The following is a 72089-nucleotide window of genomic DNA, read 5'->3' on the forward strand; positions in this document are numbered from 1 at the left end:
AAAAGGAATTCAGATATGGTGGTGATGCTATTGATTTGGCCTTCCATGAACCCCAGAAGAACAATGAGAAGTTGATACTGAGAAACAAGGATTTCGGATTCGATTTGAGAGAGTATTGAGCAAGGTATTGATGTTGTTTCGTTAAGAGATGGAATTGCAGTTGAAGTTGGTTGTTGTTGCAGTAAAGAAGAAATTAATTCTGTGGAGCTATCTATGAGTTGGTAGAGCAGCTGTTGATTCTTCAACAACACAGAGAAACGAATGATAGTTCTACTGATGTTACAGGAAGCTATGGTGGTGAATGTGCTTGAATTGTTAGATGTATGCTAGGTTCTTAACAGGAGAAAACCAAAAATAGGCCTGAAATTGGCCTGGGAATACAAGGAAGTAGACTAATTCGGCGAATTCACGAATCCAACGGGAATTCTCAACCTTGGAGGGACAAAGATTAGATATACCAAGTTTTCCAAAAGACATCAAGGAAAAGCTAAGGTGATTAGTAGGAAATTTTCCTTCATTCCATCGAATATAACGTATTCCAGAGGAATTTTTCATAAACCTTTTCAAAAGTCCATCTGAAGGATTTTTATGAGGACTGAGTCTAGGACCTCTACAAATCGGTTCCAGAATAGGGAATTTGGAGGATTTCCATTTTCTTGATCTAGACTTACCACACTTGTTCTTATAAACATAGGGTAAGTGTTCATTGGTGGCATAAGGATTTACACCAAAAAGAAGAACATGTAACCTGTGATGATTTCCAGACAAGAGATCATTTTTATAAGATTTCTGGTTTTCTGTAGGTAAGAAACTCACTGTGGATGTCGTTAGACGATTTACTCCATTGACAGTAGAAAGAAGCAAATTATGAAGATTAGACATCTGTTTCCTTCTGATAAAACAATGAAGAGCATAGTGATTCCTTTTCCCACAGAAAGAATAGCATTGTGGTTTAGAGACGTGATTCCCTTGACCCAAACCTTCATCCTTCACGTGCATATTTTGCAAGTGACTCTCATTAGGTACTTGATGCGTGTCGTAACCACAACAAATTAATTAATATTTTCTACCTAATTACCAAGTAACATACGGTAGTCAAGTTCGTTCCCACGAGGAGCAAGAGGTTTTAGTTGTCTTATAACATCATAAAAGGGGGGTTTTTGGTTTTAGATTTTAAAAACAAAAGAAAGTAAACAAAGCGATTAAAAGTACAAGTTGAAATCAATAAGAGATATTAGATCAAGGAATCGTTCTTCGTTGCAAAACAATGATTGAAGTTATGTTCTTTTCCACCTTTTTATTAGTCACGGATTATCACCAACCGTAGGATATCAGGTTCGCTTAGATAACCCCAAGATTCCTCGTTTCACTGAGAAGAATCTCTTTAGATAACGCATTAAAGACCTCATAAGTCTGTATTTGTAGCAATTTGTGTTCTGAGAACCAAAGAAGTATCTCTTTAGATAACGCATATTATATATCTTCCAAAGGTTCGGATTACACCAAAAATATTGGGTTTTCCTCAAAGGATAACTCCTTAGTAGATTCTTCCGAATCGCGAGGGAAAAACATGATTTGCAGGATTGTGTCAAAATCCGAAATGGAACTCACCAGATCGTTAAAAAAATCAGCTGATATCATTAATGTTCAAGTTTCTGAAATTATGAATGTTGAATAAAAAATGATTTTCTTATTGATGAACTTGAGAAATCCCTTGAAAGAGAACGTGAACTGTATTGCTATATTGAATCTCTCTCTGACAGTGTCGAAAAACATGTTTAAGAAACTACTTTGCAGCGTGAAAAGATTAATTCTCTTGAAGATACAGTTAGAGAAGACTCAATTAGAGAAAAGCATATAATCAGGGATCATTCATCAGAAAAAAATAGCTTTCGTGTTGAAAAAGAGAAACTTGTTGCATCTCTGTAATTTTCCCAAGAACAGTGTGACATCCTGAAAAGGGAAACTCTGTTTTGATGATTAAGTCATCTTCTACACCTTCTCCTGATACTCACAAGGTCTTACCCAATGTAAAGAAAAATTCCTACAAGAAAGTACTGATAGGTGTAGAATACACCCTATTTATTATCTATTGTTTATGCTTTCTTTGCTATTTTTCTTGTAAATTATGTATTTTACGCGTGTTTTGAGTTTTATAGCTACTTTGGAGTCATGCGGAAGAAAAGAAGAAGAAATCATTCAATTTGAGCCGAAAGGGAAAAAAGGTCATTTCACAAGCAAGTATTAATGGGAGCCTAGCTAAGGTTAAGGGGAAACTCTTGTGGAGGAGCACTAAAGACAGATAACTAAGGATAAGGGGCTGCCAATAAGTAGGTCGTATGCAGCAGTGGGTGTCTCAATCCCACCCAAATCGTTATAACCTTATATTCGAGATAATATAGCCTAGTTTGGTATTGCTGTGAGTTTCAGAAAAGCGCTTTTCTGTTGTGTTGTGTTGTGTGTTGTTGTGGTGTATTGTGAAAATAAAAATGCAGGATGTTTGGTAAACAATAATTTAAAAAGCACTGTGAAATTAACAAACTGTAAATTCTGTTTGCTAAGTTGGTATTTCAAAGTGCTGGTGATGTAGCTAATGACGAAAATAGGCATATTTTTATAAATACACCGTAATTATAAGAAATTATATTTTAAATGTTAATATATTTAATAAACTATAAGTAATATTTATTTTATTTATTATTATAAATTTATTAATAAGAAGTCTGTTTATTATTATTTTTATCATTTAATATAAAAAAATTATGATTATGGTTTGCTTAAAATAAAAATATTATTGTAATTTTTTTTCCTAAATAATTTATATTATTATTGTAATTAACTTTTACTATTCAAAATAAAAATTTAAAAATAGAAGAATAAAATAGAAGTTAGAAATATAATGATAATTGTACAATATTCTAGGGTATAATTTGTCTTTATAATAAAATACAAGGTTAAAATAAAGAATTAATTAAATCAAATTATGTGGGTCCACAGCTTCTGCTTTTCCATCTTTTAAAATCTAGTGGTGAGTAGCTTTTAAAAGCATACCTAAAATAGAAGTGCTTCTCTCCAAAAGCACTTTGAAAAAAATTTACCAAACATAATTTTTAGTAAAAGTTTGTTAGAAAGGGCTTTTGATAGAAAAAAAAAAGCAATCCTAAATGGGGCTTATATCTCTTAATCATTTTTATCAGCTTCACCTGAAATTGAGAGGAGTAGCAATGGAGGCGCAGTTGCTTCTATATTTGCTCTGTACGAGAGATCGAGAGAACAGATTGAACTGAGAGATAAAATTGAAGGGGAAATAAAGAAGAAGATTTTGATATTGTTGGTAAAGAAGACCTGTTGCTGTTAATCTCAGAGATGAAGAAGAAATTGATGAAATTAGGCTTTCGATTTGAATCTACAATCGAAGAACAAGAAAAGGGAATTGGGTCTGTTGATGTAGAATAGCAGATTCAAACAAAAAATTGGAGAGATGGGTTAGTTGCAGGATTGAAGATTGGTACCAAAATATTGAATATTGGGTATTGGTGATGGTTGATCTGAGTTCAACAGAGAAGAGAATCCAGGGAGGAATGGAGCTCGTTCTTGAGCTGTTATGAAGGTGGTTGTTGTAATGGGTTTGTGTGAACTGCATAAAAGGAATTCAGAGATGGTGGTGATGCTATTGATTTGTCCTGCCATGAACCCCAGATGAAGAATGAGAAGTTGATACTGAGAAACATGGATTTTAGATTCGATTTGAGAGAGTATTGAGCAAGGTATTGATGTTGTTTCGTTGAGAGATAGAATTGTAGTTGAAGTTGGTTGTTGTTTCTGAAAACAACTCATAGATAAATCCACGGAATAAATTATCATTATATTTCTAACTTCTATTCCTGCAATCTTTAGTAAATTTTTCAGCCGATCGGGCGCCATTGGCATTCCCGCAACCTTTTGTCAGTCGATCGGGCGTCATTGGCATTCCTGCAACCTTTATTAAATTTGTCAGCCGATCGGGTGCCATTGGCGTCCCCGCAGCCTTTGTAATGTTACGAATCATATATCAAAGGTTTGCTTTTATTCGAAATGAGAGTTTTACATGGATTTTTTTATGCATAAAACTTCTTTAGCCATTTACCATTGATCGGTGACTTGACCTTTGTGCCATTCATGCGTCTGAGCTTGTAATACCCGCTCTCTGCTACCTTTCTTACTCTGAAAGGTCTTTCCCAGTTTGCGTCAAATTTCACTGCACTAGCATTTCTTTGCATATGAGGAGCGATCTTAAGGACCAAATCATATACCTCAAGTTTTCTCTCTTTTACACTTTGGTTATAATAATTTGTTGTGCGCTTCCTATATGCCTCAGCGAACCGTTCTACTCGGGCTCTTCTTTCTTCTATTATATCTAAATGGGAAAAGCGGCTTACTTCGTCTTGTGTCGTATGACTAGCCATTTCTACCCTCGCGGATGGAATTGCAATCTCTGCCGGAAATATTGCATCCTCCCCATAGACCTGAGAGTATGACGACGCCCCCGTGGAACTTTTCGAGATTCTGTATGCCCATACCACGAGTGGGAGCTGTTCGTGCCACTCTCTGTGGTGGTCCTCCATTGTCCTGCTCAAGATATGGATGATCGTCGTATTACTCGCCTCGGATTTCCCGTTCCCCTGAGGATAATAGAGGATTTACGTATAAAGCCTCACATTATATTGGCTCAGCAAATCTATCACGTCCTTGTTTACGAACGATTTTGCGTTATCCGCCCTAATAATCATGGGCACACCGAATCTGCAAATAATGTATTCTTTGATAAATGCTGCAACAGTCGCCCCGGAGTAATCTTTGAGAGGTATCTCTTCGACCCATTTCGTAGTGTACTCAGTGGCAGTTCTTATGTACTTGTGGCGCTTCGAGGACATCGGGTTGATCTTCCCTATAATGTCTAAAGCCCAACTGTGGAACGGCCATGGTGTCACCACGCTATGCAGCAGGGTATGAGGTGTTCTGATTAGGTCCCCGTGTGTTTGGCAGTTGAGGCATCTTCTCACATGTTCTGCGGTATCGCTTTCCATAGTGGGCCAGTAAAACCCGCCTTCATAGAGCTGTAGAAACAACTTGAGGATTCCTTGATGTTTTGTATTGTGGGACCGTCATTACTTCAAAGGACTCTTCTTTTGATAAGCACCTTAACATAGCATTCCTAAAGCTTTTGCGGTAGAGGATCCCCTCATGCATGAAAAAACGCATCGCTTTCTTTTGGATTTTTAGGGTTGCCCGCCTGTTACTGGGTAGTTTTCCATTTTGGATGAAATCCATATATGGTTGCCTCCAATCTACCCCGTCGACTGTGCAGACCTCGGCGGGTTGTGGTGGGGCTTGGAAATCAGCGCAACTGTCCTGGAGGGCCGCTTCTTGCGCTGACATACTAAGACAGTATATTCCTCTCCTCTGAAGCTTTCTGTAGAGGTGAACTGCTGCGGGTTGCCCACATGTTGTCGCTTGTATCTCCTGGAGTATTTTTTTTCCGCTTCTCTCTTGTTTACGCACCTGGCGAGAGATCCCCTTGTTGCTCGATAATAAAGAGCTCCTTGGATCAAGACGAATTGTTTCAGAGTTTGAGTAGGTATTACACGATCATCCTCCATTCTGGTCAGATCGTCGATGTAAGTCTGCCTCCAATAATCTGCCTCTTCAAAGGCGATGTCTTCTTTCCAAGTGCTAGGAAACTCTTTCCTTCTAACTGTTACTGTGCCCTCTTCCTTATCGTTCAGCTGTATCTTTCTATCTAGTGTTGCTAGGGATTCTGCGTGTTTATTCTTGCCTCTGCCCGTATGATCTAGGGTCGACCCTGTTTGACTTATCAAGTTTTGAGCCTCTGCTCGGTATGGAGATAAATGCGGATCTTTGACGTGGAAGTCCCCATTAACTTGGTTAGTTACCAACCTTGAGTCACCTCTTATCTCGACGCCTCCAAAGCCAATCTCCTTAGCCATTCTGAGCTCTAGAATTAAAGCTTCGTATTCGGAAACATTATTACTGCAAGGGAAGTCCAGATTGAATGAGTATGACATCAATTCTCCTTGTGGTTCTTCGAACACTACTCCTTCTCCTCCGACGGTATCATACAACGATCCATCAAAAAACATGGTCCAAGGCTTGTTAAAATCGGGGGAAGCTACCTCCCCCGGTACTTGGTCGTGAATCTCGTCATCACCTTCTCCAGGAAACATAGCCATTAGGTCGGTGATCGCTTTCCCTCGTACTCCTTTAGGTCGCTATAATCGAGTTCGAACTCTGATAGTTGCAACAGCCATCAGGCTGTTCTCCCTGTCAGGACAGGCTTAGAGGCGAGGTAAGCTATGGGGTTCGCCGCAGCCACAACAATCGTCTTATGCGTCAGAAGATAAGGCCTTAGTTTATGAGTTGCATAGATGAGGGCCAATCATTCTTGTTCCACCCGTGGGTATCTCAATTCCGCGTCTCTAAAAACCCGACTCACGTAGTAGATGGGTGATAATTTGTTTCCTCCCATATCTTGCGCCAAGACTGCCTCTATGGATGAGCTGGTGAACGCCGTGTATAAGTAAAGAAGCACTCCTTTTATTGGTGGTTTGAGAACTTGGGGGATGACAAGGCATTGTTTCAGTTTTTCAAACGCGACCTGCTGAAATTCCTCCCATTTGAAAATGGTTCCTTTCCTTAGTAGGGGCAAGAACGCCGACATTATCTGAGCCAAACCAGGTACAAAGCGCCGTATATAAGATATCCATCCTATAAATACCTGAAGCTCTTTGGTATTGGTTGGTGGTACCATAGTCATAATCGCCTCGACCTTGCTTGGATCTACTTGAATCCCTTCGTTAGTTACAAAAAATCCGAAGAATTTTCCAGATGTTACCCAAAAGGCGCACTTGAGTTGGTTCATCTTGAATTGGTGCTTCCTACATCTTTCAAAGACCGTCTTTAGGTGAGATTCTTGGATCTCGGTCTCTGAGGTCTTAACAACGATGTCATCCACATATACCTACACCGTCTGATGCACTAAATCGTGGAATATGGACATCATGGCGCGTTGGCAGGTGGCGCCGGCATTTTTTTTAGCCCGAAGGGTATCACGACATAGTAGAAATTCCCATATGGAGTTTGAAAAACAGTCTTCTTTGCATCTTCTTCGACCATCTTCACTTGGTTATATCCGTTAAACCCATTCATGAAAGAAAAGTGTGTCTTGCCTCCAGTCGCGTACAGCGTTAGGTCTATGTTGGGTAGTGGGAAATCATATTTGGGACAAGCTCGATTGACATCCCTATAATCTACGCAGCATCGGATCTTTCCATTCTTCTTCACCACAGGGACGATGTTAGCTAACCAGGTCGGGTGCTGGATAAGTTTGATAAATTTGGCTTTCAACAAGCGTTCCACCTCTTCCTTTATTGCGAGAGTGGTCATCCTCTGGAACTCTCTACTTCTTTGTTTTATTGGCTGGAATTCAGGAGAGACTCTGAGGTTATGAGTTACGAAGCTTCTGTCTAGACCCGGAATTTCGTCATAATTGTAAGCAAAAACATCTCTGTATTCCCTAAGCAAGGCGATCAATGATCTCCTTTATTCTTTTACTGATCATGATTGGTCTCTTTTCTTCTTCTATTCCGATGTTAATTTCTTCTATGTCATCCATGGTGAGATCTTCGGGAGCTCGTTCCTCTACAGACTGTGTGCTTGTGTTAAGTAGCTCCCGTAATTCCTCATCATCAATTTTATTGTATGGTAGATCGCTTAGGTTTTGCTCATCTGAGGGAACCCCTATATCCAGTGAGACGCTCCCTCGGTTAATTGCTATAAGAGGTACACGTGCCCTTCGTCTGGTTTCGAGAAACGCAGGAACCTAGGTTGCTCTTCATGTTTCCGCTTTCTTTCCGCTGGGAACGTCATCCTGTACGGGATAAAGACCGACTTGGTCGGCTCCGTATTCTCTACCTCACTCCATTTTGGCAGCAGACTAAGTTTCACGTCGGGAATTTCGTCTGCCTCTCTAACCAAGTCATAAAAAACCGCATCTTCCATGTAAGCTTCTTCCGGGTCAAAGAGGTGACTTGTGGCTGGTATCCGAAATTGCCTTCCTCCTATGTTAGTCTTGACACACTGCTGGTATGTTGACACTACCACTTTATGGTTGAGTAACTATCCTCGTCCTAGCAACACATGGAACATCGTGTCGTCTTATAGTACATAGAAAGGGGTAAGCCCACGAATGGGACCAATCTTCATGACCAAATGGACAATCCCGATTGTCGTATGAATATGCCCTCCAAATCCTTTCACCGTCGTGGTTCACATCTTAATTGCCGACTGTTGCACTCCAAGGAAGTCTAGTGTGTGTGTAGAGATTAGATTTAAAGATGCGCCCCCATCTACGAAGGCCCTCTTCAAATGAACCTTATTAATATACGCGGTCAAATATAAAGGCCTAAGGTGCTCTCACGGATAGCAAATATCTTCGTTTGTGAACACGATAGCCTCTTTTGGGAGGGAAACGTAAGACTTTCCTATGTCAATTACTGCAATATCTTTGGATGCTTCCCTGCTTTGATCCTCACTAAAACCTAGCGAGTTAAAAAACTGTTGGGTTAACACTGTGCCCGCGAACTTGCTAGCGACGCCGTCCGTATTCGTGAAAGCGCAGCCTTCCATGGCGATCTCGCATACTTCTTCATCCTTTTCTTCCCAAGGTTTCCATTCATCTCCGATGGGATCATGGGAAAGCATCATTACCTGATTTTGAGTCGTCTTTCCTCCTTCCGAATCTCCCATTTCAATTTCTCCCACTTCTAGTTTCTTCTGAAACATTCTTCTTAGGCTATTCATACCTCTATTCATACCTTTGGCACAGTGGCGTGGCTGGCATGGATGGTTCATACCTTTGGCACAGTGGCGTGGCTGGCATGGTTGGCATGCCTTTGGCACGGTGGCGTGGCTGGCATGGCCGGTGCATACCTTTGGCATGGTGGCGTGGCTGGCATGGCGGGTGCATACCTTTGGCACAATGGCGTGGTTGGCATTCCTTTGGCACGGTGGCGTGGCTGGCATGGCCGGTGCATACCTTTGGCACAGTTGCGTGGCTGGCATGGTTGGGATGCCTTTGGCACGGTAGTGTAGCTGGAATGGCTGGCGCATACCTTTGACATGGTGGCGTGGCTGGCATGGCGGGTGCATACCTTTGGCACAGTTGCGTGGATGGCACAGCCGGTGCATACCTTTAGCACAGTGGCGTGGTTGGCATGGCAGGTGCATACCTTTGGAACGATGGCGTGGCTAGCATGGCCGGTGCATACCTTTGGCACAGTGGGCGTGGCTGGAATGGTTGGCATGCCTTTGGCATGGTGTTGTGGCTGGCATGGCTGGTGCATGCCTTTGGAACGGTGGCTTGGCTGGCATGCCTTTGGCACGGTGGTGTGGCTGGCATGGCCGGTGCATGCCTTTGTCACGGTGGTGTGGCTGGCATGGCCGGTGCATGCCTTTGGCACGGTGGTGTGGCTGGCATGGCCGGTGCATGCCTTTGGCACGGTGGCATGGCTGGCATGGTCGGTGCATACCTTTGGGCGGCTGGCATGAGCGAAGATGATGCCAGCCAATACCAAGGGTTCTGCCGCGGAACGTAGTATGTATATATAAAAAAAAGTTACCCAATGAGTCTTGTACTGGCAAGGTGCCGAAATTTATAGTGTATTTGGGACGGTTGTCGCATCCGTGGGTCTGGGTAAATTTCACGTAGACATATTGAATGGTTTAATAAATGTGCTAGTGAAGATATTGGTGTTTACAGATCCGTTTCCTTACAGAGTGACGTTATGTTAGACCAAGGTTTTACGATTTTAACCCTAAGCTAAAAACCACCATCAACACCTGTATAAAGCAACCATAAGAAGTGAAATTGATGTTAACACCTTGATTACACAATTGACCAATAGATATAAGACTCATGTTAATCTGAGGCATAAGAAGTACATCTTGTATATGTATGTTGTCTGAGAGTTTAATCTGGCCAATATGGATAGAAATTATTTTTGTTCCATATATATGTGGTATGAATCTTAGGTGTAATAATAAGATACTTTCTCTCAAACAATGTTGAGTTGATAGTCATGTGATTTTAAGCGCATCTGAGTCAAGAAGCCATTCAGTTGAATATGTACCTGTTGGAACTGAAAAAGCTGAAGCTACCGTGGGATTATTACCAATAGAAAAAGCTTGTTTGAGCATTTCCGGGATTTCAGCTAGGTTGGGTGGTGTGGACTGTGCAGCTGCATCTTGTGACTTGTCTAACCCATATGAGAGATCAGCAGGATCTGCATAAAAATGTGCACGAGCAGTGCCATTAAACCATCTTCTTTCTCGCATAATTCTAGATGATGGCGATGTGCAATTTCCAACTAGATTTCCAAAGGCCTTACAGTAATTGCATTGAGGTGTGCCTAGAGGTGCAGTTTGAGATGTTAATCCTTGAGAAGTGCTTGAGAATTATGTACTTGATGGAAGAGTGAAACTCTTTGCAAGATGCCCAAAGTTCTTGCAACTATGATAGTGAAATTGTGATAAATCACGAGAACTTCTTTGACTGTTGAGATGAGGATTGTAACTTGGTCGTACTGGTACTGCAAGAACAGCTGGGATATCTAATTTGAATCTATTACGAGTCTCTCCAGTGATAAGTTCAGAAAGTATAGTTTCGACAGTTGGAAGAGGATATCGATGAAGGATTAATGCTCTGACAGTTTCAAACTCATCTCTTAATGCCATCAATAGTTGAACTAATCTAGACTCTTCTCAATACTTTCGCTATATTTTTGTATCAGTAGTCCACTTAGGTTCCATAAGTTCTAGCTGATTCCAGATGATCGACATCTCAGAATAGTTTGGTCACTCTGTTGTTTCAAAGAACAAATATTTTTTCAAGTTTGTATCTTTGAGCAAAGTTGATTTGAGTATACCTTTTAGCGATGAAATCCCACGTTTGGCTACTTCAAAACTGATAAGATGCATACTTATGGATGTGATCACTATATTCCCTATCCATGTAAGAATGCTGTGATTGTTGACTTCCCGGATTTCATTAAGATCTTCTGTTGACGAGTCTTTTGGTTCCTTATCTTTAATGTTGGCGCTGCTTGAGGTATGAGCTTTTTTTGTGCTATCAACATACTTCCACATATCTTTTCCCTTTAGAAAACTTCTCATGAGATATGATCAGTGATTATAGTTGGTTCCATCAAACTTGACAGTAATAGGTTGAAAATATTCTCGAGACATGATTAAATGATGTGACTGATATGGTAATAGATAACCGGATTTATGATATTTTAGGGTTTTAGGAAGAACATGATGTTTTCAAAACTGTATTGCAGCGGATGTGGTTTAGATGCTATCTGGCTCTGATACCGTGATAAGGTTTGTTATAACAACAGTATTGAGGTAAAGATTTTCTCACTTGATTGATTTACAGAAGAATCAATTTATACACAACTCATCCAACTATCAACGGAAATAAAATCACTACAAATACAACCTAATGAATACAAAATATATACACAAAGGAAATAAGACAATAGTGAATATATGCCATACACGCCTTTTCCTAGCAATACCATGTGTGCATTGGGTGTTATGTTCAAAGTTTAATTTTTGTTTGTCACATCCCAAAATGAGCTTAAGTATTATTATCTTTTATTGTTTACTCTAACGTAAATAGTTATTGGATTGGCCGGCAAAGGTTCAAAAGGATTTCCTTGATGTAAAATTCCAATTCAGAGAAGTAGAGTTTGATCTCCATCATTCCATTGAGCCAATGTTGGATTAACAACATTGTTGCTTTCATTAGCACGAGTAATACTTAACTAGATAGAGATACTATTGGTATTAGCATGAATGATGGGATGAAAGTGTGCTTCGCGGAGTATGTAATTTCAGTGTGTATTATTCTAGTTTGTACGATGACTTCATTTGTGGAAATAGCGAGGAGATTTTTGGATCTTAACGGTGTGATTTTATCCGGATCATTGAGAAATGGTGGCCCCTGTAATGCTGTAATATGTATCAAGAAAGAGGAGAAATCGCTTCCTTATCTTTATTGGTACCAGGTTGCCTATTTCTATCCTCACAGAAATGATAGGAGCTGTCTCTGATGTCTCTGACTTTGTCAAACGATGTAGACTTTCTTGAAGGGTCAGAAAGGCAATCTTCGGGTATCGTCCATGTCACATGGCCGGCCAATTGGCTAATTGGAGACGATGTGAATGAAATGGTTGGGTGCTCGGTGACGGTGTGAAGAATCCGGACGTTGGGTATGTTGGTGCGATCCTGGAGTACAAAAATGCGGGGGATATTTTGAAAGGTAAAAGAAACTTATGGCCCATCTGGATTATTTTCTGATCTTAGTTTAGATCCAAGTGGAGTCTCCATAGTTTAAGAACACTGTGCCCTATAAGAGTTGTCTATTGTGCCCAGCAGAGGGCTATTTTTTAGTCCAGGCCGAGTCTATAAGGTTTGTACACATCTCTATGATATTTCATGAAACTTGCTTCCTTAAAATTTCCAATTCATGCTTACAGTTTTCGATATGGAAGAACACTTTTATTATTATTAGCTCAGACATGAGGATTACAACACAAACTTCATCACAAGTAAAACACAAATTTCAAATAACATTATTACCGAGGATAATCCACCTAGTACACAATCAATATTCCCCACCACAACATGTCAACATCATTCACACTGCACAACCTTGGATGGTGGAGCTATTACCAGAGTCTTTCAAACTGCTACTGCAGTCTCCGCACCACCACCACCACTCTTTGCCATACCTCCACCACACCCACCACTTCCACCGCATCCACCACCACACCCACCACCACCACATCCACCACTCTTAACCATATTTCCGCACCCACCACCACAACCGCTTCCACAACCACCACTCTCCGCCAACATATTTCCGCATCCACCACCACAGCCACTGCCACAACCACCACTCTTTACCATACTTCCGCATCCACCACCACAGCCACCACATCCACCACTCTTAACCATATTTCCGCATCCACCACCACAACCGCTTCCACAACCACCACTCTCCACCAACATGTTCCCGCATCCACCACCACAACCGCTTCCACAACCACCACTCCTTACCATACTTCCGCATCCACCACCACAGCCGCTACCACATCCACCACTCTTTACCATATTCCCACATCCACCACAACAACCACTGCCACATCCACCACTGTTAACCATGTTCCCGCAGCCACCTCCACAGCCACTACCGCAACCACCACTATTAACAACATTTTTGTATTCTTTGTTACCTGTTGTTTCATACCCGTAAACTCCAGACTCACCCTTTGCTTGTGCTACTGTGCTTCCTTGCTTGGCTGCCTCTTCCTCCTTTTCTGAGGAAGCTACTTTGCTGCTTTTACCTTCAACTTGAGACCCTTCAACATTTTCTTCAATTTGGCCATGCATGTTGTCTAAATTTTCTCCCTTGCCAACTAGACCAATGTGCCCATCTTTTTTCAGAATATCAGAGAGTATGAAGGTCAATGTAATCCCAAGCAAAGCAAACCATTCTTCTTTTACCTATGTTAGATTTCTGAGTGTTATAAGCACGTCAATAGGAAAAACTATGCTATGGAAGAAACAGATAAATATAAGTGATGTCCAATACCTTCAAAAACCCACATTTGGGGTTAAGTAATGCTAGTGCCTTTCCGTATGGATTTTCTTCAGAGAACTCCACTACTGTAACAAAGTCGGATTCATTCTTCTGCTTCTCACAGTTTTTGGGTTCATATTCTAGTGCTCTACCAGGGAAAAGTCTCACCTATATCCCAAAGAGAAGCAACTCAATTACAACGATAGAAGGAGAAACCATTTTTATTTTTTTTACAATGGCGAGGATACTTACCATCCGGTTATCTCGGAGCTCAATGATATCACCTTGTTCGTTGGATTTGGTCAGAAGATGAAAGGACTCAGTAGAATCTAACAAAGACCACCCTGTTTCCGCATCTTCCGCTAGAATCTGTGTTTCATCAGAGTGTCCTATAATTCCAATAACCTCTTTCTTCGAATTGAAACTAGTTTTTGCATCTGCTTTCTTTGAGTTCCTGAAATGCATGAGATTTATAAGTGTTATAAGTTCTAGGAAGTATCTAAAATTACCAAAAGATATTCAGAAAGGAAATATTAGGATTTGATAGTCACCTCATCTGAATGTTGAGGATCTCATTGCCAACTTCATCCACGACAGATGTCCAACTTTTAGCATGCTGGATACTTCCAGGAAGTGCAGAGAAACAAGAATCTTTTGCGAATGGACGTGACCTAACCATGCTAAGTACATGTGGAGCAGGTGTCGGAGCAGTAGTGGAGACAGCAATCCGCAGAGAGATTGGGTTGGAGTTTTCAATGCCAGAACTTGGCTCCAACTGGAACCATTTTTCAACTGACAACTTATTGACAGGATCGGTCAAATCCTTCAAAGGGATTGATGTTGTGCCAAAGATTTTGGGTTCATTTGATATGGATAAGCTAGAGGCTGATTGGAACATAAGTTCAAAGCAAAGCTCTCCAACAGGTTCACACTGGAATACAGCAACCTGCTTCTCCCTAGTCACGGACAGAATATTAAGTCTCCTTTTTGCATCAAAGAGAGAATCTGGCATTCTCTTACTGAACTGAACATAAATGCTACCCTTGAGTCCTACTGGTAAATCCCTTACCGCCACAATCTCCAAACAAATCTGAAATTTGAAAGATAAAAAGCCGCATGAGAATCACTAGCAACAAACTCCAATTCTAGTGTTTAGTACGCAACAATTTATACACATACATTCAAGAACAAACACACATATATCCAAAATAATAAAGAGAGACAACTCTTTAGTGGCGTACCTCTACTGATGTTTTATCACGAAGCTGAACTGCTTTGCGAGGATCGCTCAAAGGAACAACTTTCTTGCTCGTCATATTTGGTTGCCATGGAACATGAGTAACAGGTGATGGAGCAGTGCCTCTATACATTGCCCCTGCCCTCCAATACCTAGATCCAAACAACTGTTCCCACTTGTTAATAGTCCCTGAAAATCCAACATCAAGCTTCTGTCCTTTGCTTCTGCTTGAATCTGTGTCATCATGCTCTAACAACTTGCCGGTGACTTGAACAACGTCTTTACAGTAAGCAACTGGATGAAGCTGGTGAGTATGCCATATGAGATCGATATCATAAGTCGGCACACAAAATAGCTTAATAGACCTCTCCTTATTTCTCTTAATCAAATGAAGAAATCCTTTATATCTGGCAACAGCTCCTTCAAGAAAGAGTTCATCATTCATGGTGGGTTTGGATACCTGACGAAAACATGTCAGGAGATTAATAATGTAAGTATATAATGCATTCACAGTAGTATTACATGTATACAACAATCGGTTTGGATTTCGACCATCTATATTGATAAGAAATATAAATCAAAAGGAACACTGCAGAAAATTTTCTCGCTTACTTGGTAAAAGAAAGAGCTCTGCCTTTTAACAGCAGAAACCAGATCATATTTGGTACTTTCTGGAGCATCTGAAAGTATTTCAGAAGTCTCGTCTGCGAAGGTGCCTCTCAGGTCAAGCTCATACGGCTCACTGGGATACAACTGATTCCAGATTTCTTCAGTTTGTTTCGTGGATGCCCCTTGAACCTTTGATATAACATTAGCATTGTCCAAAATCTGTCCGTATAATTCCTCACAATCGGTTTTGTACGTTACCTATAAAGAAAAGCATCCAGCAAAAAAACTCAGCAAACTGCAGAACTAATATGATCATTTCTAATACAAGCTAAGAAAACAAACACAATAAATTTAAAATTGTATGTACGGACTTACCGGATTAAGCCTGTGGCAGTGCCAAACCCATTCACAATCCAAAGGAACAACCAAAGTCCCTTCTGAAATCTCACCCTTAGCATGCTTGGCAAGCAAAGGAAGCCAACAAGTCTTGTACCTGAAGCACACAATTTGTCAAAATTCGAAGACCAAAAATGCAATCACCCAACCAAAACAAACACTAAACTATCTCCCTCAAAAACAATACTATCAACACTAGACGACTGCTTGCACGGTGGAAGCCGACTCAAAATCGGACAAATTTTTCTAAAGATTCATCATAAAGTGAATTAGATCAATTTAGTCATTCATTTTGGAACTTTTAATTGTTGTAATTGAAAGAAAGTGAAGTAGAATTCGCTCTAATCCGCTTAATTTGATCAAATTGACGATTTTTGCTAAAAACAAAATGTCAACTGTGATTGTTTTGAGAGATTGACAGAAAATTTCTTGATAAAAACTTGATGAAATTGAAAACAAATGTGTAAAAAAGTTGTCTGTGTTGGTGAATTATACCTGTGAATAGCGCTCCTCAAAAGCGGTCCATCATCGTAAAGACATCGGTAGCGATCAACAGTTGCTAGAAACTTAAGATGCTTCCTAGCTGCATCCAAAAGGTCTATACTAGTAACAATCTTTTGTGCTTCAATCCACTCTAATTCTTGCCTCTTCTCCATTTCTAACCAAAGAAAAATAACATTAGAGCTTTAATAGGATTTCCCCAAATTCAAATACAATTTTGAACATGCAACAGTGAACTCAAACTGTAGTCAACCGCAAAATTAATCATCAAAATGTTGAAATTCAAAGATGAAAGAACGGAGAACTGGAAATTTGAAAGACTAATTACCAGGAAAGTGTGATGGATAAATTCAAAAAATCTGCTATAACTTCTCTGCTCCTGACTTGTTGTTTCTGGAAAATCTCAACTTGGTTTTTTTTAGAGGTAAGAAGAATATCTCCCTGGCCTCTATTTATAGGACTAGTCTTTTGATAGAAAAAAGTACTAACTCAACAACTTGAAGACATTAATTTACTTCCATAAAGTATATATATATATATGATTTACATATTTGCCCTTATATTTTCAAGAGGAAAGGATATGGCCAGATTCTGGTCTATGCCAGGTCAAAATGAAAAAAGAGAAAACATTTTTGAAATCAATCTACTAAATAGACCAATTTGGTCATTTTTGGCTTAGTTTTAATTCGATTGAAAAGTTATTGTAGAGTAACGGTACAAAATCAGTCCTTCTGGACAGACGCAGATCGAGCTGGGAAACCAGGTGAAAACTGAATTCACTTTTTCTCTCATGCATTTTTTGGTGGGCCCCGCAGAGGATAGCATGGATCACTTTTAGGGTTTGGTTTTGTGCCTAGCGGTTTTTTGTGATGACTTTTTACCGTAGTTCGTTTAGAATTTCTGGTACAAAATTTAATAATACTAATATAACTGTAAAATTATTGGATGATAATATCGTTATTCTCAGTTCAAACACAAATTTGTGTATTGATCTCCTAAAAATGATAATTCTTTACCGATTAAAAAAAGGGTGAAGAAATTTAAATTATTTTGTGGCATACACGACCAATTATGCTTGCATCACTTGTTAGTTTCTAAAACTTTGTTTTGTTCCGGATTCAAGACAGTCCAATTTTTCTACTTCGACTATTTTTTTATCAAATGTTTCCTTTGAGTTCAGAATATACCCCTATATCTATACTTTTCCACGCTCGATGGAAGGAAATAATAGTACACATTACTTCAACGAAAGTACAAATAGACGCAGGATTACCTATTTCTCCTTCTATTTTCTTCTCGTTAATTAGTTTCTTATTAGATTTGTGCCCGTGCATATTTTTTCTTTTAACTTCGTGTGCGTGGGGCTTCGCCGCGCCCCTTGGCAATGAATATTTGATTTGGTGTGTGTAGGGCTTCCCCCGTCCCGTGACGATGTATTTTTGATTTGGCATTGCGGGACAAATATATTAAATAGATGGAGAATATGTGCAGATTTTATTTATTTTTTCCGTTTTAACTTGGTGTACGCGGGGCTTACCCCGCCCCGTGACAATGCATTTTTAATTTGGTATGTGCAGGGTTTCACCCTACCCCGTGGCGATGTATTTTTTATTTGGTGTGGCGGGGAAAATATATTAAATAGGTGGATAATATACGCATATTTTATTTATTTAATTTATATATTAATTTGGAGAAAAGAGTCTTAATATAGTAGTAATACTCGATTTCCAAATTGAATTTGGACTTCCATAAAATTCCAAACACGTTAAGTTAGGTTTTCTTTTAATTTTGTAATTTTTAAACCAACCATATGTTGCCAAGTGTCCTCACCTAAATGTTGTCATGTCATGAATTCTAAATTGAACTTGGTTTCGTTTTTTTAATCTTTTTCCTATTCTTTTTAAATTTAAACCAATCGTACGTTGCCAAGTGTCCTCACCAAATTGCTCGTTTCACAAAACTCAGAATATGCCTATTTCCACTAATAAGAAGTGAGGGTTTCTTCACCATTCAACGTGGGAGCTTTATTTGTCTAGCTCTTTAAATCTTTAGATTTTTTTCTACATTTCATTTGTGATTGTAGTTTAGATAAACCGCAAAGAAAACGACTCGAAAACTAGATTTTGCTAATTAAGTCCTAATTCTAAAAGAGGAGAATGGACAACATTTAGGGAATGAATGATGATGATTCCACTACTGAAAAAAGAAAAATAATTGTGCAGTTTATCAAGAAAACAAACTCTCTGATAATAACTATAGAATAAAATTGTTTTCGTAACAGATTTAGCTAGCATTATTGTTTATTTGTTTTCATAACTTCATTTCGTTCGTTGAAAATCGTCTTCATTAAATCAAATGGTTTCTTGTGGGATTTGTTCACAGATACGTTTGGGGACAATGATAGCTTTGTTTGTTTGTTTTTGGGTTCCTGATTATTGACAATGAGAACGCTTATAGAGTTTTGGATGTCCTTCTTATCCCAAGTTCCCAACCAGTCTTCGTCAAATAGGAAACTAACATGCAAAAGATGGGAAGTCAAGTGACTCATACACCTGAACAACCCTCAACGACTCTTTTGTTCGTAAGACACAGTGACTGTCTGTCACACTCAAACAATCCTCAATTCTATTGCAAAACAAGAAATAACAAATAAAGAAGTTGTTTTAGCTAATTTGATGTCATGGAAAACAAACATAAGATGCTTGTACTCGTGTCTTTCGAATGAATTATGGAAAGTTAAAACAGTATGTGCAACTGATTCAAAACCACTTCTCTCTCTCTTTTTTTCACATGAAAAATACCCTTGTACTAATAAAAGTTTTTTGTTTTTCTCTTATGAACCGAAAGGATTACAAAAGCCACGTTATTCTAGAACACGCTGAATATATTAATACCCAAAATAATATAGCTGACAATATTATCCATTTCTTCGTTTATATCCATCGTGCACTGCACTCCTACCATAAACGAATGCATTTTGTGATATGTAAATCGTATAGTCTGCTAATTTGAATTTCAACTGTTAATCATCTACGAATTCATAGACCCGTCTGTTAAAACGTCCAATGAGTCTGATCTGATACTAAGACATATAGTTCAGTGATGTTGCCCAAGTAATATCCTAACATATTTCCAAACACCATATATATATACACACACTATAAAGAAATGCAAGAGTCTAGATTTGACTTTTTCTCATTAACCCACCCAATATTTACACAACGGGTTGCACCGTGTGAAAGGGGTGGGACCCACACCTGCCTCACCCCCTCCGGATGTTCATCCATTCACGGTGCATTCCACGGTTGCTTTCTTACGTACGTCAATCATTACTCTTTACATATTTGTCCTAGAAAATTAAGACCCCCGGGCATTGGAGAAGAGATTTGGTGTCAAAGATATTCAATACCTTTTCTTCCGCAAGTTTCTCAGTTTCACTGTAATTCAAAATACCAAAATCTCAGTTTCACTATAATTCAAATACCAAAACTATCTAGGTTTGAGATCAACTTCTCTATATAAACACTTACTTCCATGATTTTTTTACATCCAGTAGAATAATCTATGGGTAAACTAATCGCAAAAGATTTATTCAAGTTGAGAAAAAAAAAACCGCATGAATCATCATCACCCATGACAAAACTATCCGAGGATATTTTGATTGATATCTTTCTTCGCTTAGGTCAAGGCTCTATCCGCAGGTGCAAGGCCGTCTCAAAGGTATGGCGTTCTGTTATATCTAACCCAGTTTTCATAAACAAGTGGTTCGCAAAGTACACAAGTATTGATACTCTTCTTGCATGGGCTATGGGTTATATTACTCATGATTGTGTCCAAAAGGAGTTCGTTAAGAAGAACTCAATCACTAACACCGTAGCTTCAACTGCAACTCCTTGTCACACTCGATGTGTTTTTAGTAAAGATGGACGTAACGTAGAGTTTATATATGGTTCAGTCACATTCAAAGAAAATCTATTTCGTTTGGGATCAAGCTATGGTTTATTTCTCTGCCATATAACATCAAAATCTAGTGGCTTAAAATCCGCCGCTAACCGCTTTTTGTCCCAAATGTTTGGGGTTGCTTTTTCCAAAATCTCTAGGGGGTATAATCATCCAGAACTACGACATTACAAGAAGACTTACCATGTTCTCAATGTACTAGCAGAAAAACTATAGAAATTCCACGACCAACTAGTAAATGGATTGCCGGTCACTGCATCATTAGTGGACCTTCCACTGTGCATGCATCATTGTGTTCCACAATGGTCGTGCGTATTCCACAAATTTGGACGCCGTCCAAAGAATTTGACATAGATATTTACTCTTCTGACACGGATGAATGGAAAGCTCGAAGGGTTTCATGTTCACTGGGAACAACTATAACAATTAAAACTCTCACTTCACTGGATGTAGTCGCCCATAATGGAGTATTGTTTTGGATTAATGGAGAAAACAGTACCGAAATTAGAACTATTGATCTCAGGATTAATGACAAGGTCAATGATGGTTTCCATCAATGCAGGACTCTTCGCTTGCCTGTGGAGTACGATAGAGATGGATGTCTAGGAGCACAATTGGAAGGGCTCCTATGCTACTGTTCTGTGAGCAACCGGAAGTTGAATTTATGGGAACTGCGCATCGTGGAAAACTTCGGGGAGGACTCTAAGGAAGAAAAATGGGATTGGTGTTTGGTTCACAAGGATATTCATATAAGTAATATCAGCAACTAATATAACTATAGGCCTGCAGCATTGAATCCGTTGAATCGCGATAGTGTACTTAGAAGTTATAATATGTGGAACGATTTTCTGGGATACAACATTCAGACCAGAAGATCCGGACAAAAGGTTGAAGACTCCTCCCTTTTCTCTAGCTTCACATGAGTGTGTGTCAAGCCCATGTTACACCTCGCACAGTAGTCGTGGTATCACCTAAAAGATTAGCAATGCCTGGCTTTTGGAGAGAAAACTAAGAACGGGGTGGTCAACTGTGTTTTCATCAGAAAAAAGTGGATTATTTGATTATTTTTCTTTTTTTTTTTTTTTGTTCTTGCAGTTTGGATTACTATTGAATTTGCTAATATATTAAGTAATTTTCAAGCATTTCCCCAAATCATTGTTCACATCCTCTCTTTTGAGAATAGATTGCAGCATTGCCATCCTTCAAATGCACAGCTCCAACAAAACTCTGCACTCTGAAAAATATAAGTGCAACAAATTTTTTCCTTGCAGTTCGCAAAAGTACGTTAGAAGTAAAACAAGTTGCTAAAAATAATGTACGTACTATTTCTACGGGTATATATATATATATATATATATACATATATATATATATACATATATATCTTGCAGATATGAAGTTTCCTAGTTTATACACAAAACTTAATTATCCAATTCTTTGTTTATGCAAGTTTTCTAGTTTCACTAGGATTCAAGTACCAAAACTATCTAGGTTATAAGCTATCAACTTCTCCATATAAATACAACCACACGAAATCATATATTAAGCTATAATAACGATACATGGGTAATCTAATGGGAAAATAAGGTTAAGGCCCAATTCATGGATAACCCATAATATGAGGCCCTTAATTAAAAGAAGTTTAAATGTAGGCCCCGAATTATTAAAAGACATTCATACCCTTACGTATATCGTCAAGCCCCTAAATAAATAAAATTTAAAACTAAGCCCAAAATTATTATAAATACATGTATTACTTTAATATTCATTTACAATAATTTCTTAGCATGTGTAATTAGAATTACACACGCATCTGTCTAGTGTAATTGAGAGTTACATATGCATCTCTATAGTGTAATTGAGAGTTGCACATGCATCGGATTTGTGTATTCAGCGTGAACTCCAATTCCAGCGAGACCATCACCACATTTAAGCAATTATCTTTTATGAAGTTTAAATCTTTGCCTTTCCTTCTTGTCTTCTTCACTCCAAAATGCTTGCATATCTGCAACGAAATAAACATCCATGGATTAGGTTGGATGAACAAAAAGCGAAAAAAATAATATTATACAACAATTGTAAGGCAAAATTATAGAACAAAGATCACAGAAAATACACATGATAACCTATCTTAACATGTGTAACTGGAAGTTACACATGCATCCCTCATGCGCAATTGACAGTTACACATGCATATGACTTGGATACCTAGCATGTGGAATTTTTTGGTTGCAAGTTTGTTCATTTTAGCATGTGTAACTAGGAGTTACACATGCATCTGTCTAGTGTAAAGAGGAGTTACGCATGCATATATCATGTGTAACTAGGAGTTACACCTACGTATGACTTGTTTACTCAGCTTACTGACTTTACTTGTGATATTCACAGTTGTAACGCATATGTTACAACTAAGAACTAATTACTTGTTTTGCTAATTCTGATTTATTGGAAGACAAGGTTTCAAACATGAAATAAATTCGCAGAACACACATTCAATTCTTGGAGCCCAACTACATAAAACTAAAGTACATCATAAAATAAACAGATTCTCAAGATGATGATTCCTTAATAGGAATGTTCAGGCAAGTGTTGGACTCAAAGAATTTAAATAGTATGTAGCATTTGTGGGTAAGAAGTACCTATAATTGCTTTTGTTTGTTCAGCCACAACAGTCAAACAGTGCCCCTCCTCTCGTTATTCAAGAGTCTCACTGACACCAGCAATCACCTTAAATCCTTGAGAAAGTGCATATGCAACTTTCTTTCCAAAGAACTACATAACTATATTTCAAAAGCATTCAATCAATGTTACGGAACTATATAAAAATTAATAAAAACCAAAGCAAAAGATGTTGTGCCACAAGAGCTGTACATAACAATAACAATTAAGCTTATGTGCAAAAAAAAACACAAACTAATTACCTCATTTGATTCATTTAGCAAAGCACTTCTTTCAGAAAGGTTAAGAATAACCCAAGGGATGTTCAAACTGGAATGCATCTCAGTACTGCATAAACAAGGGACACGAGTTTTATTTATTCATACATGCCTGAGTAGTATTCCAGTATCAGACCAGAACATAGAAAACATGAATGCATGATGTGAGAAGATTAACTACTGTAAATAGGAGTTACACATGCATTTGAATAGTGTAACTAGGAGTTACAGATGCACTATATAATGCAAAGAAATGTCTAATGTCTTACACCTAAACTCGTAAGAAATGTCTAATGTCTAGTGCAACAAAAGTTGTTCAACAAATCAAGTTCAATAAAGATAAAAGTGAAGGTGCAAAACCATACATGTGAGGGATATATTTGAGGCATCCCCAAGTCGCCTTGCCTCCCATAAAAAATCCAGTTACATAGATTTTTGATCCTAGACCCAACTGGTCATCAAGCTCTCACACATCTAAAGCAGTACTCTTATCTGTAGGTTTCGATTCAGATTATTTTTTCCATACATGGCTCTATTAAATCAGCATGTGTAACTGGAGGCTACACATCTAATTAGCATGTGTAACTAGTCGTTACAGTTCTAATTAGCATGTGTAACTAGCAGATACACATTCATATAACCGGCGTACTTGTAAAGTCTGAAAGCATCATAGTTCAAAAAGTAATAGTCCATACCAATTCTTAATGATGATAATAGATACAACGAACAAATACATTATACACACATGAACTAGTAACAAAAGAAAAATGGAAACGAAGATTGCTCAATATTTACCTTTCAACAGACACACATGAACTACTGCTGGCCACCACAACTACCTTCTCATCCTCCTCCAAAACCCGCACCTCCACCACCAAAATCACCACATATTCGTTAATCAAACTCCACGTTTGTATACCAAGACTGAAGATAAGCAAATTAAAATCAAACTCAATTGTGAACTTCAGTAAAATATTAATGTTGCTTATATTCAAGCAAACCAAACGCAGAAAGAGACAAGTACTGGAAAGTGAAACCAAGTCGTGATATCTTTTGTACCTTGTTCCCATGATTCACAACTGCCTCAAACACATACACCTGAAAATTAAAAATTCCAAATGATTCATTAACGAATACCACTTCATAATCAATTCAAGATTTCTATGCATATCAACAAACGACCACCTACTCCAAAAGCACAACCACTACTAAAATCTGCTGACACACATACAAACCCATTGTAATCTGCTAGTACACATAAAAATTCATGTGTCATCAGAAGTTACACATGCATATGGTATGTGTAACCAGAAGTTACATATCCTGGTACGAAGGAAAATGACAGGCATAACTATGGAAAAATCAAAATGAAAGTACAAACATCTCCAAATCAAGTCGGTGCTACTAAAATATGCTGACACACATACAAAACACATGTGTAATCTTCTAGTACACATACAAAATTCATATGTAATCATAAGTTACATATCCTGTTACCAAGAAAAATGACAGGTATAACTATGGACAAATCAAAATCAAAGTACAAACATCCCCAAATCAAGCCAGTGCTTCATATTTCCGTAATCTAAACACTCATAAACAAGCATCCTTGTAACAAGTATTAGGAGCTTCCAACACAACACAAATTAAATCATGTTTTTATGTTATTTACATGTAATAGTTTTATGCTTTCAAAAATACTAATAAACAAAAAATATTTTAGCTGATCAGAACACTCTTAATAATTGATGACATACTTGAAATCTAAATAATCTGATAGTTTAAATATGAAAAATCAAAAAATCGAGAAACAATAATAACAACATTCAAAACTTACCTAGATTAGAGATCTGTTGATTCAGGAAAAATCGTATTGGTCTTTTCCTCCGATCTGAATGGAATCATCCAAAATAAAAAACCAAAACATGATTACAACAAAAGAAAAAGAATCACTATCGATTGAAGTTTATCTGATTTCAATGATCTCACATGGGTAGAAATATAAAAACACGGTGATTATTAATCTGAAATTAGATTTAAGATTAGATCAAAATTTCAGCAACAAATCATAATAAAGAGATTTCGTAAAAAAAAAAAAAAAAGACTCCAAAACCTTATTTCCAATTGAAGAGAATGATAAAAGTATTACAGATCTAAACTGTGACTCCAAATCGGATCAAAAATTAGAAGTGAAATCAAATGAATTAGGGTTTTGAAACCGTAAATCTGTCGTTCATAAGTTTATTTTTGTTAAAAACATAACGAGATTTCAATTGAATCGAGTATAGAGATGAGAAACTTATCTGTTTTGTCAGATTTGTTGATGAAATTGTTGCGATTCAACATTAATCTTCTAATATTCAAAACCTAGAAATATTTTTGCAGATATCTTCTGAATAGAGAAGAGAGAGAAAGAGAAAAGAGAAATGAAAATATTTTCTGATATTTTCGGATATCCTCTTGTATAAATACTAAAGGGTAGTGTGGTCATTATAAAAATTCGTAATAATTAATTATGGGCCAGATCTGAAGAAATTTTGATATTTTGGGCCTAGTAATATCATTGTCTGAAAGAATGGAGTTGACAATGTATGATCCATTTAGTGGGGCTTCTATATGTTGAACCCATATAGAAGGGGTTATAGTATTTTTCACTAATCTAAGGGATCTAATTGTAAAAGATTTAGTGACAATAACTTCTTCTTCTTGTTCAAAAGAAAGAAAAGCTTAGCTTATTGCATGAGAGACCGCATGAATCATCATCATCCCGTAACGAAACTATCCGAGGATATTTTGTTTGATATCTTTCTCCGCTTAAGTCATGGTTCTATCTTAAACTGCAAGGGTGTCTCAAAGGTATGGCATTCTGTTATATCTAACCCAGTTTTCATAAACAAGTGGTTGGCGAAGTACACATGTATTGATAATTTTTTTGCGTGGTATATGGCTTATAAAACTCAATGTCTACGAAAATATGAATTCGTCGTTCAGAAGGAGAACTCAATAGTTTCAACTGAACCTCCTTATTATCACACTCGATTTGTTTGTAATGATAACGGGCATCACTCAGAGTTTCTATACGGTTCGGTCACATTCAAAGAAAATCAATTTCTTTTGGGACCAAGATATGGTTTAGCTCTCTTTCAAATAAAACCAATATGCAGTGACTTCATGGTTGCTGCTAACCGCTTTTGCTCCCAAATCTTCAGGGTTGCTTCTTCCGAAAATTCTTGGGGATATAAAGATCCAGAACTAAGATAATACCAGGAAACATACTATGTTTTTGAAGGTTTGTGGAACCACTAGAATATGAAGAACACAATCTTTTCTTTTGATTTGATTCTTGCGATTTACAAAGAATGGTTTCCTATATAAACAAGTCTAGTGCTAGAAAATAATCTATCATCAAAACAAAATCTCTTAAGCTAGGAAAGATAATATACAAGATATGCACAATATATATCCTAAACTAGGTAAGATATTATATACAACACATTGCCAAATATACGTGAGATATATTTGGCTAATACCCCCCCTCAAGTTGGAGCATGAAGAGTCGAAATGCCCAACTTGAGAAGAAGAGACTGAAATTGTTTACGACCCAATGCTTTAGTGAGAATGTCAGCCAACTGAGAAGTAGTATGAACATAAGATGGAGCGATAGTACCACGAAGAAGTTCATCACGTATGAAGTGACAATCAATCTCGATATGCTTGGTTCGTTCGTGAAAAATAGGATTATTGGCAATGTGTAAAGCAGCCTGACTATCACAATGAAGAGGAACTGATGTAGGATGCTTTATACCAAGACTTCGAAGCAAACCTTTTAACCATATAATTTCACAAGTAGTTGAGGCCATTGCGCGATATTCAGCTTCAGCAGATGATCGAGATACTGTCGTTTGCTTCTTTGTTTTCCAAGAAATAGGAGACCCCCCCGAGTAAAATAAAATACGCGGTTAGAGATCGACGACTAAGAGGACAACTGGCCCAGTCAGCGTCACAATAAGCATTAAGAACAAGAGTAGAATCAGATCGAAGCAAAATACCTTGTCCAGGGCTGCTCTTTAAGTAACGAACAACACGTAAAGCAGCATCCCATTGCGAGTGAGTTGGGCGTTGCATAAACTGAGATAAAATATGAACAGAGTAAGAAAGTTCAGGCCGTGTGATAGTAAGATAAATTAACTTTCCCACCAAGCGCCGAAAACGAGCGGGTTCACTCATGAGCTTGTCTGACGCAAGAGCTAGTTTGTGATTTTCTTCCATTGGAATGCTCGCAGGTTTAGAACCAAGAAGACCTGTCTCTTTTAGAATGTCAAGAGCATACTTACGTTGACATAGAAATATCCCTTTTGAACTTCGAGCTACCTCAATACCAAGAAAATATTTCAATTTTCCTAAATCCTTCATATGAAAACACTTATGAAGATAAGTCTGAAACTTACGAATAGCAATGCTATTATTGCCGGCAATAACAAGATCATCTACATACACAAGAATATGCAGAATAACGTCGTTCTTCTGATAAACAAATAAAGAATGATCAGAAGGACTGGAAGAAAAACCATATGATCGCAAAGCGCTCGCCAACTTTGCATACCAACATCGTGGAGCTTGTCGTAAGCCATACAACGATTTACGCAATTTACATACCTTGCCAGACATGCCATGACTAAACCCGGGAGGTAGTCGCATATATACTTCCTCATTCAACTCACCGTGAAGAAAAGCATTATGAACGTCCATTTGAACCAATTCCCAATTGTTAATAGCAGCAACAGCCAAAAAAGTGCGTACGGTAACCATTTTGACAGTAGGAGCAAAAGTCTCTGTGAAGTCAATCCCTTCCTTTTGATGATTACCGAATACAACCAATCTGGCTTTATATCTCTCAACTGAGCCGTCAGATCTGTGTTTGATGCGAAAGACCCACATACAACCAATAGCAGTCTTTCCCGGAGGTAGAGATTCAACTGTCCATGTGTGATTGAGCAGTAAGGCGTCAATCTCTCTTCTCATTGCCTGTCGCCATCGTGGATCAGCCATTGCTTCCTTGAATGAAGTTGGCTCTTTATCACTTAAAATAGCTGCAAGAAAGTGACGATGGACAGGAGAGAAAGCATTACAATTCACAAAATGAGTTATAGGATAGGGATTACCTGAGGATTGGACAGGTACAGGTGAGGAGTCGAGAGAACCCAAAGTCGTGTTAACGTTCTCCCATTGAACATAATCTCGGTGTCTAACATTTTCTTTACGAGTGCGTTTGCCATGACCAAGGGCATCATCAGTCAACATCCTGGTATTCACATCCTCTTCTACTGATAACGGTGTTGTTTCAATGCTGTCGGACACAGAAACTGGTAGAAAACTCGCTGCTGAGTCCCTGCCATGACGTCCACGCAGTTCTGGTGATGGACTGAATAGTGGAAGTATTGAAGAGCTACCAGTGTCGTCTGCAGAACTTCCGGTGATGTCTGAACTGGAAACTGGAAGCGTTGAAGAACTGCCAGAGCTGCCAGTTTCGTTCGCAGAAGTACCAGGGGAGTCTGAACTGGAAACTGGAAGCGTTGAAGTATTAGCAGGATTTCCAGTTTCGTTTGCAGAAGTGGCTGAAAGCTGCAGTGACTGAGTAACAGATTCAGGGACGTTGAGAGAATCATGCACGCTGTCAGAGAAGTCAGCAGCTTGAAGATGATGATACACAGCACTCGAATCATCGGAGTAAAGAGAAGGAAACTTCGACAGCTCTTGGGGATCAGCCAAAGGAAAGGTGTCTTCCAGAAACTGAACATCACGGGACGCAAAATAATTGCATGTCGAGAGATCAAACAGATACCAACCTTTCTTCCCAAAAGGATATCCAAGAAAAATACACCGTCGACTACGACTATCAAACTTGTCGCAAGGATGAAGATTCTTTGCATAGCATAAGCATCCGAACACTCGAAGGGAATCGAGAGTGGGAGCAGTACCATATAAAAACTCATATGGAGTTTTGAAATCGAGTACACGAGAAGGGGTTCGGTTAATCAAATACGCAGCGGTTAATACACATTCTCCCCAAAAATCAATAGGTAAAGAAGCTTGGAAACGAAGAGCACGAGCAACATTGAGAATATGACGATGCTTTCGTTCCACCCTAGCATTTTGTTGAGGTGTTTTGACTATAGAAGTTTGATGAATAATACCGTTCATGGGAAAGTATTCTGCAAGACCTTTGAACTCGGTCCCATTGTCACTTCGCATGATTTTCACCCTTTTGGAGAATTGTCGTTCGATCAAAGCAAAAAAAATTTCTCATTAAATGAGGCACCTCATCTTTAGTTTTCATCAAAAGAACCCAAACACAACGAGAATAATCATCCACAATAGTCAAAAAATATCTTGAGCTGCATGCCCGATTAGCGTGATAAGGACCCCAAACATCACAGTGAATTAACTCAAATAAATCAGTAGCTTTATTATCACTTAATGGAAAAACATTACGAGTCTGCTTGGCTCTATAACAGATATCACAAGCATGGAAATCTAACTGACTAGTAGTGCCACAAATTGGAGGTAAGAACTTCATTGCTTGCATGGAGGGATGACCGAGCCGTTGGTGCCATAAAGATGTAGAAGACGTCCCGGACACCATTAACACGAGTTGGTTCCCACGACTTTAGGCAATAAAGCCCTCCCATAAGTTTACCCGTACCAATCGTCATCCTCAAGGTATGGTCCTGTATAACACATTCAGAGTTAGTGAATTGAAAACGAATCATATTCTTAACATGTCGAGAGGTTAAGAATTGAGATACAGATATGAGATTGCAGGTGAATGTGGGCACAAAGAATACATCAGATAAAACGAGAGTTGATTTAACTTCACAACTCCCATTTTGGTCGCCTTAATGCTTGCACCATTAGGTAATCCTATTTGAATAGGTCGAATGGTATAAAGAGAATGAAAAAGAGATTCATCACAGCAAACATGATTGGAAGCACCAGTGTCGATAATCCAAATATGAGCATCCTTACCATTGAGACGAACATGATTCAAAGAAGCGGAAACGTCACCAAGAGTAACATTAGTTTTGACAGATTTGTCAAGTTTACCACGGCCTGCAGTTAAACGTCGAGGTTCTCGGCCTTCCGGATAACCATGTTTCTCCCAGCATCGGTCCTCCAGATGACCATGAAAACCACAGTAAGTGCACTTTAATAGGAATTTCGACCCCCCCTCCTGATTTGGAAGCTGACGGCTTTTGGCTGGGTGTAGCAAACGCCATAGGGGTAACAGATGTCTCAGCTCTGCGTTGAATATGCATCTGAACTTCCTCTTCCTGTATAAGACGTGAGTATACAGCATGTATAGAAGGCAGCGGTTCTGTACCCAAGAGATTAGATCTAACATTGTCATAGCATGGTTGAAGACCCATAAGGAATTGACGCACCTGATCAGCCATACGTCTGTTACGGAGAGTAACATTGAGTCCACAGCTACAACCAGTGCAAGTGCAAGAAGGAAGAGCATCAAAGTCATTGATGTCATCCCATAGCTTCTTTAAACGTCCATAATATTCTAACATAGGCTCAGAAGGCTGTTGTTTACAACTAGCAACAGCGGACTTCAATTGATATATCTTTATACCATTACCCAGTGAAAAACGAAGTTTAATATCTTCCCAAAGATCATAAGCAGTGTCACGATAAGAAATTGTGGAGCGAACGCTTGGCTCAATGGTATTAAAAATCCAAGCAACAATCATATAGTTTGCAGTCCACCAATCCTCAAGATCAGTGGAACTATCATCAGATTTACTATACGTACCGTTAATGAAACCAAGCTTGCGTTTAGCACCCAAGGAGACTCGAAAACCTTTAGCCCATTCTTCATAATTGGAACCTTTGAGGACAACATGAGTAATAAGCGTTCCCGGACCATCATTAGGAGCTAATGCATACAATGACTTAGGAGGTAGTTCAACCGAAGGTTGTGACTTAGGAGGTAGTTCAACCGAAGGTTGTTGAACCAATGTTTGGTGAACTAAATTCTCTCCCATGGATCGAAAATTTGACTCACAATACCATGAAGGTTTGTGGAACCACTAGAATATGAAGAACACAATCTTTTCTTTTGATTTGATACTTGCGATTTACAAAGAATGGTTTCCTATATAAACAAGTCTAGTGCTAGAAAATAATCTATCATCAAAACAAAATCTCTTAAACTAGGCAAGATAATATACAAGATATGCACAATATATATCCTAAACTAGGTAAGATATTATATACAACACATTGCCAAATATACGTGAGATATATTTGGCTAATAGTTTTCAATTTCCTTACTTTAAAAACTATCACAATTCCATGACCCTCTGATAAATGGATTTCCGGTCACTGCATGTATAGTGAACCTTCTGTAGTGCGTGCATGGTTACGTTCCACCACGGTCGTGCGTATTCCACAAATTTGGACCCCGTCCAAAGAATTTGACCTTGAAATTTACTTTTCTGACACGGATGAATGGGAAGTCCGAAGGGTTTCATGTCTACCAGGAACAACTATAATTATTAAAACTCTTACATCACTGGACGCAATTGCCCACAATGGAGTATTGTATTGGAATGGAGAAAAGAGTGTAGAAATTAGAACTGTTGATCTCAGGAATGACAAGGACAGTGATGGTTTACATCAATGCAGGGGTCTGCGCTTGCCTGTGGAGTACGATAGAGATGGATGTTTAGGGGCACCATTGGAAGGGCATCTGTGCTACTGTTCAGTTAGAAACCACAAGCTGAATTTATGGGAACTGCGGCTGGACGAGAACTCTAATGAAGATAGATGGGATTGGTATTTGGTTCACAAGGATGTTGATATAAATAATATCAGTAACTACCGTAATTATAAGCCTGTAGAAGTGAATCCACTGGATCGCGATATCGTACTCCTTAGAAGTTGTAATCTTTGGACTGGTTTTCGGGCATACAACATTCGGACCAGAAGAACTGAAAAGCTTAAGAGTGAAGATCCTTTCAAGTGTGACTAGGCTTCACATGATCAAGTATAGAGAGCACGACACGCAGAAGCGGTCAACACGCAGTAGTAGTTGTGTAGTCACTTAAAAGATCAACAATTCCTGGCGTTTGGAGAGAAAAATGTGATCAACTATGTTCTCACCTCTGAACAATATTAGAAAAAGTGGATATTTGATTTGTTTTTTGTATTTTTTTTTCCAGTGAGTAAAGTAGTAAAGGAAAGTACAATGATGAACAATTTCACGGATAGAACAAAAAACACCTGCAAACGCAAAATTAGAAAAATAATTTTATGGATGCAATATTAAACATGATTTAAATATTTATAGACAACTATCGAAGACATTAGTCGAATGAAAGAGTCTAGATATGACATAAAGTTAAGGTCATGAGAAGAAGTCTAGGACTATACACAACTACTTCATTATCTAATTCTTTCTTTCGCAAGTTTCCTAGTTTCACTAAAATTCAAGTGCCAAAATTATCTAGGTTTTGTGTCTATATACATACTTCCATGATTTTTTACATCAAGTAGAATCATCCGCATATTAATCTGATAACTATATGGGTAATCTGATTGTAACAGATTGTTTCAAAAGAAGAAGAAAAAACTTCTTATTATTATTCAAAGCTTAGCGTCCTGCATGAGAGACCGCATGAATCATCATCATCACCCATAACAAAACTATCCGAGGATATTTTGTTTGATATTTTTCTTCGCTTAGGTCAAGGCTCTATCCGCAGGTGCAAGGCCGTCTCAAAAGTATGGCGTTCTGTTATATCTAACTCAGCTTTCGTAAACAAGTGATTAGCGAAGTACACAGGGGTTGATAATTTTATTGCATGGTTCGTGGTTTATAATAGTCACTGTATACAAAAAATACATGCAAACGTCATTAAGAAGAACTCAAGTGGTTGCATACTAGCTTCAACATTTCCTTATTATCGCACTCGATTTCTTGATACTCGTGATGGGAATAACTTTGAGTTTATATGTGGTTCGATCACATTCAAAGATTATCAATCTCGTTTGGGATCAAGCTACGGTTTAGTTCTCTGTCACGAAACAACAAAATCTAGTACTGAGCCGCTTTTTGTCCCAAATCTTCGGGGTTGCTTTTTCAGAAAATTCTTTTGGGAATAATCATCCAGAACTAAGATATTACCGGGAAATATACTATGTTGGCAATCTACTTACCAGTAAGATTATCGCAGTTCCACGACCCTCTGATAAATGGATTGCCGGTCACTGAATCATTAGTGGACCTTCCCAGCGCATCTGTTCCACAACAATTGTGCGTATTCCACAAATATGGACACCATCCAAAGAATTTGACATTGAAATTTACTCTTCCAACACGCGTGCATGGGAAGCCGAAGGGTTTCATGTCTACCAGGAACAACTATAACTATTAAAACTTCTACTTCACTGGATGTAGTCTCCCACAATGGAGTATTGTATTGGATTAATGGAGAAAAGAGTGTGGAAATTAGAACTATTGATCTCAGGAATGACAAGGGCAATGATGGCTGTCATCAATGCAGGGCTCTTCGCTTGCCTGTGGAGTACGATAGAGATGGATGTCTAGGGGCACAATTGGAAGGGCATTTATGCTACTGTTCAGTTAGCAACCACAAGTTGAACTTATGGGAACTGCGGTTCGTGGAGAACTGTAATGAAGATGAATGAGATTGGTATTTGGTTCACAAGGATGTTGATTTAAGTAATATCAGTAACTATTATGACTATAAGCTTGCAGGATTGAATCCGTTGGATCGCAATATTGTACTCCTTAGAAGTACTAATCTTTGGAACGATTTTCTGACGTACAACATTCTGACCAGAAGAATGGAAAAGCTTGAAGGTTAAGAGTTTTAAGACTCCTTTCAATCATGAGGAGGCTTCACATGATTAGAAGAAGTATTGAGAATATGATATAAAGAGACGCGGTGTCAACGCGCAGTAGTTGTGTTATTGACTTATTTCTCAAAAAATTAGCAATTCCTGCCTTTTGGAGAGAAAACTATTAACGGGTGATCGACTGTATTTTCACCTCTGAAGAACATTCAAAAAAGTGGATACTTGATTTGTTTTGTATTTTTATTTTTATTTTATTTGTTATTCGGAGTTTGGATTACTTACTGAATTTGCTGATATATTAAGTAGAATCCCATGCATTTCACCGTTCTTGGGCTACCTTTGGAGAATAGATTGCCAGCATTTCCCTCCTATATATGTACAGCTCCAACAAAAAGTTAAGAAGACTAGAATCACACCGACGGCCCACCCATGATGAAGTAAATCAAGGTGAACCTTATCTGCCCTATATCGTTCTTTCAGATTTTGGTTGAATAATTTGATTACTCGGGGTAATATTTCATCACCTTATTCATACATTTTTACTGTATGAAATATAATACTTGAAAAGGGGGCAGAGTTCAAAGACTTTGTACTTTGCAAAAGTATGTTAGAAATATAAAACAATAGAACAAGTCGCTATAAAAAAATGTATTTCTACAGGTATATATGAATTTCGTTCTTTTACGTTTCCAGTGAGTAAAATAGTTAAGAAAAACTACAAAGATGAACAATTTAATGAACAGAACAATTATATATAATCTCAAGGCAAAGTTGGGTAATTTAGTCCCATCGAGGCTGCAACTTCACTGGCAGAAAAGTTGTCGGCTTGTTCCTAAATTGAACAAAGCACAACAATCATTAGTCAAGTCATATAATCAGTTTGGAGATATGCAGTTTAACTTTTTCCTATGTTCTAGTGATTAATAAATTATCCATGTAGTCCTGAATTTTTTTAAATTACATACCTGAAGCCGATGTAAAAGATACATTAAGAAGAGATGAACAAACACCTGCAAATGCAAGGTTAACCAAGATCATTCAACAGTGTCAATATGCTATCACCTTATGCGTTAATATCCCGAATAATCAATGGATTTAGTTTAAGGGTTTTCACCAGATAGAAGAGTAGGAGTACTCTTGCAACAGGATATCGCCAGAGAAATCGAGTGGCTCTAACTGCTCCTGAATCTATAAGCTTTACTGCTTTTTGTAACTGTATAAAATAAGAGAAGCGTCAACCCACAGCTAGATAAGGTTAGGGTATAAGTGCCAATTGGAATATGAGAAAGAACAGTAGTTACCTGTAAACTAGCGCCAGCCATATGCCGATGATACAAGGGTAGAGGCCTGTGGTTGTAGTTTCATCAGAAAACATTAGACTTTTGCTCTTATTCTTGTCAGAATAAGATAAAGTAATATCACAATTGAGTGTTTTCAGAGCAGCCAAAATCAGATAGAAAGCAATAACATACACAAGGGTTTTCAAATCCGTATCTTCTTCCCAAGATGTTGATGCCCTGCGGGGGACCTTACTTCTTTCTGCTTCTACCTGTTCATCAATTCAACAAAATTTAAGTAACCCGGGAGGAATAGGTCCAAAAAGACGCAATGTATTAAGGTTATAAGGTGCAGTTGGAAAATATAGTTACAAGCAACAGACAAACCTGTGCTTCTTGAAATCGCTTAGCCTCTTTCTCCAATTGGAACTCAGTTGCAGCCTTTTCACTGGCCATTGTCTCTAATTGAGTTTGCTTGTAGTACTGAAAGAAATGATACAAATTGCTTAATGAATGACTCGGTGGTAATCAACTATAAACAACAGGGTTGGATGTGTCTCTTACGCCTGACGTACCAATAAATCTGTTAACTCGCGATAGCGCTTTTCTAGCTCCATGTGTTCCTGTTAATCATTGTGATATATAATAGGTATGTATTAGTTTTTATTGGAAAAAGAAAGTAGTATAACATGAGCCACTAAGAAAAGTAAGAGAATCTAAGTGTAAACAGACAAGTGCAGCCTTTAACTTGTAAAAGAAACATTAACAGAAAACTGAGGGCCACCAACCTGCCGTGAATAATGCTCAGCATCCCTTTTCATGCCTGCCATTTCCACCCTCATCTTCTGCATTTCAGCCTGCAAACATAGTAAGAGATCAGATACCCTAAAAAACTTGATTATTAATTCTCAGTCACAATCATATTGCACTATATGAACTATCTCTGAATCTAGTGCCTAGGATTGAACTTCCCTGAATGGGTAATGCATAGCAATGTTTTAAAACAGCCACTATAATGGTGAAACCATCGAAGGCAACATAACAACATAACCATTAACGGCCACGAAACGGGAAATGAAACAAGTGGAAAGTTTTGGGACAACGTATATAATCGTTATACCGCTATTTACTGTTTTTCTAGTTATAACGGGCGTCAGTGAGCTTGCTTATCCATAAGGGTTTCATACCCTAACAAATGGTGACGGCCAATGATTGTTATCTCTATAATTGAAAACCCTGGTTCAGGGATAATAATCTTCAATAAAGTCCTAGTTGTGCATTATAACCGTTTCAAAAGTTAAGTACCAATATAACGATTCTGTTGCACTTAGACAAAACACAATAAAATTACCTCCAAAGAAGAAAGCTTGCTTTCTGCATCTCTTTGACCTTGGCGTGCACGCTCCACTTCTTCCTGCCATGCCTGCATCTGTGATTGAAGTATTAAAGTTAATAGCATATTGTAGAAAATTCCAGGAAGGTAAGCAAACAAACATCAATCGTGGTTAGCACTAGACGCACTTTATTTTCTTAAAACTATAATGGCCAGAAACAAAAACGAATAACTTAGATCTCATGGACTACTTAGTCTCTTAGTGTAATGATCATTTGGCATGGTCTTGCATTGAGCAAGGCGTCTAACAAAACTCAATCAGTGCCATAACTTCATGTGGTGTGCCACATGACAATCATCAAATATTGCATTGAACCAAGTTGAATACAATAATATTGATGCAAGCACGCAATTGTACTATAGATTCACCATAAATATACTAACTTAACCGTCGGGATTCCTTGTCACAGAACAAAGGGGTTCTTAGTTTGTTTATAATTCATAAAGAACAAACCCAAGCTGGTAACCATTATTTTGCTTACTCATGGGTGCCAGAATCATGTGGTTAATCATCTCATTTTGTTTAAAATTCATAAAACAATAAGCCCAAGCTGGTAACCATTATTTTTCTTACTCATGGGGCTCGAAATCATGTGGTCAATCAACGGGAGATGTTTTGTTTTTAGCCTACGGAAGGTATTTCATTTCCAACTTATATAAGTAATCTAGTTTTCAAAATTCTCCTTGTTATCTTAACCAGCAAGTACTTCAGGTCAGAATATATATAAATAAGGTAATCGCGGTCACATTACTTTCAGCTATCATATGTTTGATTAAGAGTTTATATGTCTACAAGTACTAACAATATACGATTACCAACCTGAAGTGCTTGACTTGCTTCGTCAGGAGACCTCTTTTGGCCGCGGCGAACACGAGCTTCCATATCTTGCAACTCTTGAGTCAATGATGCACATTCAGCCTGATAATGTACTGATGATTACCACCAAGGAGCTCAAGATCGAATCTTCACCTCAATAACCAGAAAAGAAGAACTGAAAAATAAGAAACGCATGAAAGATTGTAGTCTACCTCAACTACTGCCAACTTTTGCTCTAGATCTGCTGCCCTTGATGCCCGCTCATCAGCTGTTCTCTGAATTACATGATTTTGTCAACAGTTGAATTGAAATGATATAGGAGATAAACCAGGACACCATCTAATCAGCAAAAGCATGAGGGCTAAGATGTTATAGCAGCTGTCACGTTTCCCTTTTAATCCATACATTTTATTAAGAAGCCTTGATGTGGCAAAGATTATCTGTTCTTTTTATTTTATTGAGTGATCATATAACTGTAAGAAGTTCACATACTCAGGTGAAGGGGCCAGTACTTGTGGTGTCATGATAATTAAAAGACTAAATTGGTCATCTAACTGCTTCAAGAACCCTATATACATACATTTTTGCTTGACAACCAAAGTACGACAAAATAAAACCTGCAACCTTCCAAGAATATCCTGGCTGACTCAGTCAGCTGTCTGGCATGCCTTGGTAGTTTGTGATAGTTATTGTAGTAGTAGAGGGAGGGAGGAAAAATACTAGTTGTACCCAGAAAGTAAAAATAGAAAGAAAAAAAATTGTAACTGCTGAGCTCCAAATACCTGGATTCTAGCAAGGGCTGTTGATGCTTCAAGAGCTCGATGTTCTAACTCCACCTCCCGTTCCATAGCTGCCTGATTATTGAAACAGAAACAATTAGAAAAGCACAATAGGAACACCTAAAAGTGAAGAAATGTTTTCTAACAAAGATACTGTAGATATTAACCATTTTGGTAGCATTGTGTGCTGCATGTTCTTCTTCTGCCCTGCGTTCTACAGAAGCCAGCTCTTCCCGTAGAGCCTGGAGTTTGAAAGAGGGAAACAATCATTGTATGAAAGAAAAAATACGAATAAATAAGACCGATATGCAAGTAGTAGGAACTTTGTGTTATAGAGTAATTTTCAGTTGCACACCTGCATCATTCGTGTTTCTGTCAGCTCCCGATTTCTCATAATAGACTCCATATTTGCCTGGTTAGAATGCATGGATTATAGTTATTATTAGGGACCTGATGTTTTGATTCAAGTGAGAATCATATTATAATTTATAACCTTTGGAAAGATATTGTAGTGAGGCATCACAATAAATATACCTGAAGAGAGCCAAGCTTTCCTTCGGATGTAGCAGCCTGTTTCTTTAGCGAATCCATTGAATTGACAAGGTTTTCAATTTCTGAATTCTTTGCAGCCAAAGCGTCACTCATATTGGATTCAACTCTAGACACTTCAATCTTGGATGCAGATAACTCTTGCTGTAGTTGCTTAACACGAGCCTCATATGACTGTCTCCTTTCTCTCTTTAACGGTTCAAACCAATTAACAGGCAAGACATAAAATTGTTAAGCACATAAGCAATGTGAAGTTTCACGTTTTCCTAAACTTGTAGACGTTTTGAAGGCAATTTACCTCTGACACAAGAAGCTCTTCCAGCTGCTTATTTTCAGATTTGTATTCTTGAAGGCGGGATGAAAGTCCAGCACAAACCTTACATTCATATAGAAAAAGGATATTGGGCATTTCAAGAACAAATAACAACCAACACAAAACAAAACCCATCAGAAGAACATTGAATAAGAGGATAGCCAGCAGATATGTCTGACAAGCTCTCTTTCATGTCTTTTTTTTTAACATCTGGATCCTAAATCTTTCGTATACTCATATATAGTATAAGATTATACGTCATATTGTATACCAGGTACATATTTGGGAGTCTTTCTCCTTTTGCAGAAGCCTTCTACTGCCTTCATAGGTCCGTGACTAGGGTCTAGATAATATAACAGATAGCTGAGAGGCGATTCCTCTCCTCCCATACACTGTGATGATGGTAAACCCAGAGTAGATGAAGGATTCACGTCTTCCCATTAAGAAGATTGCCCGATTGGTCAAAATAATTGTTGGGAGTTGTTAACATTGTTCCACTTTTTGTGAAAGTAACTAAACAAAGTTAACATACATCATGAAGAAATTTATAATGTGTGCTAGACAACTGAAAAGAGACGAGATTTCTTACCCTAGCTAACCTGGCTTCTTTAGATTGACCAGTAGATTTTGCAGTTTTGAGCAGTCCTTGAGCCTGCAAACCAGCTAAAGGGACTAGTCAACGATTAGAGTATACACTGAGCATATGACAAAAAAACATTTGCTAGTGAGAACTGATGTATGGATTGTTTTAGTATATGACATAGGTTACCTCATCAAGTTGGTCTTGCACTCTAGCTGGAGAAACATCACATTTATCTTCCTGTTGCATCTTAACTTCTAAAGAAGTTTGGTCCTTTCGATCTACATCTTCTGATGGAGCATCATTGTTAGTATGTGTTCCCACATTTTCCAGTTCAGATCTCTCTAAACCAACTTTTGAAGGAATATCCTCAACTCCTGGTTTAGTGATTTGTTCGGCATCAACAGAATGTTCTTTATCAATGACATCATCTCCTTCTCCCACCGAAACTGAAGGCAATTCTTTATGTCCCTCTGATGTATTTTCAATATTACTCTCACCATTTACTGATGAACTAGAAGCTACTAAATCATTAATGGTAGAAGAAATTTCCGATGCAGTAAGAGTATCAGGTTTATCCACATCACTCGGGGTTGCCTCAGGTAAAGTACCACTCAATATAGTGCCCTCTTCATTTGAATCTGGCTGTATCTCTTTGCTAGTTTTGCCAGGGGAATTGCTGGAAACAGCACCATCATTTTCGGAAGATACAGTAACTTCCAACGTATCAGGTTTAGCATTATCTGGGGATGGCTGTGTGGTACCTTGACCCGGCTCAACGGAACTTGTTTTTGGAGGTTCATTAGCCTGGAGCCTTGACTGAGCCTGCAGATTCAGTTGCACACACAATTTAGTGATGTCAGAAAAGTATTCAAGTCATTTCTTGGCTAATCTTCCTATCAAAAAAAGTCAGGGATGTGCTAGAATAAGACCTTCTCCTTCCGTTTAGTTTTCTTGGACTTCAACTCTTCCCCATTGGATGCTAATAAGTTGCCTAAAGAGACGCCACATATGCACCAAAATAAGTATAAGATTGACTTTTACTCATACAATACATCAATAACACCAAGAGTTAAAAGCTTGGCAAGAGAGTTAAAGTTGTCGAGCACAAAACATACTCTTAGTGGTGAGTCACAATTAAAGGAGCAATAAGATCGGATACCTGGTGAGTTTGATTCCGGTTGCTGGTCATAGTCACTAACCACCAGCTTTGCCCGTCGATCTACAACTTCTAATAAATCTGGGTTCACAAAAAACAGAAACTTAGATCATCATTAATTCTCCGACATCACAAATCAATTAGCATGTAAATACATTTAACATATTAGCATGTGATTTCTTTCCTTCCTATACCTTGTACAGATTTCCTATCACGAAATGAGACAGAGTTCCACTATGAATAGAGGGATGTATAGACACTACAATTAGAGTTAATTATATCTAGTAACGGTATCCTCTACTGTACCTCTGGTTCTATATTAGAGATCTCTCTAGAAATGCATTATTCCCATCTCGAATTCCATTCACTACTGAGTGACACAACTACATGCATTCAAATTCAATAAATTTCTTCTCACTTTTTGTTCCAATGTTCATATTTCAGGTTCTTCTTCGAGAAGAATAGTTTCATTGTATCGAATTAGAATCTATATTTCAATGTATAAGAAGAGGTTACCTAGTATCGTTCTCTACCCAGTTTTGTCATGCAAAAGCAAAATTCATCACTACTACTATTAATCAAATAAGATCAAAATTAACTAAACAAGACTGATCAGATTATATATTATTGATATAAAGAAATGAATTAAAGAAGATTTCTACATACCTTCGGCAGCTTTAAGCCACTTCGCCATTACCAAATGGTATTAATTATAATGCCCTAAAATTGGATTACTGAGGGAAAAAATGGACGAACATTTGGTTCGGTAGATCTGAAATTTGTGGGAGATGATTCGGTTATTGGTTGGAGTAAGGTTTGATCGATTTGGAAAAATGGTGGAGGACGGAAAAGGAAAAAGATGATGAGGTAAAGAAGAAGAAAGGAAATTACTGTTAGGCGTCAGGTCTTAATCAGATCTGTTGTGTATAAAAGGAGAAGGACGGGGTCAGTTGGTTAAAACTTAATAAAGGGTATGGTTTCAAAAGGCAAGTGATTAATGCAAAGCCCAGCCGAGCCAAACAGCACATACAAGTACAAGTGTGAATGCAGTGAGGAAAATATTTTGCTCATGGCATGTTTTGTGGATGTCACATGATAGGAAGTTCGAGTATATAGCGCGTTCCCGTGCAGGGTTGGTATGGAATGCACATCTATTTTGCTCCACCATGGACTGTTCAAACTTCAGAAATTGATGGCCAAATGGTCAATTTTATTGGTTTGTTCACTGCAGTCATTAATAGAGCCGCGCGTCTTATCTAAAATAGCACGGACCAAAAAAATAATCTGTCAGCGGATCAGCTTCAGTCTCGCGGATCAATATAATCTGCTGGCATCCCTAGTTAATCCGCCCGCAGGCTACATTCAGACGTTAGCGGCTACATGTGATTTTAATCATTCAACGATTTTTATTCTTTTCACTATAAATTCAGCTCATTGCAAGTTTAAGATTCACACCTTCTACACCTTTATCTCTAAATTTCTCAATTTCATCCAATCTCAATACTCATTTTGCCCTAATTTCAAGCACAGTACTCATACCATCTCAATCTATCAGAAACATTTCCAAAACTCCCTTTCTACAACAAACATGGCAATCCCCTCGCAACAATCACAACAACAAACGCATTCCTGGCAGAGTTTGTGGCTTCAAGTTTCCGATGGATGAATACGAATCAATTTGTAGGAATTATGTATTTTTTACTTTAGATCAAATCAATGGTTGCCAGCAACTGGGGAAATTTTTTGAAAAATTTCGTGAAGAAATCGGTAACATCAATTCTCATGACTCCGAAGGATTGTCTCATCGGATTCATACAATTAGAAAAGCCGTTAATTAATACGTAGCTTTGATCATGCAAATATACCCGATGCAAAAGAGGTAGTGAAGGTGAACCACATGTGGAACAAAAATGTCGAGAAGAGTGGCAAAGATCCCACAAAATCAGTTTCCAACAGGAAAGTTGTTTCAACATTCTAAGGGTGGTTAAAAAATTTAATGCATACTTGTTGGAAGTAATAAAATGCCAGCCAGATCACCATATGGTCCAATTTCGCAGGATTTTCATAATTTTGCACTTGCTTCCTCGCCAGAAGGAAATGCATCTCCACGTGTTGTGTCTTCAAGCAGTCAGGAACAACATAACACCAATATTGATATTAACACCAATGTCAAAGAAGAAGTGGAGGGGGCCAGAGAGCTGGAAAAGCGACGAGAGACGCAGCCCAAAGAACAACAAAAGTAGGTTCAAACGAGTTCAACTATTCTAAGCACAAAGAATTCGAGCGTCAGGTAGAACAAGAATGAAGCAGGGACCGAGGCCTGGCATTAAAGCAACTTCAAAAAAATCGTCTTTTGCGAGAACAACATTACAGGGATTTTAACAGGTACAAACTGAAAAATAAACGGTACCAAATACACCACCAACTTTTTCATTCGGCAACCTGCATCGACAAAACCTAATACAATTGCAAGCAGATTAACTTAATGATCCTTGACAATATGTATGTAGATTTTATATTTCTATCTCTTCTCAATCAGTACGTATAGACTAAGGAGTCTGAGATCCTTATTGTTAGAAGAGTACTTGGATGATCTCAAAAATCAATATCCAAGATCAATTTAGTCGTATCCAAAAAATCAAATCGTAATTCTGCCAAGTAATAAACTTGTTATTTATCTTTCAAGATACGAATTCTACAACAAACAAATCTCGTAATTGATCACAATTATATGGATGTATCTACTAAGATTGAATATGTACTACTTGTGTAAATCATATTATAAAGATAAACAACATAATGTGGAAAGGGAAAAATACAAGACACCAGAAGTTTTATTAACGAGGAAACCGCAACAGCAGAAAAACCATGGGACCTCGTCCAGATTTGAACACCAAACTGTATTGAGCCGCTACAGACACTAGCCTACTATCAGACTTCGGATTGGAATGCAGTTGAGACCGAATCCAGCCTCCAATGGCTTCAGTTATAGTCTCTTGAACTCGCGAGGCTCTACGCAACTGATTCCCTTAGATAAAGTCCTTTACATCCTAAGAGTTGATTCAACCTCAGTGAAGACTTTTGATACCAATCTGCCTCTAACATATATGCCTATTTGATTTCCCTTTAGATCAAAAATCAAGGCTTGGAAATATGTTTATAATACACAAATATATCAAACCTCATAAATCTGGAACACTTATACTCATTTAGATGAGAAGCCTGGATTCTTTACCACCTCTCAAGAATAATCTCCAACTTATCAATTAAGAATATTTTTAAGATATCTATCTTGAGTAACCACAAAGTCTGAGACGAAGAGAACTTTGCGATTAATATTTATCTTGCTGAAAAATATTACGAAAACCTCGATAACAGAAAAGAAAGATCAGGATACACGAACTATCAAGGTAAAAGATGGTCGAACAGGATTCATGAATCCCCAAAGAGACATCGTTTAGTCGTAAACCTAATAACATTTCACAAAGGAAACTTAGGTCAATAAAGGATAACTCTAGCTATTAACTAGGACACAAGGTGTCTGGGATTAAATTTCCCAGTTGAAATAACATCTTTATTTATAGTTTTTCAAGACTGAGGGTTGCTTAGAATTCAATCTAAGATAACTTGAGATTTAATCAAACTCTTTATTTATTTAGATGACACTCTAATTAGTGTTTCAAGTAAGTATGTGAGAAGTGTGTCTTGAAACTACATAGAAGTGTATACACGGTGGTCCGGTTACGGAACCATGGATAAGGACTGTTATTTTTGGCAAATTTGCCTTATGAACTGTAAGCAATTTGATGTTCATTTAAACACTTAGGAATTTAATCATGATACACATACACAAGTGTTTTAGTGATCAATGATGTCTTAGAGCTATTTAAGAAAGTCATATCAATGCTAAACTTATTAAAAAATAAGTCTTTGAGCATCTGCTAGATTCTACTGGGACCATTGGTAAAACGGTTCATGAACCATAAGGCAACTTCACGAGTTAGGGTGCTATGGTCGTGAATCGGGTTCGACAACCCTACTTGGCTCGAGAACTCGGATGAACTTGTATCGTGAACCGGGTTCTCCTATTGTTAGTATTTTACACCAACATGAAAAATTCAGATCACCACGGTTTTTGAACTGGGCTCGTGAACTGTCTCATTCTGAACTTACAGTTTGCGAACGGGTTCGCCAACCTTCCTTACATTTCGGAGACTCAGATATCTATGGTTTGCAAAGTGGTCCGCCAACCTACCCTGAGCCAAAATATCAGAAGTTTTGTATTTCTCTCTTTTAATGTTTGAAACATTCCCAAATGGAAAAATCATTTGCATGACAATTTTCAATTGTTCCAAAAAATAATTCTTGAACAATAAATTGTTTTGAACTGATATTGTTAAGGACCTTTGAACATCTATGCGTCAAAAAATTTCGAGATATTTAACAAGACAAGCTTGACTCTAAATTTCTTCTTTGTAAATCTACTAGAAGCCATATTACATAGTCTCATAAAATAGAATGGTAAGATAATGAGTAAATAAAATGGTTCAGTCTTCACGTACTTGATTGATGAAGTTCTTATAATGTCTTCGTTGATCTTCAGTCTTCGAGGGTGATGTATGATACTTAGGACTAAGTCCTCAGACATCAAAGTGATAATTAAATAAATTTTGTATTTCAGTAATAATCAGAGTTAAGTTGCAGCCCAAGAGATTCAAGTTGTTTGTATGCAGGTGTTTATGGAAGATCTAAGAAGATTCGAAGACAAAGAAGATTTCTTATTTGAGTTCATAATCTTTGGTGTGCACGAAACTTGATAGGTTGGGAATCCAACTACAATCGTTTTATCTTTTGATAGATCGGCATCAATATATTTCTTTGTGATTTATAATATTGATTGCATAATTTAAACAATTACTTTGGTAGTTGATGAATAGATTGTTCTAAGAACCCTACAAAGGAGTTTATTGGGATAAACGGAAGAGTCTTTTGTCAAACTCATATCACTTGTTTGAAAAAAGTTGTTACCGAACATATTTGTTGTTCCTTTACTGTTTGGAATACGAACCAAAGGAATTGTTCCAAGTGCCTAACTTATTGCAAATTTGAGGCGCAGGAATACTGGGGGAACTAGGTGAACTATAGGTTTAGTTGCTTGGTCTCAACTATACGAAGTTGGTTTAGATTTTGTATATCGGCTTAATCTGAGAGTATTCAATTCTGGACAAGGTCCCGGGTTTTTTCTGCATTTGTGGTTTCCTCGTTAACAAAATCTTGTTGTGTCTTTTACTTTTCTATTTCCATAATTATAATTGTTTTTATTATAATTAGAAGTAAAATACACAAACGTTAATTCCTAATTACTTGATAGCAATCTTATAGTGTTTGGTTAAGTCCGAACTTATTATCAAGTAATCATACTTTGTTGTTGTACTATCTCGATCTTGTATCTATAATCAATCACGCAAGTTAGCTTGTAATCGTAGTGTCTCGATCTTGTATCCATAGACAATCACACGAAGTGTGAAACGATTAGTTGTATTGTTTCGACTCAGTCCATAAACAATCATTTTCGGAGAAAGGACTTATAGGTGGAAATTTTTTAGATTGAGGTATATTTGGGTACCCTCGTCTTTTCACAGACTATTAGTGGTATTCTTCAAGTGAGACAGTTGGACATTAATGAAGAAAAATACTTAGGCTTGCCTTTCTTTATGAAGAAACAAAAAAAAATTCTTTCTCTATTCTCATTGATAAAATGGACACAAGACTGTCAAGATGGAGATGTATCAACATATCTAAAGCTGGCAGGTATGTAATGGAAAGGAATGTCACTAATGCAATTCCAGTCCATCACATGACAAGCTTTAAGCTCCCAGATTCTACCATCAAAAAGATGAATTCTTCTCAGCAAAAGTTTTGGAGGAAAAAGAAATCAAACAAGGGTAAACAACTTATTTTATGGAATAATGTGAATATACCTAAAGAAGATATTAGTCTCGGATTTAGAGATCTACACTTGTTTAATAGAGCTCTTTTAGCAAAATCAGTATGGAGATTATGCACTGACCACGCTTCAATTTGTGCTAAATAACTCCAAGCCAAATACTTTCCAGATGGTCAGGTGTTTAATATTAAGAAAAAATTTAATTCTACTTGGTCCTGGACAAGCATCAACTCTGAGTTGGACTTCATCAACAAATACAGTTGTTGGTGTATTGGCAATGGTCAAAAGGTACAAATATGGAAACATAACTAGGTGTTAGGTCCGAATGAGCCACCAATTCCCAAAAATGGAGTTACTAATCATGGTTAGGTGTTTGGTATTAAGAAAAAATCTATTTCAACTTGATCTTAGACAAGCATCAACTATGAGTTGAACTTCAAAAATAAATACAGTTGTTGGTGTATTGGCAATGGTCAAAAGGTACTGATATGAAAACATAACTGGGTGTTGGGTCTGTATGAGCCACCAATTCCCAAGAATAGAGTTACTAATCATGAGCAATACAAGTATGTCCATCAACTTTTTTCTTCTGATTATTCTAGCTGAAACTATGACCTGGTTCACTCTGTCTTTAAAGTTGAAACAACAAGACTTATCCTTAGCATTTCCATCCACCCTAATTATGAGGATAAAATGGTATGGAATTTGGATAATAATGACTAAGGCTGCACAAGACCCGGTCCGATTTACCTGTACCGACCCGGACCCGAAAGACCCGGACTCGAACCGACCCGGACCCGGAGTTACCGGTACATGTACCGGTTCTGAATGTTGATACCCGGTATAGACCGGTACAGGTACCGGTTCTGGGCTATTCCCGGTCTGTACCGAACCGAAAAACCTGGTAAATTATAGCCATTGATATCTTTTAAGATATTACATCCTAGCCGTCCCTTTTAGGTTTAGTCTCATCTTCAACTCCAGGTACAGGTACAGGTACTGGTCCTGGTCTTGGTACAGGTACAGATACAGGTACAGGTACCTTCGTTATTTTGAACTTAAGTTGTAATGTTGAACTTTATATGTTAAGTTAGTTTTTTGTTAGCCTTTGTGTTTCAAAATTTGGGTAAAAGACCCGGTACCGGTCTGGAATTGGACCGGTCTTACCAGTACAGGTACAAGACCAGGTACAGGTACAGGTACACAAATTGAGGAACCGGTCAACTCCGTGTACAGGTACCGGTTCCACCAAAAACCCGGTCCGAATCGGTCCATGTGCAGCTCTAATAATGACCCTTTGTCTATCAAGTAAGCTTACAAGAAGATTTTTGAAGAGCATAATACAAACCTAGCAGTAACTAACAGGATGAAAAGTATATTCAAAAGAGTATGGAAGCTTCTCATTCTCCCAAGAATTAACCAGTTTCCATGGAAGTGTGTGAAGGACATTCTCGCTACTAGAGACAAACTGACACATATTATTCAAAATGGAGATTGCAGCTGTTGATAAGTGCATAATTCATATGATTTTAGTGTCCATTCCATACTTGCTTTAGCTATTATTCTTGCATATTTTTTTCTCAATTAGGTGAATCATCTAAAAAGGAGCTACAAGGTGCTGAAAAGATCTAGGAAGAGAAGTATTCCAAGTATCCAAGTGCCCAAGTCCAAGAGAAGTGGAAGAAGTGCGGCGAAAAGGAGCAAAACGCTCAAAATCAAGAGACGGGCCAAATACGGAGATTAACACATTCAAATTAAGTATTTCTCATCACCATCTTGAATAGAATTGAAAGATAAAAATATTGCAAAAAGAATGAGGTCATTCCGAGTTCGCACGAAGAAGTTGTGGCCAAAACAAGCTTTTATTGAATACCGAAGACAATAAAGTTCGCGGACTTTACTGGACGGGAATTCATACTTTAATTCCGAAAATTTCTGCTGGAATTTGAAGTTTGTGGACTGGGTACGCGTACTTAGAAAGTGTAGAACGTGTATTAATACCTTAGAAGGCCTAAAGTCACGTTTGGGAGTCTTTATGTCGTATTTTCGGTCGGGTTCTTAAACCGAACTAAGTACTTGGAGACCGAGTAATGTAAACCTATAAAAAGGTATTAGGGTATGTAAAAGATCATATCACAAGTTCTACATCAAAACCTAGGGTTTACCCCTTTAGGGGGAAACCACCATTATTCATCTTCTTTGTAATATGAGTAGATAAATCCTTTGTTGATTAAGGATGAATTCAATGTTCTAAGCGTGAAGATTTATTAATAATACAAATCTATTGAGAGTTTTTATCATCATCTTTTGTCTTTACCATATCTAGGATTTATGAATGATTCTTAGATTGATTTGGGATGCATACTAGATTACTCTATTGATTGTTCTATTGCTAGTAGAAGTTATGAGATAAGTAATCGTCAATTAACTCTCTACACAAGTAAAAATCGCGAGACCTTACAGAAGTATTCTTTGGATCAATCGTGTTTGAAGACAACACCAGCAAGTAAACCTTGATCTAAGAGTTTAACTACTGGGATCAACCTAAATTCACAAAGCTCAAGGCGTTCGATTGGATTACACCTTGAGTGATTTACTACTTGGTGGTTCGTTGGATAAAATCTGGTAGTCGAGAACTTCCGTATCTAGTGATTGAAGGAGTTTTGGGGATAACACTGATCTAGCTGTTATTCTACGGTTGGTGATGAATGGTTCTTACGAACAAAATAAGTATTCTAATCCTGTTAACGCTTGGTAAAGGCGAAGGATTCCTTAATCATCTCTTTTCTTTATTGTCTTTCTATTCATCTTACAACCGATCCCCCATTGTTATTTACTTTATTTTGCTGATCAAATAACCTATCAATTACACAGCTCTCTGTGGGAACAATCTCTTACTACCGATATATTACCAGTTAATTAGTGGGAAATATGTTTATCAATTTGTTGAGCCTACGACATCCCATACAACTGTCCTTTATGTGCTCAAGAGATTGAAACTTCCTCTCAGTGCATCATGGAGTGTTCTCTAGTCAAGTTAGTATGGTTTTTTGCGATAGGTACCAGTCTTGTGGATTGGATTTGCAGTTGTTTTGACAAGTTGCAAGCTGGTCATTTTCAAGAAGATACAATATGTAAGATAATAATTGTGGCCTGGTGCATTTGGTCAGAAAGATGTGACAAAGTTTTAAAAGGCGGTACCTCTACACTGGACAACATTATTCAGAAATACAAGAAATTCATATATGAATTTACTAATATGTCCCATAGAAAACCTAATAACACAACCAGGCATAATAAATCTAACTTGCATTAGTCTCCTGCGCCAACAAGAACTTTTACTACCAATTCAGATGTTTCACATCCTAATACTAATAATACTGGTGACATTGGTCTAACCATTCGAGATTTTGTAGTTACCCACAGAGGATCAAAGTGCATTTACCTAGCAGCCTCATTTGGACCAGAGCATGCAAAGTGCAAGGGCTTACGGGAGGCAGTAAAGTGGGAAAAGGAGCTGAACATGAATGATGTATACTTTGAACTGGACTCTAAACTGGTGGTTGATGTTGTTAACAAGGAATCCTACAACATTGATCGTGGAATTCATAGTTTAATTAGAGACATAAAAAATTTATTTAAGTTTTTTAACTATTGACATTGTAGTTATGTGCCTCCAGAGAAGAATAAAGTGGAAGATGTACTTTCCAAGTTAGCTAGAGTTGATGGACCAGATAGAGTCTGGTTATTTGCTACTAGTAACATTACTTTACAACCAGCATAGGATGCTAATATCTTGAATATCAATCTAACTCTTATTCAGTTAAAAAAGTAAATAAAAATGGTGGTACCAGAGCATCAATTTCCTCTTGTGGAATGCTTGATTACATACTAAGCATGAGCAAAGGCAATATACTGAAAAGGTGAATGGGAAATTATGAAACTCAAAGGTAAACCAATAAACTTGACCCAGAATATATTTTGCATGAACCAAAAAACTGATAAGCTCATGACATCTGGTCTTTGCTTTGACAATAATAGAAAGTTGACCATCTTGTCTTCGACGAGGGATATTGAATCAGATTATCCCAACATTTCATGTCATGTATCGACGAGGGTTGAAGCTTGTAGTTTGTTCTGGTAAAAGTTTATGAATGGTGATGAAAATGATTTCTCCTATGGGAAACCCGTCATCGTTGATGTTTTGAATTTTGATATTGCAGGGTCCCCAAATACTCATAATGAAAAGATTTTATGCATCTCATATTCATGTTGAAAACTTATCATAAAAACCTCCTGATTTGTTGTGCGAACATAAATACCACCTTGAAAATTTTACTGAAATAACGAAGCATTTTTGACATCAAAATAGTACATATCTACTTGATGGACGAATTTACGATCATGCAGTGAGGCCAAAGCTTTAGTTATCTTGAAACTGGCTGGAAATGATTTCATCAAGAGAAAAATGCATGACACAACTCAAGTTCAAAGAGGTTTGAAGTTTTTCAGCGAGTTGAGAAACATCTTATGCAGAGGAACATACATGGTAATACAAAAGCGTAACAAAATCACTATTAAATGGCGTGACACAAATGAATTCAAAATTAAAAAGCTAAGATGAAGACGAGATACACAACCTCTTTAATTTGCTTCATAATTGTAGACATTGATCCAACCAAGAAAAAATATGTCATCACAATGTTAATTCCTTCCTAGTTATCTCAATACAAACTTCAACACTTTAAATTAACTTAAGATAATTTTTCGGAAGAATTATATTGTGTGTATAATTTTATTACGAGGGAGGATCCATGGACAATCTTAGATGGACACTATCGTATATAATTTGCGCCATCTTCTCCGTAAAATCTAAATGACGACGATGAATTTAAATTTAATATTTTGATGATATGTTCCAAACGATCGAAAACACGTTTTTTTTTTTTCCTGAGCATGTGTTCACCAATGGTCAATTGTACATTGCTCTCTCAAAAGGAGTATCAAGTAGCAACACGAAATTATTAGTGACTAAAGACACCATTGCAAAGAAGAAGGGAACATACACGAAAAATGTTGTGTATAAAGAAGCTTTTCTGTCTTAGAAAAATACGAGCTACGAATACACATTCTTGATGTAAAAGGACATTTATGATTGAAAAATTATTATTAAATGAAAAATTCAAGTTTAGTTGTGATTACTTTTGCACATTAACATGAAATGAGTTTTCACCACTTGGCGGTGACCCTTGACCGGAACTTTGACCGTTAATTACTGCACGAAGACAACAAAATTACGAAACAGATGTACCGACAGGCGCATCATGCATGCGTGCTATACTAGTAATTAATAATGGAATTATGGGAATTCCATGGAAGACGAAGAACACGATTGAAGAGGCAAAAAGATATTTCCTTCAAAATTTTCCACAAACTCGGATACAATGTATCTGCAGGAAACAAAATGCAGCAGCGGATTCTGTAGCTAAAAAAGCAACAACATACAAGATTCATTATATGTCCAAGCAGTTAAATCTGTAAGTCCAAGAGTCTAGTATCAATTTTAATAATTTCAATCTTGTTTGTTATACTACGTTACTTGATTAATATTAATGTTATTCTAACTTTCCCCTCAAAAAAAAAAATGAAAAAGGAAGTCTGCACCTCATAAGCCATTACTAACTACACTATAAATTTCACTCAAAGAGAATAATAAAGCTTAAAAACTCGGAAAAATATTTTGGATTACGCTTTTACATCCATCAAAGTAAATGTTTAGGCCGTTGACTGACGAGGACTAAACAAATTCATAAGCCATCCCTAACTCTAGGATGATAAGTTAGCCAAGGTACATCGTCCACCTCTAAAACCAAAATTGTCTAGAAGAAATATGGTGACTAATTCTAGAAGACTATGACCCCACCCCGTAAAATAGTGGGTCAAACACTCCAGGAAATGGGTCTACAGCCACTCTACAGCCTAAGAATGCCCCTAAATACTTTCAGGGAACAGATAAACTGAATCTATCTAGACTTCTAGAACAGGAAATAAAGTATCATTTTTAAATATACTTTTTGAATCTTGTTATTATCTACTGAGATGAGTCCGTTTTCAATGCATGTGCTTGACATATCATTAGTGGTTCTTCTAGAAATAAACGAAAGCATCAATTAGAGAATGAATATAGGTCCATTAGGATCAGGGATTTGATTCATCGAAGTAATAGTGACCAGAATAAGATGTACGTCTACTTAGCAAATCATGCTCATCCATTGCCAAGTACTGATAAGGGAACGAAAGAAGATGCAAAAAAGATGAACAGAAAATTGTCGGCAAAAAAAGTAAGTGGTCTTAGTACAACTGCCGGAAATGAAATGTTACCGGCATCGTCCCGTAAAGAAGGAGATAAACGTGGATCATTTTTACAACGAGATTTAATTGGTTTTTTTGGGTTCTATAGGAAAATCTATCCTTTTGCTTGATCTTTAGTTCCTAGTTTAGTAATCAGAAAGTTCTTAATCAATAATCTCATTTTCGTATTGTAATTATATTTGTTCATTTTCCATTTAGATATCAATCCTTTGATTTAATGTTATGAATTGTCAACATACATCGAAAATGATTTCCTTAGTGGAATCATGACAACAATAACTACTGTTAGATGAATACCCCGTCTTGAATTTTAGATGAAACGTATTTCTCTGACAAGAACGAAATTGAGGATACGGACAAAGCTTCAATCTCAAATTTTACTCCTGTTTTCAACATTATCTCTAGTTCTGACCTGTTTCAAATAAACATTAGTTATTGTTAGGTGGTTTCAGTTCAAAGTATTAAATGAAGTGATAAGCAACAGCTGCAAAAGCTGTCGAATCGAACCTCCATTGTGGCGCTTCTTGATGTAGGTAGCATCTCAGTAACATTGCTTCGGCTTTCTTCTTATCTGGCACAAAAACCAAGTTCAATTGTATGAAAAATGTTGAACATCAACCAGGTCCCTGGACAAGGAATTCATATGATTCTACGGAAGCAATTAAACAGTAAAGAAAAACCATTTTGACCTTCTACTGTTAGAGGAAGGAGACAACGTTTCGGGAGTTGATAGTTCTCAGCGTCGGAAGGAAAAGCCCCAAGCCATCGTACGTCAGGCAATCGTAGAAATTTTGCATCGTATGCCATTTGCTTCAGAAGTAAAGTAAGGTTTTTAAATAAAGAAGTATGGCATAAATGCAAACTCTTCTGTTGTTTTTGACAAAGCTAAATGTAAGTTTATCAAATACATTTCTGTGCAAGATGTACTTTAAATTGAATTGAGTAGCTGTTGATAGATCTGAATAGATTCAAAGATTGGTCTAGAGAATACCATGGAACCAAACCGGTAGGTTGTAAGGATGTCAAAACCATAAGGATCACAATCCACTAAGCAATATGCAGGCAGATGCAATTTCTCCATAAGAAGACGCAAAAACCTGCGAAAATACATTCAGGAAACAGGTCATAACTGCAGGCTGGGATATCAGGCTGGAGTACCGAAAGTTCAGTAACTATTATGCCATACAGTTACGCAGGTAAAAGATAAATACATTAAGGGATAATCCATACAAGAATGACCTTAAGGTGAACAAGTTTAGCCATTTGACATCATAGTTCCCATAACAAACCTAGGGGTTTCCCAGTAAAAATCATTGACAATCAGCAATAAAGAGTAAAATTTAGAACTGAGGAGTGTTGATGTGATGTACCTTCTAGTAGAAACATCAGGATAACCTCTTCCCTGAAATAAGTAAGCAGGGGTATCACTGTTGGTTCTTTTGCATAATTGAAGGGAAACTAAAGAACTGTGATTACCGTGACAACGATACAACGATTTGCACGACAAAATTGATCATCTGCTAGCCGCTGGAATACTGTAGCAAGAAAGTCAAAATTATGATTCAAATAACAAGCATCAATACAGGTTAAGAGTATACAGTAACCTTAAAGCAGATTTACCTGTTTCCTTCTCTACAATCAGTATATACTGTGCAACACCAGTGATATCTATGCTTTTTAATTAAGTGAAAACTTCAGAATACGTAAAGTCAGGACAGTTAAAGCTTTCATTGCCTGAGATTATATGAATTACAAAAGAACCTAGTCCAGCAGTCCTTGAGGAAACACAAGTAAAGAAAATTAAACAATATCAGGATACCTTTGACTTCCTCAGCATGAACAGGAATAGAGTATGCCTGCAAGTAAATCAGTTACACAGATCTGAACTAGTATATATAAGCTCTCAGGAAAGCCAGTTTGTTTTCTTACAGTGTTAGGACTATTCATGCAGTCGATTTTCCTTCCACTTTCCATGAATCTTAACCACCCCATCACCAACCTAGACACCAATTTACAGATTGCAAGTTTATGCAAGGTCATTAAGAAAATCGACAACGAGAGATGAAAATAAAATCAAATCAAAACTGTTTGATTGGTCTTGGATAGTTAGGACAGCCTATTATAGAGAAGGCAGTTAACAAATCACTGAAAAAGAACTTGGATAGCACGAAGGCATATTTCTTTTCATGTTTCGTGAAGACATCATTCCAGGATGGTCCTTTATAAGATGATTTGTTACCCTTTTCCAACAGACACCTGCCAAAAGAAAAAAAAGTGAGAAGAGACCTAGCGATTATGAAATGGGACACATTGCAAGCTTAATGACTACTATATGCAAGTCTTGGATCCTTTTCTGGATATAAATATAAGTATCTACTACTACTTTCGTGGTGCCTAATGACGTTTGAAAGATTTAATAGTCATGGACACCAGTGGGAACTATTGAACTCATCTGTATCAGTATCATGTTGCCACATTTTCTGAACAAGAAGACAAGTATAATTTTTCCCAGGTACTGCTTAGAACGGCCCAACATAGAAACCTGGTATTCATGTGTAATAACAAAATCTGTGCATATGAAGCAGATGATTCTAATAGTTATTATCCTCTCCATTAATGTATACCAATAAGTTAGAGACGGTAAAACTGCAACTAAGTAATTGAAGATGGATTCAGAATTACTAACTTGACATGAAAACATACCACATTCAGGTTATGGCGACTGCATTTGAAGAGAATGCATATGTCATTGATGGTGCGGTCTACAACTGCTTGCTCTGGAATACAAAAATGAAACAAATACAATCTACCTAAATAAACATGAGTATGGTTTAAATTGCTATCATGTTCTAAGAAGAGAATAAAAGGTGAAATGAGACACTCATATGAACTTCTGGACTTCATAACAGGGAGAAAATATGTTACATGATACACATGATAGATACAATGTGCATCCTAGTCTCTTAATCAACAATTCAAATACACCAAGCTTGACAAATCTAGGAACAAAATCAAGAGGCATACCTGAAAATACAGATGGATACATGTAGTATATATCTCTCTTTGACCCGTGTTTGTTTTCCCGCAACAACTTCTGAACAATCAGTAACACCCTCAGCAAGACATCTGACAAGATCAAGCAAACAAGGTATCCTAGTAGAAAGGAAGAAAACGAACAACGTGGTACAACATAAATCACGTTTGACTACATCAAATTGCAATATATCAAGGGAAACTCACTCAGTCTATGTGCATGACATTCTCTTTGAAGTGTAAGCATATCTTGGCCTTGCTGCTTTTCGTAGCTACAACTACTGCATTTGCAATTAATCACTAATTAAACTAAACCACATCCTAAAAAACGTCAATTAGAATATTGAAAACTTAGAAGTTTGAGATTACGAAAACGAAAATGAGAAAACCCTCGATTTGGTGCTTTCGAAGGCTATTTTAAATAATTTCACACCACATATATTTGAAATTATATGAAAACAAGTATTAAGAAGGGATTATTACCAATTTCCAGTTGGATTTGAGCAGTAATTCCTATAGCGATCTAAGTAAAGTACTGGGGATTGTCCATTACAGATATCTTTAAGAAGACATCGAGTTAACCCTGTAACATTTTCATCCGTCAAAACTTTCCACTGACGAAGAATCACTTTATTGGAACGAGAATTAGTTAACATTTTAGGGATTTCATACCTTTGATCTTTGAGAGTAGATTGTAGGGTTTCGAATTCGCACGATTTTCCTCCATTTTCTTCTGCTCTCGGAAACTTAAAATTGGTAGCTGCTAGTTACTACAAAAATACAACCAGTTTAAAATGAAATTGCAGCACGGGCGGTTTCATATGAAAATAAGGCGTCTGAACAAACAAGCACCCGTGGCCTAATGGATAAGGCGTCTGACTTCTAATCAGGCGATTGTGGGTTCGAATCCCACCGGGGTGTGCTTCTTCTGTTTTTTTTTTCTTGGGCACGAGAGATGGTGCTACGTTTACGGGTTCTCCTATTCTCGGATGCAGTTTTGCCAGATCTTTATGGAGATGAATTAGTACCGGCTGAAGGTCAAATTTTTTCACCAATGAAATGTCAAATTATGATAATTTGTAATATAACTAAAAATAACCCGTCCCGTAACGGCACTGTTAAGACCCAACAAATATTAAACATGGGTTCTAATTTGAAAGAAGCTTATTATTTCAATGAAGATTATATATTTTTTACTTGTTTAATTAGACTAATATCTCATTATATATTGGAGAGAACGTGTGAAAAAAAAGAGAGAGATGAGACGAAATCATTTCGTTTTGTAATTTGCAATGAACCACTGGAGTTATATTTGGCAACAGTCGCATTTGTCATCTAAATAGCATCACGTGCTACAACGAAATAAAATCTGATTCTCATTTGCAAAAAAGAATTAAATTTTTTTAGGTAGTCTATTATTTAATAGAGAGTGAAAATGTTTCATCGGCACCATGAGAAAATAAAAAAGATTCCTTTTTAATTCGAAACGGTAAGCATAATATCATCAACATATCTTCCCTGGAAGTGATGTGTAATATCTCTAATGAATCATTTTCCTTCAAATCTGTAAGCATGCCGCTGAAAATGGATTCTTACACCTAAGCTAGAATGATGTGGTCATGTAAGCCTATCATATTCAAATGTATTATCTCTCAATTCCCAAATAAAAAATCACTAAATCATTGATTTTACTAAAAGTTAAAGTGTATGTGAAATTATTGAGCATGTATTAGAGTTCCTCTCAAAAAATTCCGATAACTGAAAAAACAACTAATATTGCATAGGTTTTCCTGTTTGGATATGCTGGAAGAGTCGGTGGTCAACCTCTCAATTATGACCTTAGACCGACTAAACAGTACACCATAAGATGTTGTTGTGGCAAAATCACCATTGGATATCAATTTAATATGCAAAAGTTCAATTATAATTAGATAAAGATATGATTACCTGAATTTTCCAAGGTCCATCTAAACATTCCAACCATTAGAGAGTAGTTAGCAGTAGAGTTGGCAAACTCCATAAGAATTTACAATTTATGGTAGTACACTCACTTGACCAAAATTTAAACAAAACTATACCTTACGATGCAAAATGGTGTATTCAATCAACTAAATCAGTACCCGAATTAATCAAATTATATCATTTTTACAAAAACAAATGGTTTTTGAACCATATAACGGTTCTTAATGGTATCTTTTTTTGTGATCAACGACTCTCATTCTTCTCAAAATGGAAAACATAAATCGTGGTTGAAAATCGATCCCCCTTCTAAGCCATGTTCCAACCGCTCAGATCAATTATTCTTTCCTTCTTCAACTCTTCAGTTACGCCTTATGAATGCGGTTATCACAACCATAACTTAGGGATTCTTTTCAGTTACGAAAAAAGAAAAAAAAATCTCTCCTTTAAAGGATATGATGTTCTGCCTTTCAATTACCAAAACCGGTATTTGCATTTAAATCCTTTGATTCACGGTAATCAATTTCATACGTTACACTAGAACCACAATTTTCCCCTTGAAATGTTGCCTACATAAACCCCAACAAAGGTTATCATCTTCGCCGTATTCGCCTACTAGGTATATTTTGAGTTCATGAATCCTCATATCTTTTCAAATCAGGTATCCATCTCTTATATTGTATCTCTGTTTCTTGATAGACCTTTATCGGAGGTGTATCCATCGCAGGTAATGTTGCTGCATTTTCGTCATTTTTGTTTGTTTGTTTTGTTTTTGTTGTAGTACCCTTGACAAGTTTTTTTTTTTTTTAACCAGAATAGTACACCTAGAGTAGCTTTCATGGGATATTTTCCTGCTCTTAGACATCATACTAGAGCATACATAATATTGACCGTAATTTTCATTAATTCATTATTTATAATATGTACAAGGATTTCTCACTATGTGAGATCAGTAAAAGCTGTCTTTTGAAAAGAAAATCAAACTCTCACTTTTCTTTGATTATCACTTTTTTGTGTGCTGTGCAAATGCTCATTTATACCTATCTGCATCTTCCTCACTCAAATGTCCAACAACTTCTTTGTATCCATTTTTGTGTACTTCGATGTTCAAACACTAATCCAACTCTGTGAGGAGTTATGCCTTCCATTCCAAGTGTGTGGAGCATCATCCAGATAAGATAACATTCGATACAGAGAACGGATGGTGCTTGCTGCTGGTGGTGGATTTGCATCAAAATTACTGAATCGCTTTGGTACCACTTCACCAAGAGTGGGGATGGGATGACCGGTTTAAAGGATTTTGTGACCAAGATCCAGAATGACATTTATTACTTCACTGGCGAGAGCAAGAATGAAGGATGTTCAAAATCTTCTGTTCCTTGATAGGCTCAAGAAGTAAGCTTATGAAGTACGTTCCATGGAGGATGCAATTAATGAGTTCGCAGACATATGAAGAAATTTGAAGGAAAGAAATTGGTTTCTGAGTCTCAAAATGGAAGAAAGCGAAGATGAGATATTAATTGATAGAAGAACAAAAAAACTTTGAAAGAGAACTGTGAGGGTTTGTCCTAGGTGAATTAGTAAGTTGTCGGTGATAAGGTAAAGAAGATTAATTGTATTTGACTGTACTGTAGATTGTTCTTGCTGTTTGAATTCACTGACATACGCTCAGTTTGCAAGTGAAGGTGGAAGCCTGCTTATTTTTGCGTTTTTCCATACTATGACTTGAATTATTGTTGCTTCACTTTGGGGTTTATGTTTGACTATTATTATTTAGTAAATTCAGTAGTTTTTATTACGAGATATTATGCAGATGCATAATCTGTTATGCAGTATGCATAATCTATTATGCAGATGTACCATATCTGCTATGCAGATGTACCATATCTGCTATGCAGATGTACCATATTTGTTATTCTAGCATATCTGTTATATTTGTACATTACTTGGCTTGTACACCAAGTTATTTCCTTCCTGTTTTATCTTTGGTTCTTGTATATAAGACCAGACACATGTATAATTCGTTTGTACCTTTTACCTTAATTCAATATACCATGACAAATTCTGTCATGGTATCAGAGCAAGTCAAGATCTAAATCAAACCGTGTTTCCGCTGCAACAAACAAACGATAACCAGTAACCAGTATCAGAATCATAAAACTCAAAACCCTAGTGTCATATCTTCTTCATCACAGCCCAACATGTCACGTGAAGATTATCAACCCATTACTGTGAAGTTTGATGGAACAAACTACAATCATTGGTCTTTCTTAATGAGAAGTTTCCTCAAGGGAAAAGCCATGTGGAAATATATTGACGGCAAAGCTAAGAAGCCTGCAAACGGAGTCGTTATCACTGACAAAGGAAAAGATACATGAGAAGAAACTGCAGAGAGCTGGGAGATCAATAATCACAAAATATTAACCTGGATAAGCAACACAGTAGTAACATCTATAAGCATGCAACTTACAAGCTTTGAGACTGCCAAAGATGCATGGGAGTTTCTCTCAAAAAGAGAACAGTCTCGATTAGTTCAGCTCTTAATGGAATTAAGAGATGACTTTGAGACTGTGAGAGCCTCAATCCTCCATCGATCACCTCTTCCGTCTGTCGAAGCCGCATTGTCAGAACTCATCACTGAAGAAACTCGGAAAAGAATCAAACCAGACATACCAGCAGTGTTTGCAGTCAATTCACGTGCAAACTTTAACACTCATCTCAACTCTCAGAAAACTCATCGTGATTTCTCACAAATCCAGTGCTACAACTGTAAGAAACCAGGCCACCTAGCCAAGAACTGCACCGTGCCATCAATGCAAAGTGGATCACAAAGCTCAAACACACAAACAATCCAGCAAGGATCAAGCTTCCCAATCCAGTGCAACTACTGCAAGGAACCAGGGCTTACAGTAGGAAACTGTACATCCCCTACTTACAGAAATATGAGAGAACGAATAAGGTTTAATGGAACTGGATACACATCTGCACCATCCAGTTATGCAGCTGCATCACCATCCAGTTATGCAGCTGCATCCACACCAAACAATCTAGCTGACATACAAGAGATGCTCAAGCAAGCACTCTCAATGGGTAACAATCACTCTACAGCAGCATCTGCACTATCTACTTCCACAAGTAGCTTTTCAAATGGTTGGTTTCTTGACTCAGGTGCCTCTAACCATATGACTTTTGATTCTAGCATATTTGAGCAGAAAAGTCCTATTACTATACCTACAATCCAAACTGCAGATGGATCTGAACTGGCTGCCAGTCATATTGGTCAGATTAAAATCTCTGACAAGATACATATATCTGATGTGTTGCTTGTTCCAAAAATAAGAATGAACCTTATATCAATTGGACAATTATGTAATCAAGGATTTAACATTCACTTCTTCCATTCTGGATGTGTGATACAGGATCCCAAGACAGAGAAGCTTGTTGGGATAGGCCGTAGAGTAGGAAGATTGTATCTTCTCGAAAGACTGATTTCTCCTAGGCTGTCAAAGAGTGAGATTGCCGCAACTGCAAATTCCTTTTCTCAGTCTGTGTCTCCTTTTATGTCATGGCATTCTAAGTTAAGACATGTGTCCTTCTCTCGTCTCACTCATATGATAAATAGTGGATTGTTAGGAACTATTCAGGTTGATAAAGAACCTTATTGCATCTCATGCAAATTAGGAAAACAAACTGCTCTTCCTTTCAGTAATAGTATAACTCATTCTGTCAAACCTTTTGATCTCATCCACTCAGATGTATGGGGAAAATATCTTATTATATCTAAGGGAGGAGCACTATATTATGTTACTTTCATTGATGATTTCTCCCGTTTTACCTGGATATATCTTTTCAGTTCTAGATCAGATTTTTTAAAAATTTACACAACCTTTTCTAGAATGATCAAGACCCAATTTGGAAAAACCATCAAAACATTCAGAGCTGATCAAGGGGGAGAGTATATATCAACTCCTTTCAGAGAATTCCTTGCAACAGAAGGTACCCTTCTCCAATTATCCTGCACTGAAACTCCACAGCAAAATGGTGTTGCAGAGAGAAAACACCGCCATATCATAGAGACAGCTAGAACACAACTCTTGTCAGCGTCAGTCCCTTCTAACTTTTGGGGTGAATCAGTCCTGACTGCAGTCTACAACATAAACCGTATTCCGTCCATAGTTACAGAAGGAATGTCTCCATATGAACGGTTATACAACAAGAAACCAGATTACTCTGAGCTTCGTGTTTTTGGGTCAACCTGCTTCGTTCTTCTCACTGAGAGAGAAAGAAACAAACTTAGCAAAAAGACTGCTATATGTGTATTCCTAGGATATGGCATAGAACAAAAAGGTTATCGATTCTATGATCCAGAGAGTCAAAGATTACGTGTTTCCAGGCATGTTACATTCTGGGAGAATATACCCTTTTGGTCTCTTCCCACTAGTAAATCTCCCAACCTAGAACAATTCTCTTATCTAGATCCTTTTGAGGATATGCCTCAGTTCAATTATCCATCAACATCCATTCAGCTTCCCTCCACAGATGTTACTCTTCTTGAATCTAGTGAAGCAATACAAGAGCACTCTATGGTTAGTCCTGACGCAGCTTCTCCAGAAGGGGATCCTATATCTGACAATGTTACTTTACCAACAAGAAATCGTCGACCACCAGTCAGGTTTGCAGAATATCATTGCTCATTATCATCGATTTTATATGTGCATGCACCAACTTCTTACAGGGAAGCCTCTGTACTACCAGTCTGGCAACACTCTATGGATGAAGAATTAGTTGCCCACAAAGAAGCTCATACTTGGGATATGGTTGTACTACCTCCAGGAAAGTCTGTAATTGGAAGTAAATGGGTATATAAAGTTAAAACTGACTCAGACGGCAAGATAGTTAGATACAAATCCCGTCTAGTTGCTCAAGGATACACTCAGGAGTATGGTATAGACTATGAAGAAACATTTGCCCATGTTGCCCGTATGACTACAGTTCGTACTCTTCTTGCTGTTGTTGTTGCTCGAAAATGGAATCTACATCAAATGGATGTGAAAAATGCCTTTCTTCATGGAGATCTTCAAGAAGAAGTGTATATGCGACCTCCACCTGGAATGTCTTACTCACCTAATCAAGTATGTAGGCTCCGTAAACCTCTCTATGGACTCAAACAAGCACCTCGTTCTTGGTTTGAAAAGTTTTCCAATGTTGTTCTACGATTTGGGTTCACTCAAAGTGCATATGATTCAGCCATGTTTACGCGTTCAACAACAAGGGGTATGGTTATCCTTAAGTTACTTTCTTGGTTTAGAAATTGATCACTCATCTGATGATTGTTTCATCTCTCAAGTAAAATATGCATCCGACATTCTTCAACGTGCAGGATTAACGGATAATAAAACTGCAGCCACACCTCTTGAATTGAACAGCAAGCTTAGTCCTTATGATGGAAAACTTCTTTCTAATCCTACCTTGTACCGTCAGCTTGTGGGAAGTCTAAACTACTTAACTATTACTCGACCAGACATCAGTCATGCAGTGCATATAGTTAGTCAGTTCATGGCAGCTCCGCGATCCACTCACTATGCAGCTGTACTCAGAATCTTACGTTATATCAAAGGGACATTGTATCAAGGAGTTACGTTTTCATCCAATTCTGATATCTGCCTTCGTGCATATTCAGATTCAGATTGGGAAGGAGATATTACAGACAGACGCTCAACTACAGGTTATTGCATATTTTTAGGCAGTTCATTAATATCTTGGCGCAGCAAGAAGCAAAACGTAGTTTCCCGCTCTAGTGCTGAAGCAGAGTATAGAGCTCTTGCACACTCAACCTCAGAAATTTTTTGGCTGCGATGGCTTCTAGAAGATATGGGAGTTACTCTGTCAGAACCAACCCCATTGTACTGTGACAACAAGGCTGCTATTCACATTGCTCATAATGATGTTTTCCATGAACGTACAAAGCACATTGAAATTGTTTGTCATTTTGTACGTCATCAGTACAAGAAAAGGATCATCAACTTATCATTTGTTTCTTCTGAGATGCAACCTGCTGATCTTTTTACTAAGGCGTTGTCTTCTGCACGCCTTAAACTCTTAATTTCCAAACTCAACATGTGCTCTATCCCATGTTGAGTTTGAGGGGGGGGGGGGTATTACGAGATATTATGCAGATGCATAATCTGTTATGCATTATGCATAATCTGTTATGCAGATATACCATATCTGTTATGCAGTATGCATAATCTGTTATGCAGATGTACCATATTTGTTATTCTAGCATATCTGTTATATTTGTACATTACTTGGCTTGTACACCAAGTTATTTCCTTCCTGTTTTATCTATGGTTCTTGTATATAAGACCACGCACATGTATAATTCGTTTGTACCTTTTACCTTAATTCAATATACCATGACAAATTCTGTCAGTTTTTATGGAGGAGTTTGGAGGTTTCCGATTCTGCATATGGTGTTACTATTATCCCTTTATTTGGTCTTCCTTTCGTTTTTATTTAATGTCGTTAGCATATATATTAGTGTAAAATGAAATAAATAAATCATTCTGCTTAATTGAAAGATGTATTCGAATTTGCAAGTGGAGGTGGTAGAATAAGATGATTTATATTTCTAATGGCAACTTGCCACAGTTAGTGTTTTGTTTCAAATCCAAAAAGAAAATAAAAGAACCATATAGACCATTGCAGAAGAAAATGATTCAAAGTCAGATTAACATATTAGTTGTAGTCAGAAATAATGTGAATCCAGGGGCGGAGAACCAGCCCAGCTGGATCCCAAGCCAATTTAGCTATTTAAGCCTAATTTCAGCCATTTTATCCCGTTCTGCACCAGCTCAGTGTGCCGACTTTGCACACCCATTCCTCAAAACCTGGATCCAGCCTATTGGTGCCTTGGGCACTTCCTTCATCCGTCTCCACCACTGAGTGAACCCTTTAGAGTATGATGCACATGTATATTTAGTATGGATGTCATTGGGATTGACATTCCTCAGTGTCCTTTCATTTATATGTATTTAAGCAATAGTTATAAAATTAGAAAAATTATTGTTGGACATTTTATTTTTGTCATGTTAATTTTTCTCTAATAATATCTAAAAAAATGTTAATACCCGAAGATAAATTATAGGATAAAAATTTGATTGTAGTTGTTTGTATGAGTATAATACCATTGTGGCCAGGGTCAAATGAATTGAAAATCAGGATAATACTTTGTTGTACAGTTGTTAGTTGTTTAAATAAAACTTCAGTTTATTAAAAAAAAAGAGTTGAAAATAGGTTAAAATGTTGAGTAAGTTTTACGAGCAAAAACAACTTTGAATAGTCACCACAAGAGGTTAATTTCTTAAATCCCAGCTGTTACGGCACAGATCATATACTAGTATCTAGTAAGAAGAGAGACATACACAAACCAAAGACATTGTTACCCTTTTTTTTCTATAAATAAATCAACTTCAAGTACTCTTATTCTAACTCTATTGTTTCTATAATCAGGTTTGAACATTATGATTTCAGGAATTATAAAATTGGGTGAGATCAGAATCTTGCACGTATAGGGTTTACGGTAAGATGCAGACTCTTTGTATTGTTGTTTTTAGACTATGGAGTTTGGACTGTTCAATCAGTTATATACATTAGTATACTTATGAACATGTAGAATAAATACATGTAGAATATATTAAGCATGTATAAACATCACCTTGTATAAAACTTACTACCGGGCCAATTTTAGAAATATTCTATCGAAATCAGTTATGGTCTGTAACCAAAGAAGATCCAAAATCATAGCAAAATTGATAGAAAACGATAGTTAAAAAATTGGTCATTGGGATGTGATGTCAAAAAGGTGTACAACTTACAAATTTCTGTTTAATGAGAAATTTGGGATACAGATATAGCTATACCATATAAACATATTCATGTAGTACTGAAATTTCAATTTATAGTCAAACATCAAGATTATAATCAACAAAAAATTATTCAGCAACAATACATAACTTGTCAACTTATACCTTAATATCCATATCTGCTTCAACCTTCTCAATTTTAGTTGTAGTCTGTTGAATCATGTAAATTATCTAGGGATACCAAGATTAGACAAAAAAATTTTTAATGTAATACCGATTTTAAAGAACCCCAAATAAAATCCATGGAAATGTTCAAATTAACCTTACCTGAGAAACATAGTAACGATCCACGCAAGTGTATACCTCGAGGGTCTCTTGATCTTCCCGCGATGACGATGAAATCAAACTAATACACAAATCAAAACCTAGCGTCGCCGGTATAAACAATTCAATTAGTTACTGCTTTAAAAGAATCCATTAGCTAAACCTTAGGAATCTCAATATTCCAAAAAGACTGATCAAAATAATATGCATGTGGGTAATTGAGAAAATGGAATTATGGAGATGTTGATAAAGAAAAAATACATGAGCACATCATTATGTTATTTTATTTGGAATGAGAAACGGATGGGAAAGACCAAAAGAATATCAAGGAAAGAAGAGTAGTATTTAGCAGTGGTTGCGATTCTTTAATTGTATGCTAATTTAATGAAAATGAATAAGTGAAGAATAAAACCTCCCACTTACACATAGATTTTATATATGTGCAACCTTTGAACTGGGATATGATTCAATCGATTACCAAGAAAAAAAAAACGGCTTTGGCATTGAATTATGGAAATAACTCAAAGTAAATGCAAGCACATTCTTGGGAGAGAGGTTAGTTTAAATACTCGCTTGCGGTTGAATCTTGACCGTTCTTTGTCTTTAGTTTGTCTCCCAAATGTTATCTATCCGTACAGAGATCAAAAACCTATTCTCTTTTGTATTATAGATTAGGTAGATAATCAAGTCATTTATAGTTTATATGTAACATTTTAAGGGTTTTTACTTAAATCAAGAGGTGAATCTTCGATGTAAGCCTGGTTTGGTATTGCTGTGAGCTTTAGAAAAGTGCTTTTCTGTTGTGCAATGCTGTGCTATGTGTTGTTGTGTTGTGTTATGAAAATAAAGCGGCATAATATTTTGTAAACTATAATTTAAAAAGCGTTGTGAAATTAACAACTGTAAATTCTGTTTGGTAAATTAGTATATTAAAATGCTACTGACGAAAATAGACAAGTTTTACATGGATATAAGTAATATTTAATTAATTTATTTATTTATTTTTATCATTTAATAAAGAAATCTGTGAATTGGTTTGGTTAAAAAAAATTATCATTATTATTATTATAATGATTTCCACCAGGGCTTTTATTGAAAAAATAAAAGTAGTTGACACAGGGACAACTGGGAGTCTAGCAACACGCTGAGCTAGAAATAAACAAGCCGAGTCTAGCAATAATGATATTTTATTTCAAATAAAAAAGTAAAAAAAAAAGAGAACAAATTAGAAGTTAGAAATATTATGATAATTATACAATATCCAGGTAAAACTTGTATTTATAATAAAATAACAAGGTTAAAATAGAGAATTAATTAAAATCAAATTATATGGTTCTACAACCTTCTGCTTTTCCATCTTTTAAAAGTTACTGCTGAGTAGCTTTTAAAAGCAGGCCTAAAATAGATGTGATTATCTCCAAAAGCACTTTGAAAAAATAGAAAATTGGTTAAAAAGACCAAAATCAACAATTCCTTGGTGAAAAAGATATGTAAAATTTGATATTGTTTAAATGGACGAGAATATGAAAATAGCCAGGATGTAAACAGTTTCATCCTACCCATTTTCAAATACTTTTTCTTATTTTTAATTTACATCAGGATGCATCCAGTTTCATCCTCGCTCTTTTTTAAGTTTAAGCCAGGATGAATCCAGTTTCATTCTTGCTATTTTTTTGGAGTCCATCTCACCCATACTAATTTTTACTCGTCCATTAGAACCATGTTTTAAAAATATTTGGACAAATGACCCATTTTCAGTTTTGAAAAAAGTTTACCAAATATAATTTTTGGTAAAAGTTTGTTACAAAGTGCGTTTGATAGGAAAAAAACAAATCCTAAACGGGACAGTATTACAGTGAAAGCTGGTTTTCAAAAACATTTGTGGGATCAGTTAATTTTCAAAGGAATTGCATGGGGTCAACACTTACAAATATCGCTAGTAAAAGTATTAGTAGGTTAAAAATCTCGACCTCGCATAATTCCTCTGGATCTTCAGTTCAAGTTCCTAATTCTTCAGCTTCAACCATACAACTTCATGTTGCTTCTCAAGTTTCTGAGTCTGTACCATTAACATCACAAGAGAATAACCATTCTTCAGCAGAACAAGGAGGAAGAGATGAGTATCATTAGGTGAAGGAGGGTCGATTGATGAGAATCTTAGTAAGTTTCCGAGTATTCTTGAATCTTCATTACAAGGACCTCTTCTTGTTTCTTCTCAAGTTTCTCAGTCTGTACCATCAACACCACAAGAGAATAATCATTCTTTAGCAGAACAAGGAGGAAGAGATGAGTATCATTCAGGTGAAGGAGGGTCGACTGATGAGAATCATAGTAATCTTGAAGAGAAATTGGTGGATAAAATGCGTGGTCTTCATACATATTTATGTGGAGACAACGATGTCACAATTGACAAGGGTCTCTACTGGTGAAGCTCTAAAAAGGTTTGAGTCTCTATACAATCACCCTCCTGGAGTCAAGGAGGAAGAGTGGTTGACACTCTTTTCAAGCAAGCAATTCCACAAGTACATGAGAATCTATGAAAGATTCCAAACTCATCACCTTTTTTTTGTAGTAATGTTTAATCAAATAACACCAAATAAGCAGATTGATATGTTTTGAGTGACTATGTGTTTTCTATATGCATGTTATCACGAAATTCCATTACAATACTCCCTCCTTCCCACTATTAGATGACCTAGTTCAAATTTGCACAATTCTTAGGCAAGGAATGGAAAGAAGTACTTTTAAGTATTTTTTACAATTAAAATCATATGGATAATAACTTGTAAAATTTATAAATGATTTATCTCTCAAACTCTACCATGGATATTCGTAAACTTTGTATCATTGAAAAGAGATGATGATGTATTCTGACATATTTGGTGTTTCTAGTAAGTGACTTAAGTTTCCTGGGGTTGTTCTTTTATCTTTGTTTGTTTTCTCTCTCTATTTTCTAGTTTTGTTTTCTATTATGTGCACCATCTTTTCTAGAATCTTTTTTTTTTTGTTTCTGTATTTTTTTTTTCTATTGTTATTGTAGTAATTCTATGTTCTATTTCTAGTAACTCTCTGAATTACTCCAAAAAAAAGAAAATCTATTTATTAACACCAAAGAAAATTTTGGATTTTGTCCTGTAGTTTTGTTGAATTTACAACAAACTTCATAACGAAAACTTAAAGCTTCTTCCATATCCTAAGTTTCTTGATACCATTCTTTTTACTACTTTTAAAAACACATCCACTAATTGAAATTTATTTATAAATACAAATGAGAAAGAAACTAGTTAATTGATAGAGTATATTAAGTGATTAATACTAAGATTTCATACAAACCTACTAGGAACAATAATTAAAATAAAGTTAAATAACGATTAACAAAAGAAATTGTGTTATGTTTTCTTTCTTCTTTGGAGCTTCTTGTAGGTAATTCCAAAAAAAAAAGTCCTGAACTCGCAAAAAAAAAATGGAAATTGACAGGATAATACCTACCCCTGGGAAACAATAACTTACATATATAGTAATCTTTTTTTTTTTTTTTTACTATATGTAGTTTTAGACTCATCTTTAACATCATGAGATTTCATTAATTAGCGCGTCAGAAACAATCCAACATTACCAACCAAAACGTTATCAAACTTCTTTTCTACCTTAAGAATTCCAAGATACAAGCAGAATTACCAAGAGGTTGAGAACATCATTTTTCTAAAAGAGGGTTTTAAGAGAGAGGAAGAAGTGAAGAACATCATCTTTTTTTCTTCTACTTCAACAATCTTTATTCATAAACCTCTTTTCTACCTTACCAATTCTAAGATACAAGCATAATTTGGGAACCCATTTGAAGTAAGTAAATTTATTTTTTAGGGAGTTTTGTGTCTTAGATTATTAGGTTTTCTAATGCATTTTGTTTTTGGGTTAGATTGTATGGCTGCTGTTAGAGTCTTGATAATTTAGAAATAAGGGTTTTCGACATCAGTGCAACTATATCTCTTATGGATCAACTAGATCACAAGATTAGGATTGTATTGAACACCCAAAACATTGTGAATGTTATTTCTGTACTTGTCCTATAAATGTTCAGAAAATTACAGAACCAACTTTAAATTTTTCTTGAGAAATTAAACTTGAATTCTTCTTTATATATTATAAACATTAAACTCTTCGCAGCAGATTAATTAAATTTATCTAATAGTTGTCCACATCTTTAAATACTAAATTGTTGAAGAAAAATATTGTACTAGTTTATATTTATGAAATTTGTGGCCAACTTTTATTTTTTGTTGGATCCTAATAATTGTAAATAAATATATTTCTTCTTGGATTTAAGTTTTCTTCCATAAATACAAGGTATATTATTTTCATATGATTATTTGTTAGTAGTGAAAATGCGGGGGTATAACAATCACACCCAATATTTCGTTGTATGGACTAACTCCAATATTATTCTGAGAGCACCATCTTATAAAGAGAGCTCTATCAAGAATGATATCGAATAGTTATATCTTTGTTTCTCAATAATGTAATCAGCAAATCGAAAAAATATGAATCCGTGAGCCTGATTATTATAAGAAACAACTTGGATGGTACCACTGTCCAAGTGTCAATTAAAAGGGAAAATTAGGGGGAGACCCAAAAAAAATTTCAATCCAACAACCAAAGGTCGGATGTACCAATTGATTGAACTACACACAACCTGTGATATTTCAATTATATAAAAATTATAATGCGGAAAAAAAATAACACAGAAACTAGAAGGTTTATTAACGAGGAAACCGCAAATGCAGAAAAACCCCGGGACCTAGTTCAGATTTATACACCACACTGTATTAATCCGCTACAAACACTAGCCTACTACAAGCTAACTTCGGACTGGAATGTAGTTGAGCCCTAACCAATTCTCACACCGATTAAGGTACAGTCGCGTTCCTTACGCCTCTAGAACCACGCCGGATTCTGCGTACTTGATTCCCTTAGCTGATCTCACCCACAACTAAGAGTTGTTACGACCCAATGTTGAAGACCTATAGACAAATCTGTCTCACACATAAAAACCTATTCTGATAGATAAATCTTTCTCCCACAGACGTACCTATGAAGTTTGTTCCGTCTTATGATAAATCAAGGTGAACAGGAACCAATTGATAATCCGATCTTATAACTTCGAAGAACATCCTTGAAATATCAATCACCTCAGAATCACTTAACTATATGGTAGTAGAAGAAATTATTGTGGAATCACAAAGAATGAGACGAAGAGCTTTGTGATTACTTTTTATATCTTACATATCGGAGATAACTCTCGAGAAAATATTAGAGAAGATAGTACTCAATGCGATAGAACAAGTAAGATCAGAATACGCAACTAGAAAGAAAATAGTTGGATCTGGCTTTAGAATCCCAATGAAGTCTTCAGGTCGTTAACCTATAATGGTTTTAGAAAAACCTAAGTTAAAGGAGAATCGACTCTAATCACACCTATGATCACATAAAA

General features: G+C 36.9%; 4 protein-coding genes and 1 non-coding gene across 5 annotated transcripts; 1 reads left to right on the forward strand and 4 right to left on the reverse strand.

Moving 5' to 3' along the window:
* Positions 1 to 5327: 5327 nt before the first annotated feature.
* Positions 5328 to 6230, reverse strand: LOC113351485. Its single transcript, XM_026595461.1, has one exon. The coding sequence runs from the start codon at positions 6228 to 6230 to the stop codon at positions 5328 to 5330; it is 903 nt and encodes a 300-aa protein (XP_026451246.1).
* Positions 6231 to 12554: 6324 nt separating this feature from the next.
* LOC113348176 (glycine-rich domain-containing protein 1-like) lies at positions 12555 to 16931 on the reverse strand. The gene is made up of 9 exons (XM_026591880.1): positions 16777 to 16931; positions 16443 to 16605; positions 15927 to 16044; positions 15555 to 15809; positions 14947 to 15402; positions 14257 to 14795; positions 13958 to 14159; positions 13718 to 13873; positions 12555 to 13629 (listed from the first exon to the last, which is right to left on the reverse strand). The coding sequence occupies exons 2-9, from the start codon at positions 16601 to 16603 to the stop codon at positions 12805 to 12807; spliced, it is 2712 nt and encodes a 903-aa protein (XP_026447665.1). The 5' UTR covers positions 16604 to 16605; positions 16777 to 16931; the 3' UTR covers positions 12555 to 12804.
* A 17910-nt stretch (positions 16932 to 34841) lies between these two features.
* On the reverse strand, positions 34842 to 42016 carry LOC113348177 (golgin candidate 1-like). Its single transcript, XM_026591881.1, has 21 exons — positions 41768 to 42016; positions 41105 to 41182; positions 40875 to 40936; positions 40132 to 40767; positions 39952 to 40014; positions 39348 to 39425; positions 39035 to 39238; positions 38856 to 38912; positions 38668 to 38742; positions 38504 to 38575; positions 37934 to 37996; positions 37725 to 37823; positions 36863 to 36940; positions 36300 to 36368; positions 36087 to 36134; positions 35899 to 35994; positions 35707 to 35783; positions 35536 to 35581; positions 35349 to 35447; positions 35200 to 35244; positions 34842 to 35066 (listed from the first exon to the last, which is right to left on the reverse strand). Exons 1-21 carry the CDS (start codon positions 41793 to 41795, stop codon positions 34995 to 34997), a joined length of 2145 nt encoding a protein of 714 aa, XP_026447666.1. The 5' UTR covers positions 41796 to 42016; the 3' UTR covers positions 34842 to 34994.
* Positions 42017 to 53579: 11563 nt separating this feature from the next.
* LOC113348178 (meiotic recombination protein SPO11-1-like) lies at positions 53580 to 57224 on the reverse strand. Its single transcript, XM_026591882.1, has 15 exons — positions 57126 to 57224; positions 56937 to 57036; positions 56661 to 56734; positions 56445 to 56546; positions 56124 to 56197; positions 55660 to 55676; positions 55350 to 55419; positions 55240 to 55276; positions 55041 to 55088; positions 54897 to 54955; positions 54791 to 54822; positions 54412 to 54517; positions 54110 to 54230; positions 53928 to 53991; positions 53580 to 53832 (listed from the first exon to the last, which is right to left on the reverse strand). The coding sequence occupies exons 1-15, from the start codon at positions 57178 to 57180 to the stop codon at positions 53706 to 53708; spliced, it is 1086 nt and encodes a 361-aa protein (XP_026447667.1). The 5' UTR covers positions 57181 to 57224; the 3' UTR covers positions 53580 to 53705.
* A 77-nt stretch (positions 57225 to 57301) lies between these two features.
* On the forward strand, positions 57302 to 57375 carry TRNAR-UCU. The gene has a single exon. It is a non-coding gene; the product is annotated as a tRNA-Arg (tRNA).
* Positions 57376 to 72089: the final 14714 nt, after the last annotated feature.

The sequence above is a fragment of the Papaver somniferum genome, chromosome 2 (assembly GCF_003573695.1).
Source record: "Papaver somniferum cultivar HN1 chromosome 2, ASM357369v1, whole genome shotgun sequence".
Taxonomy (NCBI): Eukaryota; Viridiplantae; Streptophyta; class Magnoliopsida; order Ranunculales; family Papaveraceae; genus Papaver; species Papaver somniferum.

Bases quoted from the DNA above. Each gene is read 5' to 3' on its own strand.
- LOC113348177 (XM_026591881.1), bottom strand. From the start codon at position 41,795: ATGGCGAAGTGGCTTAAAGCTGCCGAAG. The intron at 38,743-38,855 runs GTGTGCAACTGA...TTCAAACTCCAG, and splicing joins CAGAAACACGAATGATGCAG to GCTCTACGGGAAGAGCTGGC. The intron at 37,997-38,503 runs GTATTTGGAGCT...CATGTAATTCAG, and splicing joins CAGCCCTTGCTAGAATCCAG to AGAACAGCTGATGAGCGGGC.
- LOC113348176 (XM_026591880.1), bottom strand. From the start codon at position 16,603: ATGGAGAAGAGGCAAGAATTAGAGTGGATTGAAGCACAAAAGATTGTT. The intron at 14,160-14,256 runs GTGACTATCAAA...CATGCATTTCAG, and splicing joins ATCCTCAACATTCAGATGAG to GAACTCAAAGAAAGCAGATG. The intron at 13,874-13,957 runs GTAAGTATCCTC...TTTGGGATATAG, and splicing joins AGCTCCGAGATAACCGGATG to GTGAGACTTTTCCCTGGTAG.
- LOC113348178 (XM_026591882.1), bottom strand. From the start codon at position 57,180: ATGGAGGAAAATCGTGCGAATTCGAAACCCTACAATCTACTCTCAAAG. The intron at 56,198-56,444 runs GTATGCCTCTTG...TTTGTATTCCAG, and splicing joins GTATCCATCTGTATTTTCAG to AGCAAGCAGTTGTAGACCGC. The intron at 53,992-54,109 runs GTCAAAATGGTT...TTTTTGTGCCAG, and splicing joins CCTTCCTCTAACAGTAGAAG to ATAAGAAGAAAGCCGAAGCA.
- LOC113351485 (XM_026595461.1), bottom strand. From the start codon at position 6,230: ATGGCTATGTTTCCTGGAGAAGGTGATGACGAGATTCACGACCAAGTA.